Here is a 72089-nt window from a genome sequence, read left to right on the forward strand (position 1 = left end):
TGAACCAACAGAAGAAAGACCTCTCTCTCTGTCTCTCCCTCTGTCTGTGACTCTGCCTCTCAAATAAAATAAATTTTAAAAAATCTTTCAAAAATAAAGTCTATTTTGTCTGATATTAGGATGGCTAGGCTAGCTCTGTTTCTGTTAGCATGGAATATTATTTCCATACTTTCACTTTCAGTCTGCATGCATCTTTGTTGGTGAGACATGTTTCTTGTAGGCAGCAAATAGATGGTTTTGTTTTTTAATCCATTCAGCCAGACTTTGTCTTTTGACTGGAGATTTGAAGCCATTTACATTTAAAGGGACTATTGATAAGTAATGAAATTGCCCTGCCATTTTTCCATAAATATTCCTATTTTTTACTTTGGATTTCCTTTGCACTTTTACTGGGTAATTTTCTTCCTTTACCTTCTTTCGTAGTGATAACCATGTTTCTGTCTGCAGAACATCCTTTAGCATCTTTTGCAAGGCTGGACGGGTGGTGAAAAATACTTTCAATTACTGTTTGTGTGAGACCCTAAAATAATGTTAACAAGGGTAAAAGAAATTGGGCAGGTTTAAAATGGAGTTGCTTGAGCTAACTGCATACTGTTTTGCTTCTGTGCAAAATAGCTGGGCTTGCAAAATGCTTTTATAAGATAACTGAATTTTAGCTGAACTTGTAGCATGTGATGATTGTGTTAATGCTTTCATGAGATAATTGAGCATGTGATAATTATTTTAGGAGCTATGTTAAGTTTTTGGTCATGATGACCCCGTATTTGTGCTTGCTCAAGTACTTTGTTCCTTTACCCTGGAAAAACCCTTTACCTTGTGATTTGTTTTGTCATGCTGTGGTTTATCTTGTGATCTTTTGTAATGCTGTGGAGATATGCTAATGTTGTGGTTTTAAGCCTTAAATACTCTGTGCGGTTGATGATCGGGGCCTCTCTTCTCGCACTGCACCAGAGGGTGCTGTTGTGCTTAGAGACGGCCCATCTGCGCAGATGTAATAAACTTCCTCATGCTCTTTGCATCGATTGGAGTGGAATTCGTGCATCTGGGGTCGGTCGGATCGTGAGACACCTTTCTGGGGTCTTACATTTGTTATGGAAGGTCTTTATTTCACCTTCATTCATAAATGAGAGCTTTGCAGGGTACAATATTCTGAGATGACAGTTTTTTTCTCATACGCTTGGAATATATTTCACCATTCTCCCTTAGCCTGTTGGGTTTCTGATGAAAGTCTGCTGTGAGTCTCATTGGAGTTCTTCTGAAAGGCACTTCTCTGATGCACATTTTAAAATCTTTTCTTTATGTTTTACTGTGGAGGGCTTGATTACAAACTGTCATGATGAAAATCATTTCTGGTCATGTCTATTAGGCGTTCTACATGCTTCCTGTACTTGGATTTCCCTTTCCTTCTCCATTCTAGGGAAGTTTCCTGTTATTATTTCACTAATAATCCTTTCTCTTTCCACACCTTCAGGAACTCCTAAAACCTGTATGTTGGGTCATTTGATAGTATCCTGTAGATCCCGAATAGTATATTTTAGTTTTCTAATTCCCTCTTCTTGTTTTTTGTATGACTGTATAATTTCCTGCAATTTGTCTTCTAAGTCAGATATTCTTTCTTCTGTTTCACTGATTCTGCTGTTACAGCTTTCCATGGCATTTTTTTATTTGTTCTATTGAATTCTTCATTTCCAAAATTCCATTTTGCTTTAGGATCTCAATTTCATGGGAGAAATTTTCTTTCATTAGTTCATGCATTTGCTTCTTATTATTTCTATGGAATCTTATGATCAATTTTTTAAATTCCATTTCTTGTGTTTCTCCACTCATCATCTTCACAATCTAGTATTGAAGTGCTGTATTTTTTATGGTCTTATGCTGTGTTCCTTATTTTTGTTTCTTGAATTGGTGTAGTTTTTATTTGGCATGTCTGGAGATACTTGTTGGTTTCTTCTTCTTCTTTTCTTTGGTAGCTTTTGTCTTTGGACTATGTCTTTGTGGATTAGTGGAGTGTCTTCTTTTAGGGGATACCTAGAGGTATGTGATGGGTGTGATCAAGGAGCTCTGTTCAGTGCTCCAGGGTGAAGAGAGTGTTAAGATGACACCCATGTTGGGCGTGGTAAATCTCCTTTTTTTTCTTTAATCAGAGGTGAGGTTTTTCTTCTGTTTGTGTAGACTCAGCTCCTCTCCTCAAAGGAGATTAGGTCTGGACACAAGCCCCAGTGGGTATAATATGCAGCTGCACTTCCACAAGGACCGTGCAAACTATCTGTGCAGTCCTTGGTATAAGTAGATTCCTCAGCAATGTCCCTTACCATGGAACCAGGGAGCACTGAGTGTCTGGAGCCTCCAACAGTGACTGCCCAAGATCCCAGCCATACTCCTGAGCCTTCCCACACATCCTCAGCATTTTCACAGTCAGTCCTGGTACACAAGCCTCCCACAGTCATGAGCACCCAGCCCCCCATCAGTTCTCCCCGCCAGACTGAGAGGTCTACACTCCACTGGTTGTTGGGTGCTACAACAATATATTACATATGTCCAAAATGGCACTTGTTCTGTATCTGCTTGTTACAGGATGCTGTTGCAGCATGATTGGGGAGAGAAAAATGTGCAGCCCCCTTTTTCCTCCTTTACTTTGACAGGTACACTATCCCCTACAGGGCTCCAAGCCAGATTCTTCTCAGCTTTTCCTGCAGCTTTATCACCACAGACTTGGGCTGCTGCAGTCTGGTCTCACCTCTCTCCAAAGCTGGTTCAGAGGCTCTCAGCTGCTGGGGTCCTGATTTGTGCATACTCACACCTTCTACATAGGTCAGCTGTGTCCCTATATTTTACATGGCGTTTCCTCTGCTGTGTTCTCCCTATCTCTTCCCTGATACTGCATTCTCTCCTTTTTTTCAAACTATCTTCTCCTAGGCTAGAGCAGTAAGTTCCCTCCCTACTCCATCATTTTAATCCAATTCACAAATATAGTTTTGTAAAACACTTTTATAACTTTGTCAAATCAGTGGTTAACAATGTTATACTTCTATAATTGTAATGACCTGTGATTACCATTAAATCTACTGTGTATTGGCAAAATGGTCATTTTTCCATATTTTTCCATTCAATTATGGTTTATAGCCATTGTCTCTATTACTCCTAACTAGGGTCCTTTTGCTTTTTTAATTATCAAACTTTTTTTCTTAGCTAATTTAAGTCATACAAGTTTCTTATATTTCATATATACAGATTTAGGGACATAGTGATACTTCCCACATCACCCTCCCTCTCACCTATGCTCCAAAACATCATTTGGATCATTAAGCAACATCTCTAAAGTCATCACATTCCATACTTCTGATTATCAGTCTTTTTTTTTATTTGAGAGGCAGAGTTAGACAGAGGGAGAGATAGAGAAATCGTCTACCTGCTGGTTCATTCCCCAAATGACCACAATAGCCAGAGCTGGGCCAATCTGGAGGTAGATGCCAGGAGGTTATTCTGGGTCCCCCATGTGGGTGAAGGGGCCCAAGCACTTGGGCCATCCTCCACTAGTTTCCTGGGTGCATCTGCAGGGAGCTGGGTTGGAAGTGGAGCAGCTGGAACTCAAACCGGTGCCCATATGGAATGCTGGGACTGCAGGCAGTGGCTTTACCTGCTATGCCACAGCTCCAGCCCTCTGATCATGTCTTAATGTTAGTGCTGGGTTTGAATAGCAGTCTGGTTCCCACATCTACATCAGCATAACTGTAAATACTGGAGAAATGCCCACCTCCGGATCTTTTACTCCACTCTAAAGTCTAAACGCATCTGTATCTTAACTGTGAGTAAACTTGCTGATGTTGATCCCAAATGGAAAGTCTATAAAGCACCCTGGGTGTCGAGTGAGAGGTGCTGCCTATCTTTGAGGGCACCAGGATACTCTGAATATACCCACATGCTTGAAACAATTTGATCCTGAAAGGGGTTGAAGCCCAGAGGCACAGAAGAGAAAGTGCATTATTTTACTCTCTACTGAGAGCTTGTATAGCCGGCACTATTCTCTTTCACACACACATTCCAACCAACGGCAAAGGAAGACCTTTCTCTCTGTCTCTCTCTCACTGTCCACTCTGCCTGTCCAAAAAAAAAAAAAAAAAAAGAATTCTATGCTACACTTTAAATTTCAAACTTCATCACCAAGATATGGTCAGCAGCCACCTTGCTATTGTGTAGCAAGTGTGGTTTGCTGTTTATATGTTCACCCTTCAGAGAACCTGAACTGGCTACCTAATGTTCATTCTATACCTTAGAAATCACACCAGTTACACTTGCTGTTTGCTTTTGGTTAGTTTCATCCAAGAAGTAGTATAATGAAGTAACAAGGCAACACATTCAGAGGACAAGGAAGCAAGACTTAGTGCATCACTTCTTAATCAGGGATTTTCTGAGGCAATGAAGACCAGCTGTGATGATCCTTAAAGGGTTCCCGGTGCCTCTGACAAATTCCTTCATCAGATGAGACACAGGGCAAAAAATACAAATATTACAACTGAACAAATATGTTACTTTATTCACTCATAAAGCTGAGTTTTCACCTGTCTCTCCTCATATTAATGGAATTGTGTTGATCTTTCATGACTATATACCTATCACTCCTCCTAGTCATTTATTTTACCAATTTTAAGACGAATATTTTCATATTCCGTCTTTAGGCTCATTCTCATTCAACATTTTTTGGTAGGAAATTTATTTAGAATCACCAATGGGATTCGATCACTCCTGTGAACCCCTTTAGTATTCTTCAAAAACCAATCTCCGCCTAGATTCTTGGAGAGTTCACTGGCTTCCCTGAGAGGCATTCTGAACTCCATTGGCAGAATCTTTGGTTTTCCAAAGCAGGCTCTTTGGACTAATGCTATATTCTCTTGCTCTCCTTATCCTTCACAACCAAAATTTAACCTGTCTCTTTTCTCCCTGCCTCCTCCAAACTATTGTCAATTAACTACAGACTTACAGAAATTAGAGCAAGAATTGTGCTGTGCTTCCTGCTGTTTGACACTCGATCATATATGCTTTGAGCTCTTTGATAATAGTACAGGGAATGTGTAGGCACCAGAGCCTTGGCTACTGTTTCTGTGCATGACTATGGCCATGTACATACTTTTTGCCTTTAAATAACTCCCGCTACCAACCAGAGATAAAGGCATCTACCTTGCAAGGGTGGAGCAGTCACAACTAGAACCAGCACTCATATGGGATGCTGGCACTCAGGCAGCAGCTTTACCCACTGCACCCGGGCCCTGTCCGCTGACAAGTGGTTTTAAAAGAAACAAAACGAGGCAGCTTTCTGCTGATAAGTGACAAAACTAATGACAATTATTGAAAAGAATAGCTGGATTATATTTTTCTCAACAATGGGAGTTACACTTCTCAATTCATTCACACATAGTTGGTATAATCCAGTCTGAGTAAAAAAGGTAACAAGATTATTTTCCTGCTTATCTCACAAAAATGTGTGATGTAACTGATAATATATAAAAAAGCAACTATAATTGACTTTTGTAATAGACTTTTTACAATAAAAATGTGGCCCAACACAATGGTTAATATCTCATAAAATCATGCAGCACTTAATTTTTTATTTAAAATGAAAATATAATTAGTGGTTGTAAAAAAAATAGAATACCTTTTTTAAAAATCGATTTTATTTATTTGAAGACAGAGTTACAGAAAGAGGTAGAGACAGAGAGAGAGAGAGGTCTTCCATCCACTGGTTCACTCCCCAGATGGCTGCAATGTACAGAGATGGGTTGATCTGAAGCCAAGAGCCAGGAGATTTTTCCAGGTCTCCCTTATGGGTGCAGGAGCCCAAGCATTTAGGCCAGACTCTGCTGCTTTCCCAGGTGCACTAGTAGAGAGCTGGATTGGAAATGGAGCAACCGGGGCTTGAACCAGCACCCATATGGGATACTGATGCTGCAGGCCAGGGATTTAATCCACTGCACCACAGTGCTGGTCCCAAAAGAAATTATTTTTGAAAATAAAGAGAAAGATGGAAGCAGAGACAACAGAAAGAACCAGCTTCCAGTCACTTTTTCATGCTCCAAATGCCACAAAAGTTGAGACTGGGACAGGCTGAAACTAGAAGTCAGAACTGAATCTGAATCTCCCACAAGGGTAACAAAAACCAACTACTTGAGCCATCACCACTACCATTCTGAGTGTTTATTAGAGGCTGGAAAAGGAAGTGGAAATAGATATTATACCCAAGCTGCAGGCCTCCTAAGCAACATAAATGATGCTCCACTCACATCAAGGGTGTGCTTTTAAATGTTTGTAGACTTATATGAATCTTAAATATCAACTGTTCTTAAAAATTATTTCAAAGTACAATGGTGACAAATTTAGTTCCTATATTTTTTATCTTGCAAGAATTTATTTATTAAGACAGACTGTTTTTCAAATTCCAAGATTTGATCCAGAAGTCTATATCTGATATACAGAAAGAAAACTTAAATGGGAAAATGTAGTGACATTTTTCACCATATAGTTTAAGCAATTTACATTTATTTATCACAGTATATATCAGCCACTATCATATAGTTTAAGCAATTTACATTTATTTATCACAGTATATATCAGCCACTATATAAAAGAACTATATAGGAAAAAACGGAACTATTGTTAACATTAGTGAATATTCTAATAATAATATTCCACCTATCTACTCCATTCCCCAAAATTAATAAATAGTATACCATTTATACATCTGGGAAAAGCATTCACTAATGTCCTAATTCAAAAAAGCAGACATTAAAGCCTCATAAGGGCATTTTGCCAGTAATATAACCCATCTTTTTCAAGGTGTTTTCTACATTTCTTTATAATATATATTTTTCATCTTTAATTTTATTCTTAAAAAATGCAGTTTATCTTAGAGTATTCAGAAAAATTGGTAAATGATTTTCAAATATACACAAGAAAATGAAAGAAAACTAAAGTTAAAAGAATGATAATATGCCTGAGTATAATCATTTATAAAACTCCCACAAAAAATAAAAGCTAGCTACACACTTTAAAGTAATTAAATTAGTGAGAATTCCATTCTTTGGGCCCTCTTCAGCCATATACAGACATTAAATTCCAAATATCAGCATTATAAAAATAGGTGTAGATATATTTAATAAATACATCAAAAATTTTAAAGAGCAAAAAATTACACACCATAATTTTCTATGATTACTTATTGAAGAATGCTAATTTTATAAAATTATCACAGAAACAGAACACATCCTATTGTGTCTTATAACCTAGCATTTGGTTAACTTACCAACTCAAAATTGAGATGTAGTTCCCTTCTACCTCTATTAGTGTGAGAGCTCTGTCCTTAAGCTGAGAAAGGGTAACTACTTTTGTCAGACATTCCAGTTATAGTAAGAACAAGAGGAGGTTTGCTACTTTGAGTACTCTAGAGAAAAAAATAACATTTTTCCTTTCAAAATATCTGGATAGGTGTTTCTTGGTGTTCTATTTGCCATAGTATTAGCCAGCAAGAAACCTGGATTAAGGTTCTTGGAAAATGAAGGTGGAGTTATGTCATTCCCAGGAACACAACTGCATGGGACAGGATTGAACATATCATTAAGACCAAAGTTCACAAAGAAAAGATGATGAAATTTATGAAGGTCTCCTGAGCAAATGAGTACAAATTACCTGTTCTTGACAGATTCAAATGCCTAGTACAACACTGAATAAAAGTGAGAGTAGATATCCGTACCTTTATATAATAAATCAATCCTTATATGTGCCTTCAAGATGGCACTGAAATCTATTTAACATTGATTTTGTTTAATGGCTGTTCCTTTGCAGTTCTATCACTATTTTCTTCATATATTCTGAAGTTTTGTTATTAGGAGAACTGACACTGGGTCAGTGTCGGGGCACAGTGAGTTATGGCACCATCAAAGACACCAGCATTCTGTATTTGAGGACCAGTTTTAGTCATAGCTGCTGTTTCTGATCCAGCTCTCTGCTAATTGACATGGGAAAGAAGCAAAGATGGCCCAAGTGGGCACTGCCACCCCTGCAGGAGACCCAGATGGAGTTCTGGGGACCTGGCTTTCAGCCTGGCTGAGACTGGCCCATCAAGGCCATTTAGGAAGTGAATCAGTAAATAGAATATCTCTGTCTTTCCCTCCAGTCACATAGCCTTTCAAATAGAATTTAAAAATCTTTTAAAAAAGAATGTTACGGTGGCCAGTGCTGTGGTGCATCAGGTTAAAGGCCTGGCCTGCAGTGTAGGCATCCCATATGGGTGCTGGTGTTAAGTCCTGCCTACTCCACTTCGGATCCAGCCCTCTGCTATGGCCTGGAAAAGCAGTGGAAGATGGCCCTACTCGATGGGGCCCTGCACCACATGGGAGACCTGGAAGAAACTCCTGGCTCCTGGCTTCAGATCCGTTAAGCTCTGGCCATAGTGGCCACTTGTGGACTGAGCCAGTGGATGGAAGACCTCTCTCTTTCAAATAAATAAATTACTTAATTAAAAAAGTTATGATTTCCTGCTTAATTCTCATTATAAACTCATTTAAGAGGAATTATATTCTTTGTTTTGAAACTTTGTCCTATATTAATATAGGACTCTTTTTGAGTTGTGATGACATATGCACCTTTAACATATTCATGTATTTATATTTAACATGTATTTATTCTGAGTGGCATATATTTGTGCCTTGCTTTTATATTTATTCTGTTAAAATTGACATTTAAGTGTGTTATCATACCTTTTATACGTATGTGGTTGAATTTAAGTCTTACATTTTATTACTTTTTTGTATTTTATCATGGACAATTTTTAGAATACACTTTCCTGCTTTTTTGTTGATATTTATGATTCTACTTTTACTTTTGTGGATGATTTGAATAACTCTTCACGTTATTTTCTGCAGGGTGATTTATAGGCTATGATTAAAACCTTAATTTACTGTAATATACCTTGAAATGATTTCAAAATTTAGACTCTGGTTTGTGAGTTTAGTATAGGGAAGGAACATATGTGAAGAATCAAAAGCTCCTGACATAGTTAAAAGGTACTCTGTTCTTTGTAAAATGTACCTGAGCAGAAAATTTTCATTTTTTAAAAAATTTATTTTGAAAGGCAGAATTAGAGAGAGAGAGTGTCTTCCATCCACTGGGTCACTCCCCAGATGGCTGCAACAGCAGGGGCTGGGCCAGGAAGAAAGCAGGAGCCATTAGATCCTTCCAGGTCTCCCATATGACTGTAAGGGCCCAAACACTTAGCCATTTTCTGCTGTTTTTCTCAGACCAGTAGCAGGGAACTGGATCAGAAGTACAGCATTTGGGACTCCAACCAACACCCATATGGGATGCCAACACTGTAGTCAGTGGTTTTATGCAATGATGCTGGCCCAAAATCAATGGTCATTTTTGAACAAGAACACCATTTAATTTACTTTCTTCAAATTATGAAGGTTCCATCACAAGCAGAAAATGAGTAAATAAACTACAGTATCTAAGAAATCAGGTAGGAGATGACTAAATCTAATTAAACAGGAAGTGAAAGGGGTGTTATTATATGTAGAAAAATAGTTTTAATTATAAAGTTGAAATTATACAACTTCATTTAAAATACTTTTTTTTTCTAAGGCTCAGATATTTTTTCAGTTGTACCTAAATTCGTACAGTTTAACATCACACAGTAATGACACCATTAGTTAGGAAAAATAAAAATAGATGATAAAAATAACAGCTAATATTTATTCTATACAATGTTTCCAACATTTTATTTTTTCAGGAAAAAATAGGATAGCTTCCATTATCTTAACTTTAAAGAAAACTAAACTGAAGCCTAAAAAGCAAAGTAATTGGTTTCCCAAGGGCAATAAGTCATGAAATGGCAAAGTCCTGGACTAGGCATTATCTGAATGAAAGATATTTATTTTCCAAATTCAATGTTCTGTGGATTCCCTATATCCATTAAAAAGATCCTAACATCAAACTAGGCTTTCTGGTAAAACCTGTGTAATTGCTGCACATGAGCATTGTTCCAAGCCATTGCCCTCTAGAATAAAGTTTGAGAGCAAGCTAATTTAAATGCACTGAAAATAGACGAGCGACCTATTTTAGTGGTTATTCTAGCCTCTACCTTTAATGGGGCATTTAATAAATTGACAATCAAAAAATAAGTGATTGAGGGGCCGGCACTGTGGAGCAGCGGGTTAAAACCCTGGCCTGAAGCGCCAGCATCCCATGTGGGCACCAGTTTGGGTCCTGGCTGCTCCAAATCTGATCCAGCTCTCCACTATGGCCTAGGATAGCAGCAGAAGATGGCCCAAGTCCTTGGGCCCCTGTACCCATGTGTGGGAGACCTAGAAGAAGCTCCTGGCTCCTGATCAATGCAGCTCTGGCCGTTGCAGCCATCTGGGGAGTGAACCAGCAGGTGGAAGACCTCTCTCTGTAACTCTATTAAATAAATAAAAATAAAATCTTTTAAAAAAAGTGATTGAAATTTCAGCATTATGTTGACAGCACATATGAAGAAAAATTCACTTATGCCTAAACATTATACAAAAAAGGCATGGCACAAAGTGTAAATGACAGTTAATGATTTTGATTCTACTCAGTAATATTTTCATTTTTGAGAAAATATTTAAATTCAGATTATTCTATAATGCTTGCTTTAAGCTTAGATTTACTGAGTCATCAACTTTTATTCTACCTTATAATACTGAAGATTAAAACTTAAGGGGCCAGTGTTGTGGTCTAATAGGTAAAGCCACTACTTTACAATATCAGCATCTCATATACAAGTTGGTTCACATAGTTTGTTCACTCCCAATGCAGCTCCCTGCTAATGTGCCTGGAAAAGCAGCAGATGACCCACCCAAATGCTTGGACCCCTCCATTTTCATGGGAGAACTGAATGGCACTCTTGGTTCCTGGATTCAGCCTGGGCCAGCACTGGTATTTGTGACTATTTGGGGAGGAATTTAGTGGATGGAGGACCAATCTGTCTCTCCCTCTCCCTCTGTAACTTTGACATTTAAACAAATAAATCTTTAAAAATCAAGAAAACCTTTTGAGCTGGCATTGTGTCAAAGCAGATAAAGTCACAGCCTGCTTTGCCATCATTCAATATAGGTGCAGGTTCAGGTCATAGCAGCTCCACTTTTGATCCAGCTACCTGCTAATGGCCTGGGAAAGCTGCAAAGGATGTCTCAAGTATTTGAGTCCCTGCCACACACAAGGGATACCTGGAAGAAACTCCTGGCTCCTGGTTTCAGTCTGGCTGAGCCATCGTGGCCATTTAGGCAGCAAACTTGTTAAAGGAAGATTTCTCTCTCTCCAACTTTGTATTTCAAATAAATAAATGTTTAAGGAAATATTAATACTGGCCGGCACCATGGCTCAATAGGCTAATCCTCTGCCTTGCGGCGCCGGCACACCGGATTCTATCCGGTTGCCCCTCTTCCAGGCCAGCTCTCTGCTATGGCCCGGGAAGGCAGTGGAGGATGGCCCAAATCCTTGGGCCCTACAGCCACATGGGAGACCAGGAGAAGCACCTGGCTCCTGGCTTCGGATTAGTGCGATGTGCCGGCCGCAGCGGCCATTGGAGGGTGAACCAACGGCAAAAAGGAAGACCTTTCTCTCTCTCACTATCCACTCTGCCTGGCAAAAAAAAAAAAAAAAAAAAAAAAAAAAAAAAGAAAAAAGAAAAAGAAAAAGGAAAAAAAAAAACATTAATACTAAGATCTTAAATGCTGATTAAAAAAAAAAAAAACAAACAATCCTGAAGTGTTCATTTGAAATACATCTGAGCTGGACATTTCACCTGGTCATGATGATGTAGGTAAAAACACCCATCCCCTACATCATGGTATCTGGGTTTTATCCTAATTATAGCTCTTGTCACCATGGTCCAATAACACAGTTCTTGGGGTCAGCAGTGTTGGCCAAGTAATTGGATTCCTGCCAAACATGTGGGAAACCAGGATTGAATTCCTAACTCCTGGCTTCAGGGCCTAGCCTGGCCCTGAAGCACTGCAGACATTTGGAGAAGTAATTTCTCTTCTTCTCAGATACAATTTTAAATGTTAAAAAGTAAAATATGTCTGGATAAGACATATGTTTATAAGGTTATAAACATACTATCCATAGTTTTATTCCATATACATATGAGGAAGCAAATGTTTCTGTTATTTTGGTTTCCAGAGAATTTAAAATGAAATGATTGTTCCATGATGACCATTAAACACTGTTTGGCAATGATCAGCCCAGTTAAATGAGTGAACTTTGTGAAATTATCCACATATCAGTGTGCACACTTTAGCATTTGATTCTAGGAGTCAACTTTTGCTTTGGAAGACTTTTAAACATAATGATTCAAAGGAAAAATAAAAAGATGGTACAGATACAAACTTCTGAACAAAAATATTTTTCTTAAAATGCAAAATGTTTATGATACCATAAACCAGGGAGACCTAAATAAACCACTGAAAACCAAAAGCAAACAGCATTGTCTTGTTTGGCGAGTTGAAGTTTTAAGAGAAATCCTTTACTTTTCCTGCAAAGAAGATAAACCGTGTTGTGATATCAGAATCACTTTAAGTTTAGATACATCATGGGCAAGTCATCTGCTCTAATGAAACAAAATAGAAATATTTACACAATCTTTGATTGTGGAAAATAAGGTGTAGGAGATTCCAAGATGATAGATCAGGGAATAACATACTGTATAGGCTAGGGATAAAATAGCAAAGAAAAAAAAAAAAAGGAGGGAACACACTCTCAGTGGAGAATGAATGAAAACCACACTGGAAACTACAAAAGAAAGAGGAATACCATGGACCTTTGCCAAAGATGTGGCCATGCTCTATGAACAAGGACACAAGAAAAAAACTACAGCAGCTGAGAGCTGGAGAGGGTGCCAGCTTGGAGAAAGGTGAGACTGGACTACAGCAACCTGTGGTGATATGGCTGAAGGGAGAGTATGGTGCATATCCAGACTGAAGCTCTAGGGCCTAGATGGCATTAGCAGTTACCAGTGTAAGTAAAATGGACATGTTTACTTCACCCCAACCTCCCCACAACAGCACCCGCTGCCTGGCTGAGAATGAATGCCATTTTGAAGTTGGGTGGCAGATGCCAAAACCTCTGTTTACATGCACAGCAACTGGCTGAAACAGGATGCCATCTTCGTGGTAGTACTGGCAGCAGATGCAGGGAGAGAGCTACATTTGGCAAGTGACCCTTGTGTGATCCAGAGATTCTAGTGGAGAGAAATATCTGCAGTCCCCATTTACTCTGAGCCTGACTGGATGGACTGACAGATGGCAAAGGCACACATGTAGAACTATGAGGAGGCATTCCCATTAAGGCATACCACAGGCTCTGGGAAACCTACAAGAAAGGGAGAGATTCTGGCACACAATCTACCAAAATTGAGTCATAAAGACACAGAAAACCTAAACAGATCAATAACCAAGACTGAAACTGAATCAGTAATAAAGACCCTCTTAATAAAGAAAAGCCCAGGGCTGGATGGTTTCACTACAGAGTTCTATCAGATATTTAAATAATTAATTCCAATTTTTGTCAAGCTAATAAAAATAACTGAAAAGAAGGGATATAGAAAAAGAAATAAGCCTCAGATAGATAAAATCAAAATTTATCCCTTGTCACTGAATCCCAATTCAGTCTCACACACTATTATTCTCCACCCCACACCCCCTGCATTCATTCACAGGTCTGGTGGCCTGGGAGGCAAACTTGAAGAACCTGTATGAAGAAATTAGCCTCCAGCTTCTACCCTCCCCACTCTCACCAATGGCTCACCTAAGATATAAAAAAGCTCAGTCCCTTGGGTCTGGACCCTCAGCCACGTGTTCGGTGTGCACGCTGGCAGCAGGTCAACCTCTGTGAGTTAACTTTGAATAAATTTGGTTTTCCAGTGACTCTGTACCCAGTCTCTTTGTTTCTCCCCTCCTTTCCTTACAGAGGGAACTCCTTCTATGAAGCCAGCATCACCTTAGTTGCTGAACCAGAAAAAGATAAAACAGAAAAAGAGAACTATAGACCAATTTGTCTGATGAATACAGATGCAGATATCCTCAATAAAATACTAACTGAATCCAAAATGCATCAAAAAATCATTCACCTGGACCAAGTGGTATTTATCAGTGCTATGAAAAATCTAGAAAAATCATGCTGAGCATCAAGTGAAAACAAAAGAGAACTCAAATACCTAAAGCAATCTTATGTAACAAAAACAAAGGCGGGGCATCACAATACTGGATCTCAAGGCATAATACAGGGCAGTTATAAACAAAATAGTCTTGTACTGGCACAAAAACAGACTTGTAGACCAATGAAAAAGAACAGAAACTTCAGAAATCAATTCACATCTACAACCAATTTATTTTTGACAAAGGAGCTAAAACAATCCATGGAGCAATGACAGTCTTTCCATCAAATGGTGCTTGGATAATGATCTCCACATGCAGAAGTATGTAGCAAGACCTTTACCTTACATCTTAAACAAAAACCCAATCAAAATCAATCAAACACCTAAATCTACAACCTAATACCATCAAATCATCAGAGATCATAGAAAAACCTTACAAGACATTAGCATAGGTGAAGAATTCTTGGAAAAAAAATCCTAGAAGCACAGGCAATCAAAGCCAAAACTGATAATTGGGATTACTAATAGAGAAGCATCTGTACTGCAAAAGAAGCACTCAGCAAAGAGGCAACCAAGAGAATGCGAGAAAATATTAACAACTCAAGTGGTAAAAGATTAATAAACAGAATCTACAAAGAGCTCAAGAAACTCAGCTACAACAAAACAAACACTCCAGTAACAAAATGGGAAAGGGCCTGAACAGGCATTTTTTTAGCAAAGAAATACAACTGGCCAAGAGACACGTGAAATAATGCTCAAGATCACTAGCTATTAGGGAAACGCAAGTCAAAACTACAATGAAATTTCACCTCAACCCATTTACAATGGCTCACATACAGAAATAAACAAATAACAAATGCTGGTGAAGAGATGGAGAAAAAGGTATCCTAATCCATTGTTGGTGAGCATTCCAGGTGGCCCAGCCACTATGGAAGACAGATTACCAATACCTCAGAAATATGAATATAAACTTAGCACATAATCCAGTCATTACACTCCTGGGAATTCACTCGAATCAAAAGAAAACAGCATCTAAAACAGTTATCTGTATCACTGATAACTAATCATTGCCACTCAATTTACAATAGCTAATATTTGAATCAACCCAGATGTTCATTAACTGATTGGATTAAAAAATTCTGGTATTTATATATTATGGAGCACTACTCAGCTGTAAATAAAGAAATCATGTTTCTTGCAACAAAATGGATGCAACTGGAAAACACTGCACTTAAATAAACCAGCCCCTAAAAAGCAGATATTATGTTTTCCCTTATCTGTGGTAACTAACAGAATACCTACAATACATTGGAGTGAAATGAACACTTTGAGATTTGATGATTGTTTAAGCCCTTATCTCTTCTGCTGAGGAACAATGTTTTCTTTTTTCCTTCATACTATTTGTTAAACTCTTTACTTAGTGTAGGGTTTGCCTTATGTGTATAAAGTAAGCTGAAAAAAGGATCTCTGTAAAAATTAAGAGAGGTAACAGGAGAGCAAGGAGGTGGAAATTCTGGAACTTGTATCAAGGAGAGGGCAGAAAATATCACTATGTTCCTAAAACCTACAGGAGTGTGTGTGTGTATAAATATATGAATCTTGAAAAATAAAATTTTAGAAAATAGGACAGTGTTGGAAATTTATGGGATACAATAAAATGATCCAAAATACAGTTCCGGGGGGTGGAAAGAGAATGGTTTAGAAGGCATATTTGGTGAAATAATTATAAAAATTTTCCCAATTTTCAGAAATAATGGGATGTCCAAATATAGGAAGCACACAGAACTCATAATAGCACTGACCAGAAAGATCTTTACCACAATACTGCAAACTTTCAACAGTAATGCATAAAGAATATTCTAAAACATGCACGACACAAATGCCAAACAACTTTCGGAGGATTTCCAAATAGATTCGCAGGTGACTTCTCATCAGAATCTCTATGGGCTAGGAGAAAATAGAGATATAGTCCAAGTTTTAAGAGAAAAAAAAAAAAAACCTGTCAACTGAGAATACTATACCCTGCTGACCTCTGTATTTTGAATGAATGTGAAATAAAGATCTTCCATAACAAAAAAGGAACTGAAAGAATGTCACCACTCATCCAGTCTTAGAAGTTGCTCTAGTGTTATAAGTTGTGATTTACAGCAAGAGTCTTTTCCAGTCATTACATTCATAAAGTTACTGCCCTGTGTGAGTTCTCTGATGCATTATGAGTTGTGATTTATTGCCAAAGGCTTTTCCGTAGCCATTACATTCCTAAGTTTACTCCCTTGTGTGAATTCTCTGATGCATTATGAGTCGTGATTTATTGGCAAAGGCTTTTCCACAGTCATTGCATTCATAAGGTTTGTCTCCTGTGTGAATCTTCTGATGCATTACAAGGTTTGACTTATAGCCAAAGGCTTTTCCACAGTCACCACATACATGAGGCTTCTCACCTGTGTGAATTCTGTGATGTTTGATAAGGTGTGACTTGCACAGGAAGGCTTTTCCACAGCCATTGCATTCATAAGGTTTCTCTCCTGTGTGAATTCTCTGATGCATTACGAGATTTGACTTATAGCCAAAGGCTTTTCCACAGTCATTGCATTCATGAGGTTTCTCTCCTGTGTGAATTCTCTGATGCATTACAAGGTTTGACTTATAGCCAAAGGCTTTTCCACAGTCATTGCATTCATGAGGTTTCTCCCCTGTGTGAATTCTATGATGCATTAGGAGTTGTGACTTCTGGCCAAAGCCTTTTCCACAGTCATTACATTCATAAGGTTTCTCCCCTGTGTGAATTCTCTGATGCATTAAGAGATTTGACTTATCACCAAAGGCTTTCCCACAGTCATTACATTCATAAGGTTTCTCCCCTGTGTGAATTCTCTGATGTTTGATGAGGTGTGACTTGCGCATAAAGGCTTTTCCACAGCCATTGCATCCATAAGGTTTCTCTCCTGTGTGAATTCTCTGATGCATTATAAGATTTGACTTATAGCCAAAGGCTTTTCCACAGTAATTACATTCATGAGGTTTCTCCCCACTGTGAATTCTCTGATGTTTGATAAGGTCTGACTTCTGGCCAAAGGCTTTTCCACAGTCACTACATTCAAAAGGTTTCACCCCTGCGTGAATTCTCTGATGTTTGATAAGGTCTGAATTATGGCCAAAGGCTTTCCCACAATCATTACATTCATAAGGTTTCTCCCCTATGTGAATTCTCTGATGTTTGATGAGATCTGATTTCTGGCCAAAAGCTTTTCCACAGTCATTACATACATAAGGTTTCTCCCCTGTATGAATTCTATAATGCATTAAGAGATTTGACTTACTACCAAAGGCTTTCCCACATTCACTACATTGAAAAGGTTTCTCACCTGTGTGAGTTCTCTGATGTTTCATGAGGTGTGACTTGCACAGAAAGGCTTTTCCACAACAACTGCATTCATAAGGTTTTTCTCCTGTGTGAATTCTCTGATGCATTACAAGATTTGACTTCTTGCCAAATGCTTTTCCACAGTCACTACATTCATGAGGTTTCTCTCCTGTATGAATTCTCTGATGTTTGATGAGGTCTGATTTCTGGCCAAAGGCTTTTCCACAGTCATTGCATTCATGAGGTTTCTCCCCTGTGTGAATTCTCTGGTGTATTATGAATTGTGATTTATAGTCAAAAGTTTTTCCACAGTCGTTACACTCATAAGGCTTCTCCCCTGTGTGAATTCTCTGATGTCTTATGAGGCATGATTTCTGGAAAATGGCTGTTCCACACTCATTGAATTCATGAGATTTATCCCTTGTATGCTGTCTAATAAGATTTGACTTCTGGTATGTGATTTCTCCGCATTCATTACATACATGGTGGTTTTCCTGCATGTGAATACTGTGATGGATGCTATGGCAGGACTTATAACTGAATGATTTCCCACAAAGTATACATGAATAGGATTTTTTCCCTGTATCTGGTCTCTGATTTACTGCAAGATCTGATTGGTAAACATACCCCATATCTTCATAGAATTTCTCTCCTATGTTGATTTGTTGATGCATACGGAGGTTAGTATCTTTATGAAAAGTTTTTTCAATTTGAGTTGTGTTTCCAACAGTGACAGTTGACTCATTATAGGACTCTCCCATATGGACCATCTCAAATCTGAAGAATATCTTCTCCCTTTTGAAGTCTTTCTCATGTCCACTATGTTCAAATGACTGCGTCACAGTCTGCATATTGTGATACTCATTAAGAGGCTCACAGCAATTGAGGGAATTCCCAGGTACCATAACAGCATCAAGTTTCTCACCAGCTTGTAGCTCATCAGGCCCACTGTGGGGATACATATTGTGACATACATTGCATTCCTCAGGTTTCATTGCTAAATAATTTTCATCTTTGATAATCAGTTTTGAAATATGATTTGAACTGCTTATCTCAACTATGTTGGGAGTTGATGACTCGTTATTTGTCATAACATCATGATTCAAATTTTCGTCTTGAATTTCCTGGTTGGTCCTAATTATATCATCACTTTTCATGGCAACTGAAATGAGAAAAAAAAAAATCAATGAATCACATATAAGTGCTTCTCCTGGAGTACTGATGAAAGGGAATGAAGTTACTTGTTATCTAAGTGCATAAGATTTTTTTTCAAATTTATTTGCATGCATTTCATAAATACAACTTTAGGAACACAGTAATTCTTCCCAGAGTACCCAGCCTACTACCCACACTCCTGAACCTCTTCATATACCCTCTCCTGTTTGCAATCTTGTTTTTTACTAAGATGTATATTAACTTTATACAGAGCAGATTAACTCTATTCTAGGTTAAGTTCAACACTTTGTATGAGGAAGAAAAAGAAAGATTAAAAACAAACAAACAAACAAAAAAAACTAAAACCAAAATACATAAAAAAAAAAAAAAAAAGAAGAACCAAAGTTATTCCTCAACAGTCCAGACGAGCTGTTCAAAGTCATTACATCTCAAAGGTAATTTGCTCTTTTTTTTTTTTTTTTTGAAATTTAATTATCTTTAAAGAACCAAAAAATGGGCTGGTGCCATGTCTCAATAGGCTAATCCTCCACCTTGCGGCGCCGGCACCCCAGGTTCTAGTCCCGGTCGGGGCGCCGGATTCTGTCCCGGTTGCCCCTCTTCCAGGCCAGCTCTCTGCTGTGGCCCAGGAGTGCAGTGGAGGATGGCCCAAGTCCTTGGGCCCTGCACCTGCATGGGAGACCAGGAGAAGCACCTGGCTCATGCCTTCGGATCAGTGCAGTGTGCCGGCCGCAGTGGCCATTGGAGGGTGAACCAACAGCAAAGGAAGACCTTTCTCTCTGTCTCTCTCACTATCCACTCTGCCTGTCAAAACAAAACAAAACAAAACAAAACAAAAAAAAAAAAAAAAAAACCAAACAATGATACTTCTATGGCGAGTACTTAGACATAACTATAGCATAAAATGAAGTAATTCTTTGAGAACAAGTTTTAAGGTCTTATAATACAAGTCTTTGAGATCAGAAGTCCTGCAGGGGAAGATAGCGCAGTGATTCCTGTTGTTTATTTAACAATTAAAACTGTTATGTATGACATCAGTGATCACCAGGGGGCCTTGACAAGAGCTGCATAGGCTATGGAAGTCTTTTGGATCCACAAACTCCTTCAGTATTTCAACAAGGCAATTGGCAAAGTTGAAGCTCTCTCTTCCCTTCACAGAAAGTACATCCTTCTTTGGTGGCCACTTCTTTCCACTGGGGTCTCACACACAGAGGTCCTTCAAGTAGAACACTATTTGCCAAAGTGTCTTAGCTTTTCCTGGGCTTTTCAGTCAAACCAGAATACCTTAAGGGTTGATTCTGAGGTCAGAGTGCTACTTAAGGCGATTGTCACTGTATGAGTCTGTAGTGCAGACTGCTTCCCATGGTGGAACATTCACCCCTTTTTAATTCTACCTATGATTATTACCAAACACTTATTCCTATTTATATGATCACTTTAATACTTGTTCCTACCTATATGACATCTTTAACACTTATTCCTATCCATATGATCTCTATAACACTTAGAATGCTATTTTTCCACCCAGCCTAAGGGGATTTGGTGTCCCATGGCAAGTTTTTAAGCTGCATCCTTAGAAGTCATAGGAATGTATGCAGAACTATATTGCTTTACAGTTACAAACTTCATACATTTAACAATTATAACTTTATGGTCATGGTGATTCTTCCCTCTGTGCCAACCCACCCATCAACCTACACTCCCACCCCCCTTCCTCTTACTTCTTTTATTCTCACACTTATTTTTAAATAAGATCTATTTTCAATTGACTTTATACACATACGGTTAACTCTATGTTAAGTGAACAGTTCAATGATTAGTATGAAAGAAAAAAAGAGGCAAGTAAAATAAGATAAAATAAATGAAAATAAGGAAATAAAATTAAAAACAACCTGTTCCTCAACAGTCAAGGCATGGGCTTTTCAATGTCACTGCTTCTCAAATTGTCAATTTCACTTCTACAGGTTGCCTTTATTAGTTATCAACAGTGAATTAGGGTACATTTTTTCCCACATCCTTGCAAGCATTTGTTTTTTGTTGATAACAGAGTGAGGTGAAACCTCATTGTGGTTTCGATCTGCATCTCTGATGGCTAGAATTCCTGAACATTTTTTCACATGTCTGTTGGCCATCTGGATTTCGTCTTTGAAAAATGTCTGAGTCTTCTGCCATTCATTTCTTAACCAGATTGTTTTGTTGTTGCTGAGTTTGTTGATCTCTACATATTCTAGTTATTAGTCCTTTATTGGTTGTATAGTTTTCAAATATTTTCTCCCATTGTGTAAGGTGCCTCTTCACTTTTCTGATTGCTTCTTTGGCAGTGTAGAAGCTTCTCAATTTGATGTAATCCCATTTGTAGATTTTGCCTTTGATTGCCTGTGCCTACAGGGTCTTTTCCAAGAACTCTTTACCTGTGCAACTTGTAAAAGTTCCCCAATGTTTTCTAATGATTTGCTGGTATCATGTCATAGATTTAGGTCTTTAGTCCATTTTGAGTGGATTGTACCGAAAATTATAAGGTAGTGGTCTTGCTGTGTGATCAGTAAAAGACACTTATTTCTGACCATTATATGGTTTTTTTCCTTAACACCTTGATATATAAATTGTACCAAGAGATTTCCCATTGTTCAAGCATGACCTTGTTTACTAGCTGAATTCTTTACAAGTATAGTAGAATGGCTTTTATGGTTAGATGTGTTAATTCACTGCTTCAGGGGCCTGGATCTAAAAATAGTGCCAGTTTGAGCAATGGCTACTTTGATTCCATTACAACTCTCTCCTAATGTAAACTAGGGGGCAGCAGATAATGGTTCACGTGCTTGGGACCCTGTGCTACAGAGAAGACTAAATGGAATTCCAGCCTTTTGACTTCAGACTAGTCAGACCTAACTGTTGCAGGCATTGGGGGAGTGAGCTAATACAAGATCTCTTTCTCCTCTCATTGTTATTCTGCTTTTCACAAAGATGAGACAATTATAAAAGATTTTAAAGAATGGACAAATATTTAGTAGAAATATTTACCCATGCCTAGCTACCATTTTATTCCTACCTTTTTTCTTCAATTGGTTTTTATTAAAAATTTTATGTTTTGTGCTTCCCTGATATTTCAACTATAAATATGGGAATGTTTTACTGGATCATTTACTTTTAGGTGAAGAGGAGTTACAAGGGTCTGTACTCTAAATAAGATCACATTTAAAGAACAAGATTTGAATCTATTGTTGTCTCATGTTCAGTCTTCTCAGGGAAACAGCATTTGTGGGATTTTTCAAATGAAAAACTCTGGTATTATCTGCACTCTATGACAGCTTCCTCATATTCCTAAGGAAATCTAACATCTTCAGCCTCTCAGAAATACAACAGGTTCAGAAAATTCCCAATATACCAACTTGGATACACACTCTCTATCAGCTTACAGAATTTGTTTCTGCAACCCAGGATGTGTTTACCTGGTTATCTACCTTCAAATTATTACTCTGTGATAATTTGAGTTTCTGGAGCCTTTTTATCAGTTGTAACTTATTTTCAAACAAATCTTCATTTCCTAACGCTTTCTTATCTTTTTTATTTTTCAACGATACTGAAAAATAAGATAATACATACTTCAAACTCCACTCCTAAACAAATCTGAGCCATTCAAAATGAAACTGTGTTACTTGTCCTTGGGATTCAGAATCTCCAGACTTTCTTGGTGAGTCTAGGATCACTTATTTTCATGTTCCTATACAACTTCATGCTAAGCTTCACGATTTCTGATGTCACAGCACAGAGGCTAACTTCTGAGCATCTTTTAGCATTTACTTATATATTTACCTACTTGAGAGACAGAAAATGTGACACAAAGAAAGAATGGAACAGACGGTTGCCAGCCACAGGCTTATTCCTCAACTGTTCTCAACAACCTATCATTTTCTTATTTGAGAGGCACAGAGAAAGAAAAATGGAAAGAGACAATATAGAGAGAGTTCGAATTTATTGGTTCAGTGTTGAGATGCTTAAAATACCAAGTTCTGTACCTGGCCAAAACCATGAGTGGGAACTCAGTTTGAAACGAGTTTCTGTAAGTTACCCAATTACCAAGTACTGAAGGAATTAAGGAAAAGGTATGAAGGTATAGAGAAGGACAATTTAGAACTTGGGGCATGTACCTAACCTAGTAAGACTTGGGAAAAATTTATGGAAAGAGCACCAGACAACATCTACTACACTTTCTGCCTTGGCCTCCCTGCCCATTATGTGCAGACTGACCTGGAAGGCTCTGATTTAGGCATTCTTCCACCATCCATGGCTCTGCTCCTTGCTCCAACTTGAAGATCAAGTCAGGTTTGGTAATACAGTGTCCTATTAATGGAAACAATGGAAGACTCTGTAAATTTACTATCTTAATTAAAGGAGTACAGCTTGGCCTAGGAGCTATGCAACAAATATTCCCATTTGAATCCTTTCCCAGATTGTAGGTATTCAGATTATTCATGGACTCAAATGCTATGCCTGCCCATCATAAACTTTTATAAAGTGTTCACTTATTTGTTAAATAGCATGAAAATGTGACCATTAGGCTTGTGATGGGTGTCACTCACCCAAGGAGAACAGGCTGCTGTAGATCTCCAGCATCACATCCCTGTACAGGATTTTCTGAGCTTTGTTCATGTTCTGCCATTCTTCCCAGGTAAAGTACACAGCCAGGTCTTCAAATGCTATCATCACCTGTAATAGAACACTTCTGGTCAACATATCAACTCTGTCACATATCAAACACTGACAGCTGTGTATCTTCTATATCGGTATGAAGGAAGAAGGAAGGATGTGGTTTCATTTTATACTTTTTGAGCATTTGGACAGCCACACAGAAGCATTCAACATTGAGTCAAACCTATGACCTAAAGGCTGTGAAGAATGCCCAAGCTGGAGGGAAACAGGAGTTTTAGATCTCAAAGGGCCAGAATTTGTCAAAGGGAATTTCAAAGCAGGCTGAAAGGGGACAATATTAACTCTTAAAAGAGCAATGTTAAAGAGAAGAATGTAGAAGTATTCAGGGAAAAGACAAGAAACCATCAGTGAAGCTTTAATGGGAACAAACAGGAAGAATTTCCAGGAAGACATCATGCACAGTCACTTCAAATATGGCCAAGAAGAAATATCTTAAAAGAGAGGGGAGGCATTTAGTTTATGCTTATTATGCCACTAAGATACCCTACTTCTACCTCAGATTGCAAAAGTTTGATTTCCAGGGCCAGCTCCAGTTTCCAGCTCCCAGCTAATGCAGACCTGGGGAATCAATGATGAAGGCATGAATGAGAAAGGCCTTGCCACCATTCCTGACTCCTGACTTCAGTCTTGCCCCACCTCTGCTTGGTATGGTTATTTAGGGTGTGAATAGGTATGTGGGAGTTATCTCTCTTGTGATCCATCAACTTATTTCTCTGTCAAGCTCATAAATATTTTTAAACAGAGAAGATTCAAGTAAGACAAAGAATAGAAAATAGCTTTTGGCTTTCTCTATGATTATTCTATTGATAAACACTCAAAGAACTGAAATAACATTATATCAAATTAAAATGAAAACAATGGAATTATTTACCCAAAAACAGAACTTGAGAAAGTCTGCAACATAATCTGCATTTGTGACTGAGAGAAATGCATATAGATTTGTTTAGGAAACTGCAGGAGGCTCCAGCATGTTGATGCAGCAGGTTAAGCCTTCACCTGCAATGCTGGCATCCCATATGAACAGACTATTTGAGTCCTGGGTTCTCCATTTCCAATCCAGCTCCCTGCTAATGTTCCTGAAAGAGCAGTGAAAGATGGCCTGAGTATTTAGGCCCCTTCCACCAATATGGGAGACCTAGGTGGAGTTTCAGGCTCTTGGCTTTGGCATGTCCCTATTCCAGCCACGTGACCATTTAGGGAATCAGCCAGTAGGTAGAAGGTATCTTTTTCTCTCTGTACATCTCTCCCAATCTCTATAACTGCCTTTTCAAATAAATAAATCAATCTTAGAAAAGAACCTGCAGTACATTCTTCTGCCCATTTTATATTCTAACCCTGAATCTAGTTCAGCTTCTCAAAACTAGACTGTATCCTCTAACAATTCAAAAACAAACTTAACTGATTTCTGTTTTGGCACTAAGTATCTCTAACCCTTGCAGAATGCTAATTATTTTTATTTCCAGGGTAGAACTAAAACACTGCCCAGTGTATCATCCATAACAATAAAGACTGTTTCAGACATCATGACCCAAAAATTTAGCATACTGTACTCTAAATCTCAACGTAAAACATGTAACGAATATATATTTTGCTATGGCAACAGAAAGACCAGAGACCAAACTATCTTATTTTAGATGATTGTAATGTTTCATAATCATGCCACATTTATCATTCATGTTGTTTGTACACATTCCTTGAGAGTAAATTTTATTTTTCCATTTTAATTAAAAAACTATTATAAACCTCAAAAAATGAAAACTGACAATAAGCTGAGGAATAACTAAGAAAACCATTTATAGGGGCCAGGGCTGTGGCACAAAGGGATAAAGCTCTGGCCTGCCGCACCAGCATCCCATATGAGTGCCAGTTCAAGTCCCAGTGGCTTTACTTCCAATCCACCCCCATGTTAATGTGTGTGGGAAAGCAGTGGAGGATGGTCCAAATTCTTGGGCCCCTGTACCCACACGGGAGAACCAGAAGAAGCTCCTGACACCTGGCTTCAGATCAGCTCTCCTCTGATCATCGCGACCATTTGTGGAGTGAACTAGCTGATGAAGTCCTCTCTACCTGTCTTTGTAATTGTTTCTTTCAAATAAATAAAATAATTAAAAAAAAATAGTAAACCATGGGAGTCAGAGCTATGCTGTAGTGGGTAAAGCCACCGTCTGCAGTGCTAGCATCCAATATGGGCGCCAGTTTAAGACCTGGCTGCTCCACTTCCAATCCAGCTCTCTGCTATGCTCTGGGAAAGCAGTAGAAAATGGCCCAAGTCTGCGGGTCCCTGCACCCACCCATGTGGGAGACCTAGAAGAAAGTTCTTGGCTCCTGGCTTCAGATTGGCGCAGTTCTGGCCATTGCAGCTAATTAGGGAGTGAACCAGCAGATGGAAGACCTCTCCTTCTCTCTGTATAACTCTAACTTTCAAATAAATAACAAAAATAAAAAGTAAACCATGTACAGGTGATATATTTTCTTTGCTCTTAGAACTATGTGAAGAATCATACCTGGAAGAAAAGGTGAACTTCTCTAGTTACCTTCTATGTTGAACTGTGAAGCAAAAAAATATATAAATAAATATATGGTAGAATGAATAAAGCATAATGAATACATTGAGAAAACATCAGCTTCACTGCGAAGGAATAAACTTTTAGACATAGAAATATATAGGGAAAGGCATCATAGATTAAACAGAAGTTATTGGTTTAATGAAAGCATTTTCTACAAATTTTATAAAATAATGTAAAAGTAAAAAAAAATTAAACTTTAAGGGTGATTGTTCAAATAAATGAAGTTATCAAATACATAAATATTACATTGTCACTAAAATTTACACTGAATAAAGTTATTTTGGGTTTATTATTTTTCTATTAATGCAGAAGTACCACACAGGATTCCATATTTGTATGTACACTAGCACACTTGTTTTTTTAGACCTGAAATTCTATAGAAAACATACAACTTACAGCTTCGTATTTCTGGCCAAAATTGCATTGGAACAAATATACATCATGTATATTTAATTCAGTACACTTTACCAGTAATGATTCAAAATAATACCATTCCTTGTATCCATACAAGACTCTGGATTTGACTTTTTCACTTGCTTAACTCCATGAGTTATCAGTAAATGTGACAGAAACAGATAGTTTGTGAAGTATTTGCCTTCTCAGATTTCCCTTATTTGACACAGAAGTTATCTTCTGGAAAACCCTGGGGCCTGCCGGTTGCAGAGATAGGATTCATCACAAAGCACCAGACATTTAAGTTAAGTCACATCTAAGGCACCAATCAGTTCCTCAGATGACTAATCCCTCATTTCTGACCCCAGGCTGATCATAGGAACTGCCCAGATGAGCCAATCCCAAAATAATGAATCAGAATTACAAATCAAATGGCTATTTGACCTACAACAAATGCTGATACATGCTGGTGAACAGGAGAGAAAGTTCAATTCACAATCTCATGTTCAAGTTTCCATCAACATAGGACTGACACTACCATGTAGCAAGTAAATTGCCACCTGCTATGCAAGCACCCTTTATGGACACTAGTTTGTATTCTGGCTGCTTTGCTTGATTCAGCTCCCTACTAGTGGCCTGAGAAAAGCAGTGGAAGAGGGCTCAAGCACTTGGGTAAATGCTACTAATATAGAAGACCCAGAAGAATCTCCTGGATCTTGGCCTCAGCCTGTTCCAGACCTGCCCATTGCAGCATTCGGGGGAGTGATCAGCAGATGGAAGATCTGTGTCTCTCCCTCTCTCTTATATAGAACACTTTATCAAATAATTAAGGAAAAAAGCTCCTATAAATTTGATCTATGCCTAGCCTATCAACTGGATCTTAGCAAAGCTGCTGATACTAAAAAGAAAAAAAAGTTTTTGGAAAAATGCAAATAAATTATCTGGAGATCATAAGATTATGCTGCAATTTCTGCTTAGACGTGGTCATACTCTGTTCAAATTTTAAGAAACTTCTTAACAAATGAAGTCTGATTTAATGTAATTTTACTATTAAAAACAGGAGAAAGCTCACAGTAATTTTCTGTAGCTGCATGTATACTATATAATGTTCAAAATTTTCAAGAAGAAATTACTGACAGTAAGTAGGAAAATTTTTATGATATGATTTTGAAGTCACACAATCCATACATAGCATCAGGATCAAAAGTAAAGACATGCTCAAGGCAATCTTCTACAGCAATCTTCAAATATATGGCAGACTAGGTATCGCAGACCTCCATTTCTGGAAATCATGAGAGTGGAATGAAGTAATAGGCATGTGGTAGGAAGCAATGTAGACAGTGATTCTCAGACATGACAGGTTATCCCTCTACCCCAGACCACACACTCCAGACCACTTAAATAAGTAACGTTTGTAGGCCCTTGCCCCCTCTTTCTAATCCATTCACAACTTTCTTTTGAAGGCTGGTCCAGAGCTTCCACTATCACCCAATCTTTGATAATTTATGGATGAAGTAAGGTAATATCAACTAAATCTTGTTCACTCTGGTCAGTATGATCAATAACTGCTTGGACCATGCAAAACTAGGATCTTCACATTTCAGTGACTCTTTTATCTCTGCTCTAAAGTCTTAAGGCATTGTCTCAGAGAGCATCAAGTGGCATTCTGTCAGGACTCCTATTCTTACAGCTCCCTTCTTCAAATATCATAAAAACTACTCACTTCCAAAGGAAATGGGGCTGTCACCCAGATCCCAAACTTCCATATTCCTGGAAATTAGGTCTTGCATAAACCTCTATAACCTCAAATGAGTAGTGCTGGGCCGGCACTACTGACCTTTTCTCCAGCTCTAGAACTGAGGATTTACCACTGGTGTCCCTTCCTGAACCAGCCAAGATCTACAGGGTGCACTGAATGACAGATCCTAACACCTCAGATCTATAACTGTCAGCTATGCCACCAAGAGAAAGGCACCTGTCCTGCTCTTCAAGGTTCCTTTTACCTCCACACTAACATTCACAGACACAGAAACCAACCACACAGTTCCTGTGCAATATGAGGACAATTCCAGGGCCAGGAGTTCTATGAAGATGGTGGCAGTGGTTGGAATAACACATGAAAAACCAGAATTGAATGCCATTTGGGTAGTAAATCAGTGGACAGGAATCCTCTGTCTCTAAGTCTCTTAACTAAATGAGTAAGAAAGAAATTCAGGCCGGCACCGTGGCTCAACAGGCTAATCCTCCACATAGCAACGCTGGCACCCCAGGTTCTAGTCCTGGTCGGGGCACCGGATTCTGTCCCGGTTGCCCCTCTTCCAGGCCAGCTCTCTGTTGTGGCCCGGGAGTGCAGTGGAGGATGGCCCAAGTGCTTAGGCCCTGCACCCCATGGGAGACCAGGAGAAGCAACTGGCTCCTGGCTTCAGATCAGTGTGGTGCGCCAGTCGCAGCACGCTGGCTGCGGCGGCCATTGGAGGGTGAACCAACGGCAAAGGAATACCTTTCTCTCTATCTCTCTCACTGTCCACTCTGCCTGTCAAAAAAAAAAAAAAAAAAAAAAAAAAGAAATTCATGGGGCCAGCGCCATGGCTCACTTGGGTAATCCTCTGCCTGTGGTGCTGGCATCCCATATGATCACTGGGTTCTAGTCCCGGTTGCCCCTCTTCCAGTCCAGCGCTCTGCTGTGGCCCGGGGAAGGCAGTGGAGGATGGCCCAAGTCATTGGGCCCCGGCACCCACATAGGAGACCAGGAAGAAGCACCTGGCTCCTGGCTTCGGATCGGCGCAGCGTGCCGGTCGTAGCGGCCATTTGGCGGGTGAACCAACGGAAGGAAGACGTTTCTCTCTGGATCAGAGTGATTGAAGAAGAGCACTCGGTGTTGTTCCTGCATGATGGCTTGGAATGTATTAGTCATACGCGCCTGTAATGATCTTTGAAATGTCAATTATACATGGTAGGAATAGGAGCACTATGATTATGAGGCTAAAAGGAGAAATTAGAAACACTGCCCATGGAAAAGACGGCCAAAATGAGGGGGGGAAACAGGGGACATAGGAAAGCAAGAGTCCTGCACATAGCGTCAAGACAGTGTATGCGTGAACGCTTCTGTTTTATTTAGTGTGTTTGTGCTGGCAAGGAGCTATGGGATGTAGTTTGTCTGGCCTGCTTCTAGTCCTGGCCTCCCTCATTTCCTCCCTCTGCTTATGGAAACCCAGGTTGCTGTCAGGGGTTAAGGCAAGGACTGCTCTGACTTCTTCAAGCTGAACAGGGGTGAAGTAGGGACCTGTGCTCAAGACAGGCTTCCAGCAGGAGGCAGAAATTGTCTCCTTTCAAGGTTTCATGTGCATGGCCATCTAGAATTTCACTGCTTCAAATCTGGAGGAAAGCAGATTAGATATACAGGGTCCAAAACTAAGGGAAGAGTCATTAGAAAATCTAAGAAAGGTGCTGTCCAAAACAAGGAGGGAGTTTTCCCATTGAGAGGCAAACAGAAATGGACAAGAGGGGCTTGATAAGGCCTGGCCACGTATATGCAAGGTCCAGACCTATTATCTCTTCACATGTAATATTGGAAAAGACATCATAAGGGAGGTATGAGCCCCCTTATAGAAGACACCCTGTTGACTTCCATTAGCTACCTGGCCTGGGAGAAGAGCTGACCTGAATAGGTTAGTCTTGAATAGGTGACAAATCTAAAAGTAAACTTACAGCTCTGCTAGCAATGTTATTGACCCTAGGCCATCCCCTCAACTGCAGTGCTTATTTAGGAAGTTGGGCAGAGAAAAGGGCTTTTTCAGTTTAGAGAGGGCTAGTAGAGTTTTCAGCTCTGACCCAAGAGTCCTTCAATCCCCAGGGCAGTTCTGTTTCCTGTGTCCTTGCTCTTGGCAGAGCTGGCAGGGCTCTTCAGGAGCCGGTTTCTGTCACAACAGCTGCTTGCCCAGTGCCCTGACTCCTAATATTGAAAAGAGGCCCCATCTGGGGGTGGACTGGCCTTGTTGGGTCTCCTTGATGGCAGATAACCACATAGAGCAGCGATTAATTGGCCTGCCACTTATCCTCACATTGCTCCCGCTGCCCAGCTCACTCCTCTTCCTCCTGGTCTGTTAAAGTAGACCACGGAGGCAAACTTTAAGAATGTCAGCAAGGGGGTGATTTATTCCATCCTTAATCTTAGGTGGCCTGAGCTAGAAATCTGTAGTCACAGGCATGTTATGACAGTGTTTTTCCTATGAGATAAGATGATGCCCATAAGGAAAGCTATGTCCTGCTAGGCAAATTCAAACATTAAGACCACCTTATCCAAACTGTCTTATAAATTTTGAAGTAACTAGTAAAACTTCCTCTTCCCTAGTTTGGTTTGAAAAGGGATGTTTTGCCTGTTTGCTATACCCATGGTAAAATAAATCTAGCTGCAAAATAATAATTTCATCTAATGTAGCCAGGCTACTTATTACAGAAAATTGTTAGTTATCCTTTTTATAAGGTCTAGAGATCAAAGTGTATCTTGAAGATGGGAAACTTATTCTATTCTGAAGGAGTCTCCATCAAGATAGTTTCCCATCTTCAAGATAATAGACATGAGGAAACAAGTCAGATTGCTTACTCTTAGGAACTTAATATCAAGTGAAAACTTAGCAAATAATTTTAACTTTCAAATAGCTTACAAAAACATTTACCAAAAGTTCCAAAGCCTTGTATAAATTGTAATAGAACACGTAGTTGGAAACTTTTCTTGAAAATCTAGCACAAGTATAAGCCAATTAAAACAGAGCTCTTAATAAATTTTCCCATGTAGACATACAATATGTACACAAGGATAACATATAACATACATTACAGGACAGAACAACAAAATAGTTTCAGTAACAGCTTTTTAAACCTTTAAATGCCTTTTTAAAAATTACCACCAATCGATTAGAATTACTTCCCACTCTTAGTAACCTGAACTAACCATACTTTTTCTTAGTTGGAATCTGTAGCCCATTATTGGCTTTATCTACTTACAAAACTGTCTCAATGCTTTGAAAACAGTAACAATTAGGGAAAAGTCTTTTAGAACCTTGAAGAGGACTCACTTTAAACAGAGAATCAACAATATTTTAATTTCCATGAGCAGTAAATCTGTATTTTAGTGCTTGAAAGAGAATACAAAACTGTGGATGACAAAAAATATTTACATAGCCATGGTTAAAATTAACCATGTTGGTTAAAATTAACCAACAAGAGGCACTTGCTTACTCTATACAGTATTTTAGAAAGCACCCCAAAGATTTCAGGAAACATCTATCCCTATTAGGCCTCTGGGCCTTTTTCATTAAGATAACCATCATGACTGATAACAGCACAAGATCATTAGACTTCTGGACATTTGTGTTGATAGTGCTTTACATTATCATAACTTTAGCACACTTCACATCTTGACAGAACCTCTAATATAATCCAAATAACCTAATTAGTTGATGTTTCTACAAGATGAGAGATACATCCTGACATTTCCAGGGGCACAACTGGAAATATCAAAGTCCAAAGAATTTGGACATTTGATTTTTCTAGTAGAAATAGGAGTTCTTAACAATATAATATAGACGATCAAATGCTTTAGAATGAGTGTATATTCAAACAAACCACAACTCTTTAAAAAACAAACAAACAAACAAAAAACCACCTCAGCTATTTTTTAAACAATCAGAACTTAAGGAGACAGAGAATATATAGATTATATATATAGATTACCTCAACAGGATACAAAATTGATGTCTCTTTGGTCTGTCACCAAAATGGGAAATGAAAAGCTCAAATAAGTTAGCATATGGAATCATCTCATAATTTGAAATAATTTTAAGAGTCAAAAATAGGGAAGAGAAGAGAGCTTATTGAAGCTGGCTAGAAAATTCACAGGAAATTACCAATTAAACAAAAAACTATTGAAAGGATATGCTTAATATTTCAAAGTTAGAGATAAATCTATTTCCAAATATTTCTGCATTTTTTATTCAAAGAAAATAAACTTGCAGAGGTTAACCAACTGCCAGTGTGCACACAGACCAAACACTTGGCAGAGGGCCCAGACCCCAGCAGGCTGGGCCTTTTTATATCTTAGGGAGTTAGTAGGTGGAGGTGAGCTTCTCCACACAGGTTTTTCAAGCTTTTTGTGGGCTGTCAAACCTGGAGAAGAATGCAGGGGGTGGGGTGGGAAACAATACAGGATGTGAGAATGAGCTTTACCAATTGTCTATCAATATACATTTAGGTTCTTTCTGTTTTATTCCCATCATGAATAATACTAAAGAAATTAGATATTTGACCAAATATATGTAAGATAAATTCTGTCAGTTGAATCCTAACAAGGGACATTTACATTTAAAGTATTTAAAGTATTTTGTACAGAGATCTGCCAAATCATCTTCCAAAGAGATTCTACTGCTTTACAGTCACACCAATGAGTGCAATAGCCTGTTTCCTCACACCCTCAGTAAGTGTGTATGAGATCAGTCAGAATTTCCTCAGATGCTTCCAATTTCCCATTTCTTCTCATCTCTATCTTCAAATTTTCTTTCCTTCTTTTTAGCTCTCTGATCACACTTAGTTTTCTTACTAAACTTCTCTGTGAATATAGTCCTGCACTTATTTCCTTTATACTTAACCTCTACACTGCCTTCTCTCACACCTCCAACCTCACTTTTCCTGCTCAAACTTCCCTTATAGCTTCCATGCAACTCAGCACAACTGAACAGAAAACAGGTACTCTTTCCCTGGTCTCCCAGGGAAACCAGCATTCTGAACCAATAGAGAATGTTAATCAGGAAACATGGAAATAATTAATCTAGGTCACATTGTAAGAAAAAAAAAAAATTCCTACTGGTTTAGCCACAGGGAAAAGTCATCTGGAAGAATTCCGTATTGTCTTTTGATAAAATGGAATCTGGGGTTGGTGCTTTGGTGTAGCCACAGTAAAGCTGACGCCTGCAGTGCTGCTTCCCACATGGGTGCCAGTTTGAGTCCTGGCTGCTCCATATCTGATCCAGTACCCTGCTAATGAACTGGGAAAGCAGCAGATGATGGCCCAGGTGTTTGGGCCTCTGCTTCCACGTGGGAGACCTGTATGAAACTCCTGGGTCCTAGCTTCAGTCTAGCCCTTGGTTGGCCATTGTGGTAATTTGGAGAGTGAACCAGCATATGGAAGTTATCTGTCTGTCTCTCTCTCTCTCTCTGCCTCTTACTCTGTAACTCTGTCTTTCAACTAAATAAATACCTTTAAAAAAGAAAATACAGGTTACAAACAATGGAATCTTCTTTTTCATTATGTTCCATATTAGATAGGATTCCTACCTTTGAATCAATAGCTCTTTATTCATTATTCCTTCTTTGGAACTGGGGTGCATGTACGAAAATATATGGATGAAAGAGAAGGAAAAAATAGAAACCCAAAAGTACCAATTTTAAGTAGGAACAAATGGATAGGAAGACTGGAGATGAGGGGATAAAGATTAGGTTAAGAGAACAAGCAAACTTCTTGAATCTTTAGCAACAGAAGGAAGGAGGGGAAAATTGGTAGAGAAGTATAGTTATGTTCTTAGAATTGTATCCATTTGGGGCCGGCGCTGTGGCACAGTAGGTTAATCCTCCGCCTACAGCGTCCTCATCCCATATGGGCACCAGTCCGAGACCCAGCTGCTCCACTTCCAATGCAGATCTCTGCTATGGCCTGGGAAAGCAGTAGAAGATGGCCCAAGTCCTTGGGCCTCCACATCCACGTGGGAGACTGGGAAGAAGCTCCTGGCTCCTGCCTTTAGATCAGTGTAGCTCTGACGGTTGCAGCCACTGGGGAGTGAACCAACAGAAGGAAGAACTTTCTCTCTTCCTCTCACTGTCTGTAACTCTACCTCTCAAATAAATAAATAAAATCTTAAAAAGAAAAAATTGTATGCATTAAATACATGGAAAATGTTCTCTTTTTATTAATAAATATCAGTGTCATAAAGCAAACCACTGGAGCCAGTGCTGTGGCACATAGGGTTAAAGCCCTAGCCTGAAGTACTGGCGTCCCATATGGGTGCCAGTTCGAGTTCTGGCTGCTCCACTTCTGACTCAGCTCTCTGCTATGGCCTGGAAAAGCAGAAGAAGATGGCCCAAGTCCTTGGGCCCCTGCACCTGCATGACGAGACCAAGCTCCTGGTTTTGAATCAGTTCAGCTCTGGCCATTGTGGCCATCTGAGAAGTGAACCAGAGGATAGAAGACCTCCCTTTTCCTCTGCCTCTGCCTCCCTGTAATTCTTTCAAATAAATAAATATTTAAAAATAAAAATAAAATAAATGACTTGGGGGAAGGCTCAGAGAAAATCAATAACCCCATTATCTCTTTGCCTATGAAGAATTTTAGAAATCAGCATGCTGTTAAGAAAGTGAGTTTATGGCCAACCTACGAATAAAGAACGAAAGGATGCAAAGTTGTGAGGCAGTTTGGTGATTTATGAGCACTACAGCGAAGTGCAGATGATGGAAAGGGATGGATCCCAGAATGGGAACTAAAGTAGGCAGCCCAGACAGCAATGATCAACCAGCCCTTAAGTGGAGATTTATGAGTATTTGCAAAGTGTATAAATGAGTTCTGCATACAGCAACAGTAATTTTTTTGTTCATGGACACAAGGCAAAGCACAATTTTCCCCAATTTTTATCTATTAATTTTTCATTTCATTTAAAGGCAAGGGGAGAGACAGTCATTTCCTCCTTGCCGGTACCTCCCCAACTGCCCACAACAGCTGGGAATGTGCACGCCTTTTCACCCTTCTCACATGTGGACTATGTACACAGGGATGTAGAGTGAGAGCCAGGAGTGGCTGCAACAGAAGTGGTCACTGTTTCTATTATAAACTGATTTTAGCCGGCACCGCGGCTCACTAGGCTAATCCTCTGCCTGCAGCGCTGGCACCCAGGGTTCTAGTCCCAGTTGGGGCGCCAGTTCTGTCCTGGTTGCTCTATTCCAGCCCAGCTCTCTGCTGTGGCCCGGGAGGGCAGTGGAGGATGGCCCAAGACTTTGGGCCCTGCACCCACATGGGAGACCAGGAAGAAGCACCTGGCTACTTGCTTCAGATCGGCGCAGGGTGCTGGAAATAGCAGCCATTTGGGGGGGGTGAACCAACGGAAGGAAGACGTTTCTCTCTGTCTCTCTCTAACTTTGCCTGTCAAAAAATATATATAAATAAAATAAACTGATTTTAATGACCTCAAATTCAGTCATAAAACTTCTGCTCTTAGCAAGGGACACACACAGCCATACTCATCTCTCTATCAAAACTATGGTGAACTGCTTATTTAGGAGTGTCTTCTTGGGTTTAATTACATCAGTTCTCTACTGCTTATAAAAATATCCACACAAAAACTCTGAAAAGTGCATCAGCTACATCAGAAACTATTTTAACAAAATTAATTCTAAGGGCCAGCACTGTGGCAAAATGTTACAGTAAAGTCACTGCCTGCAGTGCTGGCATCCCATATGAGTGCCGGTTCAAGTCCTGGCTACTCCACTTCCGATCCAGCTCTCTGCTGTGGCCTGGAAAAGCAGTGGAAAATGGACCAAGTCCTTGGACCCCTGCACCCCCATAGGAGATTCAGAAGAAGCTCCTGGCTTTGGACTGGCGCAGCTCCGGCCGTTGCAACCAATTGAGGAATGAAGCAGTGGATGGAAGACCTCTCTCTCTCTTTCTCTCTGCCTCTGCTTCTCCTTCTCTCTCTGTGTAACTCCTACTTTCAAGTAAGTAAATAAATATTTTTTTTTAAAAAAGAAATCAATTCTAAATTAAAAAATAAAAAACCCTAAAAAAAAAAAAAAAGGTTAATTTTGGTAATCTGCACAAGTGACCTGTGTCCTATTTGTGCTTTTCGATACTTTCCAACCTTTCTGGCCTTCCCCTCCTACCTCAACTCTCACCCTCACCCCCTTTCAGCATCTCTGCCCCACATGCCCCCGGAAACTCTCCGTTCGGAGCAGTCTTGTAGGCTGCCATTCAATTATGTGAGAAATGCTACTTATTTCAAAATGGTTCTGTAAGGCAGGTCTGAATGGCAGCTAATGGCAATAAGGAGGTTTTCTAATATCCCTTAAATATGTTGCCAACATATGTGGGGCCAGCATTGTGGAATATTAGGTAAAGCCATTGCCTGTGACACTGGCATCCCATATGGGCTATGGTTTATATTCTAGTCACCCTACTTCTAATCCAGCTCCCTGGTAATGTGCCTGGCAAAGTATCACAGGATAGCCCAAGTGCTTGTGGCCCTGCTCCTTCATGGGAGACTTGGATGCATCTCCTGGCTCCTGCTTTGACCTAGCCCAGTCCTGGCTGTTTGGACCACTGAGGAAGTGAACCAGTAGATAGAACATCTCTCTCTCTCTCTCTCTCTCTCTCTCTCTCTCTCTCTCTCTCTGTGTGTGTGTGTGTGTGTGGTGGGAGTGCAGGTATCTTTCCATTTTTCTAACTCTGCCTTTCAAAGAAATAAGTAAACAAACCTTTTTTTTAAAAAAAGTGTTTTTAAAAAGGGGTCCACACTACGGCACAGTTAGTTTAAACAATGGCCTGCAGCACCGGCATCCCATATAGGAATCAGTTCATGTCCTGGTGGCTCCACTTCCCATCTAGCTCCCTAATAATGGCATGGGAAAGCAGCAGAGAATGTCCAAAGTCCCTGGGCCCCTGCAGGCACATCAGAGATCTGGCTCCTAGCTCCTGGCCTCAGTCTAGGCCAGCCCAGGATGTTATGGCTATATGGGGAATGAACCAGCATATGGAAGATCTCTATCCTAGAAAAAAAGAAAATTAAAATTAAAAAGAAACAAAACATTCCCTGTCATTCTGCCTTTCTACTTAAAACCAGTATAACTCTGTTTAAGGCCGCTTCAGTATGGAAGGAAAAGAAAAGGAGCAAGAGGCACAAACCCAGGGTGGTTTCAGGGTGAGTCTCCTACTCACTTTGCACCTTGGTTTCCAGTTAGAGATGGTCACAAAGGGAACTTCAGATACTGCAGTGCTGCACAAACACCCTCAGATACGGCCATAGGCTTCCTGCGTGTACACTGGAAGGAGAACACAGAGCACTCCACAAGGCAGGAACACAATGAACAAAATTTCCCCACCCTGCTGATCACAATCTCAAGAATATCCTGATCAAAATTCCATTTCACTTCAAAAAATAGACTGCATGAATTTTTCTCCACTTAGATGTATTCCTGTGTAAAGAATCCATCTCCGTGGGGGATGGAACCACCACGCAATGAAAGCCAGACAAAAGCAGAGTTTTTTGTGCTCTGAGGTGAATGGACAACATCTATGAGACCTGAATTGACTGAAAACATTCCCTCTGCTCTTGAAGTCTGATACACGTTTGGGCTAAAGATAGAAACACAGAAACCAGCTGAATCTGTTAGGTGGGAAAAAAAAAAAGAGGGAATATTGGTCTCCAGTAACTACTTTGTGGCATATTATCTTTGAGGATTTCATTTTCTATTCATATTTTTAAGAAACAAAATGGATGAGCCAGTTCCACCCTATCACATAGCAGCTTTAAGAACCAATAATCACATTACAGCTAGCCTTGATCACTTATTTCCCACTCAACCAATGACAACCAGACTAAAGTAGAACAGTGTAACACAATGCTGACACCTGTTCATCAGGCATCTCCAACAGGCATCTTGACACACAAGTTAACAGAAGGGGAATGGTGGGGTTGGTATTGTGACATGGTGAGTTAATATACCACCACCTCAAATGTTGGCATCCCATATGAATGTCAGTTTAAGATGTATTTATTTGAAAATTAGAGTTACACAGAAAGAGAGAGAGAGACAGCGAAGGGATGACATTGTGGAGTAGCAGGTAGAGCCACCACCTGCAATGCTGGCATCCCATATAGGCACCAGTTCATGTCCCAGCTGCTCCACTTCTGATCCAGCTCCCTGCTAATGGTCTAGGAATAGAATAAACTCCAAGTATTTTAGCCACTGCCATCCATGTGGGAGACATGAATGAAGCTTGTGGCTGCTGGTAGGGTCCTGGTCAGGGCCTGGCCCAGCCTTGGCTATTGCAACCATCTGGGGAGTGAACCAGTAGATGGATGATCTTTTTCTCTCTCTCTTACTGTAACTATGTCTTTCAAATAAATAAATATATTCTAAGGGAGACAGACAAAAAGGAGAGACAGAGATCTTCCATCTGTGGTTGATGGCATCCAGGGCTGAGCCAGGTGGAAGTCAGGAGCCAGGAGCTTCATCCACGTCTCCCACATAGATGACAGGGACCCAAACACTTAATCCAGCTTCTGCTCTTTTCCCAGACCATTAGCAGGGAACTGGATCAAAAGTGGAGCAACTGAGACATGAACCATCACCCATTTTGGATGCCAGAATTGCAGGCAGTAGATTATGCCAAAAGTCTGGCCCCATGAGTGCCAGTTTAAATCAAAGCTGCACCATCTCTGATCCATCTCCCTGTTAATGCGCCTGGGGAAGAAACAGAAGATAGTTCAAATATTTAGGCGCTGGCTCTTACATGGGAGATTCAGATGGAGTTCCAGGCTCCAGGCTTTCAATTTACCCAGTCCTGTTAGTTGTGGCCATTTGAGGGTGAACCAACAGATGCAAGATCCTCAACTGTCTGTCTCTATCTCTTTCTTTGTAAATCTATCTTTAAAATAAATTTTTCAATTTTTACCAAAAAAAAGGATGGGGGTGAAAGAGGATACACTGACAGCATATTTCAAAACAAAAGATGAGAGGTTTACAAGGCAGGTAAATTTTATGATGACTTTTAATGAAAAGTTACACTGAGTATAGGCAGATCCCTTTCAGTGCAGCCAAGTTAACCCAGTGCCTAACACAAGGAAACAATCTGAGGAATATGTACTGACAGAGGAAAGAGCTGAAATGTCTTCATTATATTCTCCTCAGCGGTATAGAGAATGAGCAAAGGGTACTCATGTGTGGTTATAAAGAAGTTGAAAGCACAAAAATTTCAGAAGAGGTAGAAGCAAAGCTCAGATACAGCTTGCTTAAGAAAAAGCATCATTTTTGCCCCCAAATGAACAAGACACCCCAATGCAAGATTATGAAGATGAAGAGATAGAGGAAATGCAAGAAGCGGATCTCAAAAAACTGATAAGAACATTAAGAAGTTCTCAAAAACAAATTCTTGAACTACAGAAATCCTTAATGGACAAGATAGAAAATCTCTCTCGTGAAAATGAAGTATTAAGGAGGAATCAAAATGAAATGAAACAACTAGTAGAACATGAAACTGTGATAGTGACAAGAAACCTTAATGAAATGAAGAACTCAACAGATCAAATGACAAACACATTGGAGAGCCTTAAAAACAGAATGGGTGAAGCAGAAGAGAGAATATCGGAATTAGAAGACAGAGAACAGGAAAGGAAACAGTCAAATCAAAGAAAAGAGGAAGAAATCAGAAATCTAAAAAATACTGTCAGGAATCTACAGGATACTATTTAAAAACCCAACATTCAGATTCTAGGAGTTCCTGAAGGCATGGAGAGGGAGAAAGGATTAGAAGGCCTTTTTAGTGAGATACTAGCAGAAAATTTCCCAGGTTTGGAGAAGGACAGAGACATCCTAGTACAGGAAGCTCATAGAACCCCTAATAAACATGACCAAAAGAGATCCTCACCACGACATGTTGTAATCAAACTCACCACAGTGAAACATAAAGAAAAGATCCTAAAATGTGCAAGAGAGAAACGCCAGATTACTCTCAGAGGATCTCCAATTAGACTCACAGCTGACTTCTCTTCAGAAACTCTACAAGCTAGGAGAGAATGGCGAGACATAGCCCAGGTACTAAGAGAGAAAAACTGCCAGCCCAGAATATTATATCCTGCAAAGCTCTCATTTGTGAATGAAGGTGAAATAAAGACCTTTCACAGCAAACAGAAACTGAAAGAATTTGTCGGCAGATGAAAGAAGGTAAGGGAAGGAAACCTCACAGCAAAAGATCACAGGAATCTCAAACCATATATTAGAAAATATCTTTGGCAAATGACAGGGCAAAGGTACTCCTTCTCAATAGTCACATTGAATGTTAATGGCTTGAACTGTCCAGTTAAAAGACACCGATTGGCTGATTGGGTTAAGGAACAAAACCCATCTTTTTGCTGCGTACAAGAAACTCATCTTTCCAACAATGATGCATACAGATTGAAAGTGAAAGGCTGGAAAAAGATATACCATGCCAACAGAAATGAAAAAAGAGCGGGCATAGCCATCTTAATATGGGACAACATAAACTTTACCACAAAAACTGTTAGGAGAGACAAAGAGGGGCACTATTTAATGATTAAGGGATCCATTCAACAGGAAGATATAACGATTATCAATGTATATGCACCTAATTACAGGGCACCAGCTTATTTAAAAGACTTGTTAAGGGACTTAAAGGGAGACTTAGACCCCAATACAATAGTACTGGGGGACTTCAATACTCCACTCTCAGAGATAGACAGATCAACAGGACAGAAGATCAACAAGGAGACAGCAGATTTAAATGACACTATAGCCCAAATGGATCTAACAGATATCTACAGAACATTTCATCCTACATCTAAAGACTTTACATTCTTCTCAGCAGTACATGGAACCTTCTCTAGGATTGACCACATACTAGGCCATAAAGCAAGTCTCAGCAAATTCAAGAGAATTAGAATCATACCATGCAGCTTCTCAGACCACAAAGGAATGAAATTGGAAATTAGCAAATTGGGAATCCCTAGAGCATGTGCAAACACATGGAGATTGAACAACATGCTCCTGAATGAACAATGGGTCATAGAAGAAATTAAAAGAGAAATCAAAAATTTTCTGGAAGTAATCACAGCACAACATACCAAAACCTATGGGATACAACAAAAGCAGTGTTAAGAGGAAAGTTTATATCAATAGGTGCCTACATCAAGAAATTGGAAAGGCACCAAATAGATGAGCTTTCAAGTCATCTCAAGGATCTAGAAAATCTGCAGCAAACCAAACCCAAACCCAGTAGGAGAAGAGAAATAATTAAAATCAAAGAAGAAATCAACAGGGTTGAATCCAAAAAAACATTACAAAAAATCAGCCAAACCAGGAGCTGGTTTTTTGAAAAAATAAACAAAATTGACACCCCGTTGGCCCAGCTAACTAAAAAAAGAAAAGACCCAAATCAATAGGATCAGAGATGAAAAAGGAAACATAACAACAGACACCACAGAAATAAAAAGAATCATCAGAAATTACTACAAGGACTTGTATGCCAGCAAACAGGGAAATCTATCAGAAATGGACAGATTCTTGGACACATACAGCCTCCCTAAATTGAGCCAGGAAGACATAGAAAACATAAACAGACCCATAACTGACACAGAGATTGAAACAGTAATAAAGGCCCTCCCAACAAAGAAAAGCCCAGGACCAGATGGATTTACTGCTGAGTTCTACCAGACATTTAGAGAAGAACTAACTCCAATTCTTCTCAAACTATTCAGAGCAATTGAAAAAGAGGGAATCCTCCCAAATTTTTCTGTGAAGCCAGCATCACCTTAATTCCTAAGCCGGAGAAAGATGCAGCATTGAAAGAGAATTACAGACCAATATCCCTGATGAACATAGACGCAAAAATTCTCAATAAAATTCTCGCCAATAGAATGCAACAACACATCAGAAAGATCATCCACCCAGACCAAGTGGGATTTATCCCTGGTATGCAAGGATGGTTCAACGTCCGCAAAACAATCAACGTAATACACTACATTAACAGACTGCAGAAGAAAAACCATATGATTCTCAATAGACGCAGAGAAAGCATTTGATAAAATACAACACCCTTTCATGATGAAAACCCTAAGCAAACTGGGTATGGAAGGAACATTCCTCAATACAATCGAAGCAATATATGAAAAACCCACAGCCAACATCCTATTGAATGGGGAAAAGTTGGAAGCATTTCCGCTGAGATCTGGTACCAGACAGGGATGCCCACTCTCACCACTGCTCTTCAATATAGTTATGGAAGTTTTAGCCAGAGCTATTAGGCAAGGAAAAGAAATTAAAGGGATACAAATCGGGAAGGAAGAACTCAAACTATCCCTCTTTGCAGATGATATGATTCTTTATTTAGGGGGCCCAAAGAACTCTACTAAGAGACTACTGGAACTCATCGAAGAATTTGACAAAGTAGCGGGATATAAAATCAATGCACAAAAATCAACAGCCTTTGTATACACAGGCAATGCCACGGCGGAGGAAGAACTTCTAAGATTAATCCCATTCACAATAGCTACAAAAACAATCAAATACCTTGGAATAAACTTAACCAAGGACGTTAAAGATCTCTATGATGAAAATTACAAAACCTTAAAGAAAGAAATAGAAGAGGATACCAAAAGATGGAGAAATCTTCCATGCTCATGGATTGGAAGAATCAATATCATCAAAATGTCTATTCTCCCAAAAGCAATTTATACATTCAATGCAATACCAATCAAGATACCAAAGACATTCTTCTCAGATCTGGAAAAAAAGATGCTGAATAGCCAAAGCAACCTTGTACAACAAAAACAAAGCCGGAGGCATCACAATACCAGATTTCAGGACATACTACAGGGCAGTTGTTATCAAAGCAGCATGGTACTGGTACAGAAACAGATGGATAGACCAATGGAACAGAATAGAAACACCAGAAATCAATCCAAACATCTACAGCCAACTTATATTTGACCAAAGATCCAAATCTAATCCCTGGAATAAGGACAGTCTATTCAATAAATGGTGCTGGGAAAATTGGATTTCCACGTGCAGAAGCTTGAAGCAAGACCCCTACCTTTCACCTTACACAAAAATTCACTCAACATGGATTAAAGACTTAAATCTACGACCTGAAACCATCAAATTATTAGAGAGCATTGGAGAAACCCTGCAAGATACAGGTACAGGCAAAGACTTCTTGGAAAAGACCCCAGAAGCACAGGTGGTCAAAACCAAAATTAACATTTGGGATTGCATCAAATTGAGAAGTTTCTGTACTTCAAAAGAAACAGTCAGGAAAGTGAAGAGGCAACCAACAGAATGGGAAAAAATATTTCCAAACTATACAACAGATAAAGGGTGGATAACCAGAATCTACAAAGAAATCAAGAAAATCCACAACAAGAAAACAAACAACCCACTTAAGAGATGGGCCAAGGACCACAATAGACATTTTTCGAAAGAGGAAATCCAAATGGCCAACAGACATATGAAAAAATGTTCAAGATCACTAGCAATCAGAGAAATGCAAATCAAAACCACAATGAGGTTTCACCTCACCCCGGTGAGAATGGCTCACATTCAGAAACCTACCAACAATAGATGCTGGAGAGGATGTGGGGAAAAAGGGACACTAACACACTGTTGGTGGGAATGCAAACTGGTTAAGCCACTATGGAAGTCTGTCTGGAGATACCTCAGAAACCTGAACATAACCCTACCATACAACCCAGCCATCCCACTCCTTGGAATTTACCCAAAGGAAATTAATTTGGCTAATAAAAAAGCCATCTGCACGTTAATGTTTATTGCAGCTCAATTCACAAGAGCTAAGACCTGGAACCAACCCAAATGCCCATCAACAGTAGACTGGATAAAGAAATTATGGGACATGTACTCCATAGAATACTATACAGCAGTAAGAAACAATGAAACCCGGTCATTTGCAACAAGATGGAGGAATCTGGAAAACATCATGCTGAGTGAATTAAGCCAGTCCCAAAGAGACAAATACCATTTGTTTTCCATGATCGGTGACAACTGAGCACCAAAGGGGAAACCTGTTAAGTGAAATGGACACTATAAGAAACAATGACCTGATCAGCTCTTGTCCTGACTCTAGATGCACAATGTAATACTTTATCCTTTTTAGTATTTGTTGTTGTTGTTGTTCTGGTACTAGTGGTTGAACTCTGTAATTAACACACAATTATTCTTAGGTGTTTAAATTTTAACTGAAAAGTGATCCCTGTTAAATTTAAGAGTGGAAAAAGAGAAGGAGGAGATGTACAATTTAGGACATGCTCAATTGGACTTGCCCCAAATGGTGGAGTTAGAAATGTGCCAGGGGATTCTAATACAATCTCATCAAGGTGGCATGTACCAATGCCATCTCACTAGTACAAGTGATCAATTTCAGTTCACAATTGATGGCTCTGATAGGTCTAAGAGTCAAAGGGATCACACAAACAAGACAAGTGTCTGCTAATACTAACTGGTAGAATCAAAAAGGGAGAGAAGGATCCAACATGGGAAGCGGGATACACTGCAGACTCATCGAATGGCAGATGTCCTAAACACTCTGGCCTCAGAATCAACCCTCAAGGCATTCGGATCTGGCTCAAGAGCCCATGAGAGTACTGTAGGCATGGAAAGCCAAGATACCATGGGAAAAAAAAAAAAAAAACCTCAATGAAAGATCTCTGTGAGTGAGATCCCAATGGGAAGAACGGGGCCATCAAAGAAGGAGGTACCTTTCTCTGAAGGGAGGAGAGAACTTCCACTTTGACTATGACCCTATCGGAGTAAGATCAATGTCAGCGAACTCTAAAGGCTTCCATAGCCCTGACAACTCATGACTAGAGCCTAGGGAGATTACTGACGCCATGAACAGGAGTGTCAAATTGTTAAGTCAGCAGCAGGAGTCACTGTGTACTTACATCCCATGTGGGATCTGTCCTTAATGTGTTGTCTAATGTGAAGTGATGCTATAACTAGTACTAAAACAGTATTTTTACACTTTGTGTTTCTGTGTGGGTACAAACTGATGAGGTCTTTACTAATTATATACTGAATCGATCTTCTGTATATAAAGATAATCGGAAATGAAAAAAAAAAAAAAAACCCTGGTGTTAAATTGGAAATGGCATAGAAAATTAATTAATTTTTAAAAAAATATTATGTAGGATATCTGTCTTTAATGTGCTGTACACTGTTATTTAATGCTGTAACTAGTACTCCAACGGTATTTTTTTCACTTTGTGTTGCTATATGGGGGCAAACTGTTGATATCTTTACCTAATATATACTAAACTGATCTTCTGTATATAAAGAGAATTGAAAATGAATCTTGATGTGAATGGAAGGGGAGAGGGAGTGGGAAAGGGGAGGGTTGTGGGTGGGAGGGAAGTTATGGGAAGGGGGAAGCCATTGTAATCCATAAGCTGTACTTTGGAAATTTATATTCATTAAATAAAAGTTTAATTAAAAACAACAACAACAACAACAACAAAAAAACGCATCAGTATATCAATTTTCATGAGGATCCAGGAACACTGCCCTGTCTACCCACAACCTAAATGTTTCCTAATACATTTTCTGGTTAAATTCATGCAGGAGATTGCAGGACTCAGCAATCCAAGTCCCCAAGTGCCAAATAAAGGTTTAGTTCTCACTATGGGCAGGGGTAACCCAACCAGACACTTGGATAATATAAGAAAAACTTTTCCACAAACAGGAATCTAAAATATGAAACAGTCACCCAGAACAATGTGTCTAGCACTCAAAGTGAGCCCCAGCATAAGCACCCATCAAACCTGTTAGGTCGGGGGACTGGCGCTATGGCAAAGTGGATAAAGCTGCTGCCTACAGTGTAAACATCCCAATGGGCACCGGTTCGTGTCCCGACTGCTCCACTTCTGATCCAGCTCTCTGCTATGGCCCTAGGAAAGCAGAAGATGGTCCAAGAACTTGGGCCTCTACACCCACATGGGAGACCCGGAAGAAGCACCTGGCTCCTGACTGGATTGGCGCAGCTCCAGCCATTGTGGCCATCTGGGGCGTGAACTAGTGGATGGAAGATCTCAATCTCTTGCTCGCTCACTCTCTCTCTGGGGAGTGAACTAGTGGATGGACGATCTCAATCTCTTGCTCGCTCGCTCGCTCTCTCTCTCTCTCTGCCTCTGCCTCTCTGTAACTCTGCCTTCAAATAAATACATAAATCTTTTTAAAAAAAGTCATTAAAACAAACAAACAAAAAAACCCGTCAGGTCCCAAGAGAAGTCAGTTTTCCAGTGTTGAAGTCACAATGAAAACATAATCACTTAAAATACTTTATGGTGACTGGTAACATCCTTGTCCTTCTCTGAAAAATAGCTCGAAGTTGAAAAGGGCTGAGAGCTGTGAAAATAGAATCACATGCAACCTGCTGGATGTGAACCAATGGAAAAGCTGGGAAATACCAAGAGCAGAGAAACATAATGAGCAAAGCAATGAAATGAGAGATGATGAGTTTCCTCAGCCCTTCTCCTCCTCAAATTTCCTAGAAAGCTACACTTGCTAATACAGTGGCATTCACTGCCCTGCCAGAGGGTTGGAAGGTAGGACAAGTTGTCCACCTTGAAGATGCCCAGTGTGAGTCCATCAGAGTCCCTTTCAATGGCCACTGTCACACAAGAAGGAGTCTTCCCAGGTTAGGAGGCCACATAGCATCTTAGATGAAGGCAGTGACTATTCCTGGGCAATCATCTCCTTTGTAGACCAGCAGAAACAGCCAAGAGAAAAAGAGAGGAAGAAAGGAGAGAAAAAAATGGAATCTCCAAGTAGTGGAGACTCCACCCTTCTGGCTTACAGATGCTCAGGAACAGGGGGCAGCAGCAGCACACCACGGTTACTCAGAGAAAATCAGACAACTTCCTGTGGCCTACACATAGCTGGCTTTGGTCTATACACATTCCAAGCAAAATGTACCTGAGTCAAGCAAAGAAAAAGACTTACAAAAACCTTCAAGTACATTATCCCCTGAGAAATACATTATACCCATTGAAGCCAGCTCAGATGGAAGATCTATTTATTTATTTATGTATAGGGTAGACATATAGAGAGAATGGGAGAAAATGAGATTTTTCCATTACTGACCTGGTAAAACCAAGTCACCCAATAGAGTGAAGGTTCCATAATTTAAAGCAGCACTACTCATGACAGACTTGATATTCAGAGACCAGTTTTGAGCTATGCAATTCCCTCATATATATATCCTCTCTTTATCTCCCCCAACAAGCACCAAACACTGAAGAATCCTCACATCATGAACATCTAGAAAAAAACATTTGCACATGAATTAGTACCAATTGTACACATGGATAGCTCAAGCACACTGGCGATAAACATGCATTTCCAGAAATGGTTCTCTGTGAGCCAACAGCAGCAGCATTATTTTTGATGCACATGACTCTTTGATCACACAGGATTCTGTTCTGAGAAGGATTAAAGCCATTTAAACAACATGGCTGGCATCTCTGACAGTATTTTGAAACATAATTGATGTCTGGCATGTGTTGCCTGGAAGTGCCCGTCTTCACAGGGATTGGTAATTGTAGTTATTCATCTACTTTTTTTTTTTTTTTAAGATTTATTTATCTATTTGAGAGGCAAAGTTACAGAGAGAGGGAGAGACAGAGGTCTTCCATCCACTGTTTCACTCCCCAAATGGTTGTAACAGCTGGAGCTGGGCCCCTCCACATGGATGCAGGGGCCCAAACACATGGGCCATCTTCCACTGCCTTCCCAGACTATTAGCAGAGAGTTGGACCAGAAGAGGAGCAGCAGGGACATGAACTGGTGCCCATATAGGATGCCAGAGCCATAGGCAGAGGCTTAACCTACTAGGGCACAGCACCAGCTCCTATTTATTCACTCATTAACAGATTAGTAAACTGCACAGGCTGGATGTTCCCCATCCCTGATTTAGAGCAAAACGTCAACTAAAGTTCTGACTTATTTTGCTTCGCTTATTGGCCCAGTCAGAGCTGATGTCCAATAAAGACCCATGGGACAGCAGACTCATAAAGTGACAATCGCTTTAAGTAACACACTGACCTCAGAATCAGCCCTTAATGAATTCAGATCTGGCTGAAAAGCCCATGGGAGAATTCCAGGCATGGAAAGCTAAGACACTGTGGCAAAAAATGTTCTACATGAAGACTCTCTGTGAGACTCTAGTGGAAAGAAGGGGCCAACTAAGAAAGAGGTACTTTTCTCTGAAGAGAGGAGAGAACTTCCACTTTGCTTATGGCCTTGTCTAAATATTGATGGAGTTTGTGGTCACAAAAGGCCTTGGCAGCTTGTGGCAAGAGCCTTGGTTGATCACCGATGTCATAAATAAGAGTGTTAATTGTTAAATTAACAACAGGAGTCACTGTGCACTTACTACCCATGTTGAACCTCTGCCCTTAATGCATTATACTATGACAATTAACTGCAGAACTTGTTCTCAAACAGTACTTTATACATTGTGTGTGTGTGGGTGGGTGCAAACTGTTGAAATCTTTATTTAGTATAGTGTTGGTCTTCTGTATATAAAGTTAATTAAAAATGAATCTTAACGAACAATGGGATGGGAGAGGGAGTAGGAGGCAGGACAGGAGAGTGGGTGGGAGGGTGGGTATAGGGGGTAGAACTACTATATTGCTGAAGTATTACCTATGAAATTTGTATTCATTAAATAAAAGCTTAAAAAAAAAAAAAGACCCGTGGAACCAACTGAAATTAGAAGAACCTTCTTTCCATTTCCCTTGTGAATTTAGAATCTGTATTCTCATAGTCACTGATTCCATTTAAAAATGTCTACTGATAGGCTAGCATTGTGGCACACTGGGTTAAGCTACCACCTACAATGCCAGATCCTGGATGAATATCAGTTTAAGTCCCAGCTGCTCCATTCCAATCCAGTTCCCTACTAATATGCCTGTGAAAGGCAGCAAGATGGTCCAGCACTTGGGTTCCTGCTACCCACATGGGAATCTCTAATGGAGTTTCAAGCTTCTGGCTTCAGTCTGGTCCTGCCCTGGCCACTGCAGCCATTTGGGGGGTGAAAGAGACCTCTGTCTCTATCTTTGACACTGTGTCACTCTGTCTTTCAAATACACAAAATAAACCTTTTCTAAAATGTAGTTTAAATAAGAGATGGGAGAAAGTTTATTCATTAAAGCAAGGATGGGGCCGGCGAAGTGGCACAATAGGCTAATCCTCTGCCTGCGGCCAGCATCCCATAAGGGCGCTGGTTCTAGTCCCGGCTGCTCCTCTTCCAATCCAGCTCTCTGCTATGGTCTGGGAAAGCGGTAGAAAATGTCCCAGGTACTTGGGCCTCTGCACCAGCATGGCAGACTGTGAAGAAACACCTGTTTCCTGACTGCAAATTGGCACAGCTCCGGTCATTGCAGCCATTTGGGGAGTGAACCAATGAAAGGAAGACCTTTCTCTCTGTCTCTCTCTCTCACTGTAACTCTATCTCTCAAATAGATAAAAAAATAAAAAAATAAAGCAAGGATAACATAAGATAAATACTAGGACTCAATAACTTCAAAAACATACACTAAAATGAAATTTAATGAAACTGAAAATATAACCAAAATCATCATCTACTACAAATTATAATCTTTATATTGAGAGTGATATCAGAAAAAATTTATCTTCCCTTACAAAGAAAAAAAAAAAAAAAACAAAACCCTGGGGCTGGCATCGTGGGTTAAAGTAGCCACTTTCAGTGCTGGCATCCCACATGGGCACTGGTTCAAGACCTGTCTGCTCCACTTCCAATCTAGCTCCATGCTAATGCACCTGAGAAAGTGTTTGAACCCCTGTACCCAAGTGGGAAATTAGGAAGAAGCTTCTATTTTCTGGTTTTAGCCTGGCCCAGCCCAAGCCATTGTGACCATTTAAGGAGTGAACCAATGGATGAAAGACCAACCTCTCTGTCTCTCCCTCTCTGTAACTCTGCCTTTCAAGTAAATAAATCTTAAAAAAAAAAAAAATCTATATAATGTAGTATTCTGGCTTTTCCCTCACACAGAGAAAGCTTTGATAAATTATAGATGAAACCTCCTGGCTTAATCCAATTCAGAGAGGATGCCTTTTCCCAATGTGTGGTCGACATCAATGACTGCCATTAATGGGAAGATGGACACCATCAGACTGCTTCCTCACATGGCACCTGTCCTTAAAGACACCACTGCTAAATACCAGATTATGTCTCTCACAGGAAACATTTCTCTCTTACACATTGTAAACAACGTGCCAGAAACTTAGAGCAGTGCAGGGAATAATGTGCCAAGAGCAGCCAGTTACCCTCAAGTCTAGGACTCCTGTTCTTGATGTTTCCAAGTCATATTAATGGGCACAAAACGTGGTTACTCAGAAAGTGGTCTTACAGTCGTTTCATGCGTCTGAAGCAGCTCTTCCCACCAGAAACACATAACTGTCCATTCACAAGCATTGTGGTAGACAAAGTCAACAACAACACACTGGGGTTCAGAGAAGAAATGCTGTCACCCTAATAACCTCTTCCCAGGATTCAGTTTCTATTTTACTTCCTAGATAACCTCATCATGCTAAATGAGTTTCATAAATTAGTAATCTGGTGACAACACCACTCTAACAAAGGGATCAGAAGCAGGTAATAACAGTTGACATTCTTGCTAACAGAATAAAGACGGGCCGAGGACAGAAATCGAAAAGCAGCAAAATATATCATCAGCTATGTTTCCATGGCTTCAAGCTCCAGGTTAAAAAAAGAAGGATCAATCCACAAAGCTACTGCGCACCCTTCACGCTGCTCCCGCTGAGAAAAAGTCAGCCAAACACCCAGGGCTCCAGCTGCCTGATGTGTCCCTGCGGACCTCACCAGGTCGACGAGGAGCAGGATGGGGGACCCTGAAGCAGATCCTAGTCTGATCCTCCATCACCACCCCCACTGCTGGTCATCGAGCCCCTCCCCACCAGAACCCCCTCAGGATACAAAGGGGAAGCCCAGCCCAAGGGCATTCTGCCATCCATGCAAAGTGGGAAGCGGGGTTATTTAAATATAGAGAACTGCCTTCCTTCTCTGGGCTGCGATAGGCTCTGCTTGTGTAGTTCCCCTCTCCGGTGCACAGTGAGGAGCGTTTGAGCGAGGTAGCGCTGGCCGGCTGGGGAGCGGCGGTGCGAGACACAACACCCGGGGCCCAGCCCTGACTGCGCCCAAGGACGCCGCCAGGGTCACCGAGAAGCAAGGACCCACGGCTGGGAGCCGCCGGCCGCCCTCGCACCCACCCCTATCCCTCATGCATCCGCGCCCCTTCCCGTTCTCGTACCTGCCGTGGAGATTCCCAGGAGAAAAGCGGAGAGCGGGGACAGGGAAAGTCCGCGGCACGTGGGACCCACGGGCGCCAGACGCACAGAGCAGCGGTTGTTCGAAAACTGTCTGGGTTGCACTTGCGGAGCAAGACTGGCGGCGAGGGTGGGAGAAGCAGCAGCCCGGCCTCTCAGAGCCCACTCTGAGGAGAACGCGAACTTCAGTTCCCAACGCCAAGCAACGGAACCAAGCACGCGCATGCGCACATTCCTCCCCCAACGCGCTCGCGCAATCGGCGCACGGAAGACGTCAGCACCTGGCGACTCTGGGAAATGGAGTCCAGGCCGCTGCACGCTTAGACCTGCCGACCGTGCCCCAGGGGCTTAGGGGTGAGGGTGGGTGCTCACAGACATCAAAAAGCAGCAAAATAAATCAGTCACGTTTCCCGGGCCTCATACTCCGGATTGCAAAACTCTGCTAAGTAATCCCGGAGGAGGGAGCCATCCCCAAATCCACTGTACACCACGCACGCTGCTCCCGCTGGGAAAACGCCGAGCACACAGGGACGCAGACACCAGGTGTCCGCGGGGCCGGCGAGGGTCAGGATGCGGGCAGTGGGCAGATCCTAGCTTGAAGCTCCTTCCCCACCGCTCTGCCGCCTCGGGCTCCCGGCTGAACGCCACCGAGCCCCACGCGGACGGAACCGCCGCGGGATACAGGAGGCCCGGCCAGACAGCATCCCGCGGCCACGCAAAGTGAGAACCGGGTTATTTAAATATAGAGAAGGCGGTCTCGCCGGTTCACTGTGCTCCCGCCTGCCTGCTTGTGCAGTGCCCACACACGGAGACCTCGCTCTTGTAACCACTAAATACAGCACAGCGAGGAGCGTTTGAGCGAGGCAGCACGCGGGACCCGCCGTGGAAAAAACGACACCCCAGAGCGAGCCCAGCCCTGACTGCGCCCGAGGACGCCGCCAGGGTCACCGAGAACCGAGGACCCACGGCGGGGAGCCGCCAGCCGCCCTCGCACCCACCCTCTCCCTCACGCATCCGCGCCCCTTCCCGTTCTCGTACCTGCCGTGGAGTCCCGGGAGAAAAGCGGAGAGCGGGGACAGGGAAAGTCCGCGGCACGTGGGACCCACGGGCGCCAGACACAGGCGCACAGAGCAGCGGTTGTTCGAAAACTGCCTGGGTTGCACTTGCGGAGCGAGACAGGTGGCGAGGATGGGAGAAGCAGCAATCCGGCCTCTCAGAGCCCACTGATGAGTAAGCGAACTTCCTCCGTTCCCAACTTGAAGCCACTTGGAGAAGCACGCGCATGCGCATGCGCACGCGCACCTACGGGCAATTGGAGGCCGGACTACGTCAGAGCACCTGGCGCCTCTGGGAAATGGAGTCCAGGCCAGGGCGTTCCTAGAAAAACCAGCTGGGCTTTTGGGTGGAGGCAGACTGCGTTGGAAATAATTTATATGTTGGTAGCTGAGAAAAAAATCATTGAACTAGAATTGACACTCAAATACAGTAGTGTTTTGGAAGCAGGTTCAAGAAAAAGCGTTTGTCAAGGATTGAGGTATTTATTTTCTGCATGGTTCATGTCCAAATGTTCACAACCACAATGCATCTGACTTCAATCATGTGCTAGAGATTTATGTCAGTGATTATCTTGCTCACGGTGAAACTAGAAATGCTCTCAACAGGGAGTAAATGTAAAGTATTTGTATATAGAATTCAGAACCTAAGCTACTTATTAAAAGTTGATTTTTTTCTCGATAGTATTTTTATGTATTAAATATTTACACCAATATCAATGACATATTTTGGTAAACCAGAGAGACATAGGGATGTCTCTTCTGTTAATAGAGGAGAAATTGAAGCAAAGTACCACAGCCTTCTCAAAGAGCTAAAATTGAACAAATTTGAGGTTATGCATTTTTGAAGCAGTTGATACAAAGTGGATGATTTGTTCCCTTTAAAGAAATAGAACATATGACCTTAGCTATCTAATGAAATAGTGAATTAGAAATTATTTTTTGAGAATGTGAAAGAGGTAAGTGCTGTCAACATGATGTTTTTGAAAGGTCAGTACTAGAACTGTCAAAGATGTACTATACAAAGGAAAACATAGATCTGTTAGCTTTTCAAAGCACAGCATGCACAAACTCTTGCGTTCTAACCATTGTAAACTACCAGTCTAAGCTATTGACTCTATACCTTGAAAGATTCGCTGCTACTTTGTGCAAGAATTTTGAAGGTTGTACAGGAAAAGAATCCCTTAGCCCTAAATAGAAGTTCTTTTTCCCTAAAAAAATTCCCCAGAATGAAATTCTCTCTAGTTTACATGGGCATGCATTCATCTGATCCCAGGGGAATGCTGAGATGTCACACACCTACACCTCCCATAAAGATGTGCATATTCAGTATACTTCTGATCTCTGAGCTTTCTTTTCTACTAAACCACACATTTCTTTTTATCAATGTGTACACTACTGATGCTGTTGTTGTATTGGGAGCATGTAGCAATAAAATTGTTAATAGCCGGCGCCGCGGCTCACTAGGCTAATCCTCCGCCTTGTGGTGCCGGCACACCGGGTTCTAGTCCCGGTTGGGGCACCGATCCTGTCCCGGTTGCCCCTCTTCCAGGCCAGCTCTCTGCTGTGGCCCGGGAGTGCAGTGGAGGATGGCCCAAGTGCTTGGGCCCTGCACCCCATGGGAGACCAGGATTAGCACCTGGCTCCTTGCCATCGGATCAGCGTGGTGCGCCGGCCGCAGCGCGCCTCCTACCGCGGAGGCCATTGGAGGGTGAACCAACGGCAAAAGGAAGACCTTCTGTCTGTCTCTCTCTCACTGTCCACTCTGTCTGTAAAAAAAAAAAAAAAAAAAAAAGCAGAAAAAAAATTGTTAATAGATCTAGAAAAAAACTGGAAACCAGAGGGCATTTGCTTCTGTTTGCATCCCTCCTTTCCTTCCTTCCCACCCCCAAATCTCAAGGAGCCATTGGTTTTCTTCCTTTCTTGAACCACAATCATAGAAAATCACTGCTGCTAACTAGGCCCCAAATCATGGTTCTTTCATAAACTGTCTTTTCAGAAAAATCTTTCTGGATGCTTTGTTCCTGAAAAGCTTCTCAAATAATAAATGACTATGAATTCAATGTAGCTTTTAGCAGAGGTGTAGACAGCATAAGTTTAGCATCCAGATTTGAGAATACAATTTTTATTTGTGTGTTATGGATGTTTATTGTTCTTTTAAAATCATTTTACACCATCCTCTAATACACCAAGTACAGAAACAAACAGGGAAACTGGATACAGAACTAGCAAGTAGCTTCTAGGAGCCAGGTTAAGAAAGCAAATGCCTTACATCATATCGTTTATACCTTAGATTAGTTATGGAGATAGTATTATCAATTTATGAATAGAAAACTTAGGTGGAAAGAGTTTAGAATTAAATTTGCCCATGACAATATGGTTAAAACTCTAGATTAAAGACCAACCATAATGAAATGCTGGTTTTAGAAATCTTTTGTCTTGGGGCTCAGTTTCTAAAACCTTGAATTTATCATCTGGAAAACAAAAAGTGACAGAGAGGAATATCTACAATGATAATCTATGCTGTAGAGCCCCACATAGGATTACAGTTTGTCTAAAAATGGAAGAAGATTCAAAGCAGCTAATACTCCATGGTCACTTTTTCCTATGTTTAACATCAAGATAGCATATAAATACCATGCATACTTAGGTATATGTGTTACTTGATTTTTAAGTTTTTAAATATAAACACAAATGAATAGCTGGATGACAAGAGTGCTATGCTTATGATTACTTCTGTCAATTATAATTCATGGGATTAGAGTTGCTGGATAAGGAAGGCTTAAATCTATCCATTCATTTCACACTGGTATTTACTATGTCAGGCAATGCTCTTTGGGTAGATTGCTCTTGCTTACCAAACTGAAAACTTCATGAGGGCAAGAATCATGTCTGCTTTGACATTAAAACTCAGCATCAAGATATAGTCAGTCTCTTACTTGAATGTATAAATGAGGGTATAAAAATAAATAAACATGATTTTGGAGAAATCTATTTGATGACTGCCACAATTTGTTGTTCTGAGACAAATTTGATAATAAAAAGGGCATATTAATAACTATACAAGTTTGAAGTATATAAACAGGAACTATCCAGAGCCAAGCAGGTTAAATGTTAACCCTATCTATGTAAGATATTCCATTCATTTATTTAGTAAGCATCTATTGATCATTCTTGTGTGTGGTGTGTTGAAAGAATTACAAGCAGGGGCCTGCACTGTGACACAGTGAGTAAAAGCCTGATGCCTGAAGTGCTGGCATCCCACAAGGTTGCTGGTTCCAGTCCCAGATGCTCCACTTCTGATCCAGCTCTCTGCTATGACCTGGAAAAGCAGTGGAATATGGCCCAAGTGCTTGGGCCCCTGTAACCATGTGGGAGTCCTGGTTGAAACTCCTGATTCCTGTCTTTGGATTAGCACAGCTCTAGCCATTGTGGCCATCTGGGAAGTGAACCAGTGGATGGAAGACCTCTCTCTCTCTCTCTCTCTCTCTGTGTCTCTGTGTGTGTGTGTGTGTGTGTCTGCAACCGCCTTTCTGTAACCGCCTTTCAAGTAAATAAATACGTCTTTTAAAAAAACTAGCAGCCATTTGATTTCCCTAGAAATTGGAGTAAGAGATACGGAGCAACTAGATATAGGCAGGGAAAACTACAAAAGGCTGAACTACAAAAGGCTTTGGACACAAAGGTAAGGAAAATAAAAAGCAGGGAAGTCAATTAAAAAGTATGTTAAAGTTAATGGACATGAACCAAGGTATGGTGGGATCTAAAAGGCAGAAACAACAGGATTTCAATGCTTTTCCATGGTAGATGAAGTCAGAAGGGAACTCATGTATAAATCTTAATTTGGTTTTTATTATTTAGAGGACAAGGTATTCTCAGTAAATTAATTTTCATCAGTAATAAAGGGCTACCACCAATCAAGTTATAAAGTTCCCCCAAATCCGGGACACAATCTCATGGGCAGATGCTATCTATAAGCCCTATGGCAATCATCAAGCCAACTATTTTTAACAACTACCATATAAAGTGGTCCTCGTTACGATGTAGTTACTTAGAAACTAGAATACATATTCAGTGTCTATAAGAACAATCTAAATAAAAAAGTTAAATTCAAAAACCCAGAAAATTATATAAATCAAAGCTGAATTTGGAATACCTCGCTAATCCACAGTTCTTGTGTCTACCAACCTTAGGTACACAAATCCCAATGAAGCAGGAAAGAAGTAAAAAAAAATAAAAAATAAAAACACTTCTTCCCAGAACAGCCAGAATACACATTATAGAGTCCCAAAGAGGTGCCCTGCCACTGGCTCAGCATAATGGCTCTTAAATAAACCCAATCTCTTGTCTACTCTGGTGGGAGTGAATGGGTGCAAAGAGGACAAGAAAGCAACACATTTGAACAACAAATAACTGGAAAGGGCTCCAGCAACAGTGTTGCATAGCTCTGTGGCCCCTAACTGAATGTAATATGCAGGCATGTGTCTTCTTAATATCTGCCACACTCTCAGTTGTCATGGGACCACAAAAACTAAGCACAATAATCACAGCATTCAAGGCCAACATCCACAATTCTTGGCTTCATGAGTACAAGTAAACCTCACACACTCGGCATTTCATTCTGTTTGGAGCCACTGGAACTGGAGAGCATATGGGGTCAGAGGGTTAGAGGAAGGTGGAATTTGATGGGTCTCATGGTGATGGTAGCTATGTAGAGGGAGGGTTGGAGGAGGAGGAGAAGACCAAGCGCCCCTGGCACTGTGGGAATGAGGGGCAGAGGAGGAAGGGAGACAGGGATGAGTTGTCTGCATTTTGCCTGGTACTCTCCTGGGTATAACTGATGTAACACGAATGATGTGAATATAATGCTTGCCTTAAAGGCATTTTCAGTTCCAGGGGACAAATGACAAGGATGTAGACAATTACAACACAATGTACCAAAAGCTGTAGGTGCACAATAGAATCACCTACATCATTTGTGGATGTCATGCCCATATCAGACAGGAACCACTGGGTTAAGGTCAGATCCCAGAGGTAGCAGAGTCCAGAAATGATGCCCATTGTCTGAAATGAAAATAGGCAGATGGTAGACAGAGGCTTGGTAACTGAAGCTGGGGCCAGAACATGGATCCTGACTGACTGGGAGGCTGTCAAACTCATCATTAATCAGGACAAGGCTGAGATCTCCCAGCTTCTATCCTAGTGCCCATGTATTTGCAGAAAGGCGTAACCAAGAAAGAGAAACTCATCTCTGGCTTTGACTAGAGAGACTGTGGGAGCTCCCCACATTTGAGGCCAGAATCTTTTTAACCCTGAGGTTTCCGCTTTTGTAGGAAGGCTCTTTCTAGCATTGTCTTCTTAGCATAAACCTCTCCTGTCACCAAACCTCCCCCAGACCCACATCAGAACGCAGATGATAATGACTTGTAGAATGAACAGAATCTTGAGGTGCCATCTAAATGAAAATTCATGAATCTATTCTCACCTTATGGGTGTACTTCAAGATGAGGAAACTGAGGCAGGGGAATTTGCTCATGCTCCACCTTAGAGTTCTCTTTACAAAGAAAAAAAAAGGAAAAATCCCATTCACACCTCAGAAGTGCCCAGCTGCCCATCTCCTGAGTACATGTTCCTGGAAAATGGCAAATCCCCTAAGACTAGAGATGGTGCTTCACTGAAGCTTGGAACACTACGGTGACTTAAGCCCTTCAAATTAAAAGCTCATTAATAATTCTTGCTCAAAGTTGCTAAAAATAATCAGCTATCTAGATCATAGACCTTGGCTAAGCGTTCTCTCTCCAACTTGAAATTTCAAAAGAGGACTTTACTTAATGTTTTAGGATTGAGGTCTCCAGGAAAAGAAGACAAAGAGCTACCCTTTTTTCCTTGACTTAGCTGAACTTAGTTGAGAAGGAAGCGGGGTATGAGACCAGTTGATATCTGAAGACCTGACCTCCTACTGGCTACCCCCATGATTTCCTATAGCATTTCTGTGTGAGTGAAATCAGGTGAGAAAGGATAGTGTTCAAGCAAAAGGGCTCTGGCAATCAATGTTGTCCATAGTAGAGACTAGGGTGCTTGAGGAGTCTTCAAAAATTCATCAAAAATGCATGTCAGGGAAAAACTAGGTAATGATTTTTAAAAATTGTAACAAAATTAACTTCTCTTTTAGTTTCATTTATCCTGTGCACTTTTTTAAAGATTAATTTGAGAGTCAGAGTTACACAAAGAAGGAAAGGCAGAGAGAGAGAGAGAGAGAGAGAGAGAGAGAGAGAGAGAGAGAGAGAGAGAGAAAATCTTCCATCTGCTGGTTCACTGCCCAAATAAGCCACAATGGCTGGAGCTGTGCTGATCTGAAGCCAGGAGCCAGGAGCTTCTTCCAGGTCTCCCAAGCAGGTGCAGGGGCCCAAGGAGTTGGGCCAACTCCTACTGCTTTCCCAGGCCATAGTAGAGAGCTGGATCAGAAATGGAGAAGCTGGGTCTCGAGTCAGCGCCCATATGGGATGCCGGCAGAGCAGGCAGCAGCTTTACCAGCTATGCCACAGTGCTGAACCCAACCTATGCACTTTTTAAATTCTCCTTGGGCACAGGCGCCGAGAGGGACCTGCAATGGAACCGCGGAGCCTGCACATGGTGCCCCGGGATCCCGGACGCCTTCGCGGCTCCTACGAGGGCGTCCTCACGGAGCAGCCTTCCCAGGACCCTCTGGAGGACGGCAGTGAGTGCCCACCCGCCCGGTGGGAGTCAGGCAGGAGAACCTGCGTGGGTGTGAGCCAATCCCAGGGAAAGTCCGGCGTGGGGAGGAAGGCAGAGCCTTGCCACCTGTGGTCACCGCTCTCTGCTGTGGCCTGGGAATGCAGTAGAGGATGGCTCAAGTCCTTGGGCCCCTGCATCCACGTAGGAGACACGGAAGAAGCTCCTGGCTCCTGGCTTCGGATCTGCGCGGCTCCGGCTGTTGTGTCCGGAAGATCTCCCCACCCCCCCACCTCTGCCTCTCTCTCTAAAAAAAAATAAATAAATAAAATAAAGTCTCCTTGGATACAGTCCACCCCATGTGAGGTCCAGGGCACTCTCAGGAGGGATACAGGAGACACCTATGTCTCTGTGCCTGCATGATAACTTGATTGGGCTTGTAAGCTGAGGGGATGGGAATTCAAGTGTGGACCATTGGATATAGCCTGATAGGACAGTAATATTAACAATGGTAAACTAGTATTTATTGAGTCATTATATGCGAGACATGGCTATTAGTGTTTTAAATGTGTTGTCCCATTTCATTTTTGCTTAAGCACTAGGTAGTATTATTGTCATCATTTTCCAGGTGAAGAAGAATAGAGATTACCCAAGATGCTATTGCAAAGCAGTGGCAAAGCCAGTATGCAAACCTGGAATCATTGATTAATGATTATGGTTAATTTTGGTTGAATTTATCAGAGTCTGGTTGGCTGTACATACTCTATATACTGTCTACACACTCTAAAAGGCTTTTCTTAAAAAAGATTTATTTATTTTATTTGAATATCATGGTTGCAGGTGGGAAGGAGGTTATGGGGTAAAAATCCAAAAGTTGTACTTTGGAAATTTATATTTATTAAATAAAAGTTTAAAAAGACAAAGAAAAAAATTTAAAAAATTAAAAAAGAAAGAGTTTAAGAGAGAGAGAGAGAGAGAGGTTTTCCATCGACTGGTTCACTCCCCAGGGGGCTGCAATGGCCCAAGCTGAGCTGATCCAAAGCCAGGAGCTTCTTCTGGATCTCCCACTTGGATGCAGGGGCTCAGGCACTTGGGCCATCCTCCACTGTCTTCCCTCGCACATCATCAGGGAGCTGGATCAAAAGTGGAGATATTGGGAACTGAACCACAGCCCATAGGGATGTCAGAGCTGCAGGTGATGGCTTTACCTGCTATGCCACATCACTGGCCTAAGGTTAAGACTTTCCAAAGTCCTTACATATGGCCTAAGCTCCTAAGCTGATGGGGCTAGAGAAGAGTTTGAGGCCCCAAGGGACCTTGCATCACACCTTGAATGAGATATCTGAGAATACTGGTGTCTCCCAACTCAGCCAACCTTCAGAAGTGGGTGATGTAAAGATTATTTTGCTTTTTGTCCCCCAAAGGGATGTTGGCCCTTTTGCCTCTCCTAGGGATTCCATAGTGAAACACAAGAGAGCCTTTGTTTACCCAAAGGGACTCTGGCTGCATTTTTGGAGAGGCTATAATACAGTGGGTAAAATAAGTGCTGTGCTTGTGGAAGACCCAGGAAGAATTTAACATAGTTTTCAGGCTTACCACCACTGAATCCTCATGAAATCTCACTAATGATTTCTTAAAGCCACAGTTGGGATAATTTCTTGAGCAGCATTAGATAACCTAAACAAGAACATTTTTGGTTGTAGGAAAGGAAAACTTCTTGGTTGATTATTTTCCTTTATGACCAATTGCACTCAAAGACCTTTCACCTCATGCAGTAGTACTCCTAGAAACATGAAGTATCAGCAGAGAGGCATGTGCACTATGATACAAAAGTATTTTCTTGGAGGGAATAATTGGGGATATCTGTGGTAGCTATTGTATTATGGATATCTTGGTTGTGTCTGGCTCTAGGATAATGATTTTCCTGCAAGGCTACACCATTGGGCTGAATAAACCTATTGCTGTAGGAGCAGTCTCCACAGTAAGCATGAGAGGAAGAAGAGAACTTCAGAATTGGGCACTTGGGAGACAGAGAGGAATAGGACCCATTCAAAGAAAATTGGGCTCAGAATTTTCCTCAAAATTAAATTTTCAACTTGTGTGAACAAAGAAGTCTTAAATGGAGCAGTTCCTAAATTATCATTCTATGTCTTTACCTGGTTCTGTCCAATTCCTCAAAGATCTTTTGAAGGTATTAATAGAATCATATCACTTCACTGACAAAGTTTTTCAAAGATTTTTTTGGGATATAATTCATGAAAACATGCACACCCTTAATGTGCACAATTTCACAGGTATTACCATGGGCATTTCCTATGAAAACATCAATGTAATCAAAGATATAGGTACATCTCTCTTCAAAATGTTTACTTCTTCATTGTTGTCTGTTTTTGTCAGAATTCTTTTTACCATTTCTCACCTCATTCAGAATCCACAGCAGTATTCTGACAAGTCTTCCAAGGCCCTTTGTGATCTGGGCCTCTCATTCAGGCTATTACTCTTAGTCCTTTCCAATTTAAATGCTATTCTTACCAAGTTTCAACACTGACCATTTTTCTACAACTGCAGCAAATTATCTATATCTACAGACAGATAACTGCAACTCACTGTCAAAAATAATTCCTTCATTATTCTTCTAAATGACTGTTACATAGCACTAGGAACAGATTTTAAAGAAACAGGTAGTGATAAAATTCATGCTTTTCAGTTTTCTGTCCAATATCTCTTATTATTCTCTCCCTCCCTTCATGCAGATTTTCCATCTGGCCTTCCTTATTCATGCTCAGACATGCATCTATGATCTTACTTCATTCCCCATATGAATTATCAATGTCAAACATATTACCATTTTTCTTATTACATGACTTCACTATTTGCAATTTATAACCAGAATGTAACATTGAGAAGGGCAGAAATTTCATCATCTAGATAATGCCTAGATCACTGTGAAACTTGATAAACATTTGGTGAATAAATAAGCATATTAAATAAAAATATTTTTGTTAAAATTTAAGTAACGTTAGAGGAAGTGAAAATTACTTTGTTTTAATCGTCTTGTGAATTTATCATATAGCCACAACATACTTAAAATTTGCCTTTTCTTTTCCTAGACTTTCAGCTTTTCCAAATATAGATATTATTTTCTATTCATTGAAATACAGTTAGGACTCAATCTGAAGTTCACCAGATGTCAATTTAGGGTGGGTAAAATTTTAACTTTTAACACCAAAAAAGACACAAAGAGGCTGATGTGTATTTAAATTCCAATACTAGATTTCTAGAACTAGGCTACATTTCTTCAAACTGAAAAGAATTATCCCATTTAGTTCTCCACAGGTGGTCATTATAAATAATGAAATGATGTCTTGACTTAGAAAATAATTCCCTTGAGTATTACATATATAGGACATTTTTCATCTTAATTATTGTGAGAAAGCCAAAGTAATTGTTATTCTAGTGATATTTTTGCTGCAACTATCAGTGACAGATGACTGGGCTATTTAGATGTCTTTAACTCAACTCAGATGAAACCTACTCTCTGATAAATTTCAGAAAAAAGCTGGATACATGGGAAGGATAGTGAAGAACTGAGAGAATTAAGGGGGACCTCAAAAGCCAGACCTTGGAAATGGCACACACTAAAGCAGAAGAAAGGATTTTACAGCAGGAAGTGGGTTCCAATCAATTTCTACCCATGGTACTCATAGAGAAAAGGAGACTGGATCATGACCTATCTCTACACACTGGGAGAATTTTTCTTGATCAGTCCCGCTGCTGCTCTGGGATGGGGAAACAGCTAATGCTGCAAGGAAAAATTCAGCTCCACATTATCAAAGGAAATGGGAAAAACGAGGTAAGAAGAATGAGAGTGTACTCTACTGACTGAGTAGACAGTTTAGGGTAGATACATAAAGCCAAGAAGTCATTGAGAAGGAATAGGAATGAAATGCAAAGCTGTGTGATCGATGTTGCAGCTTCCACAAAAGTAGATTTAATATTCTGTCTGGTTTTATTTGGATTCTGATGTCTAAAGACTTTCAGAGATAACATAACAAGAGCTGTACATAAAATCAAAGCCTGGGATAATTTATGAAAACTAACTGAGAAAAAAATCATTGGAAAATACAGCAGTGTGACATTATTTTTGAGCTTTTGTTCTCAAAGTTCTCCAACAGAAAAAAAAACTCAACTTTTATATACCTGAGAGATAAGTGTATAAAAGAAATAAAATATAAAGTCATGTTTTTGTCTATGTATAGGAGAGTGTCCATTAAAACAGAAATGAAAATAGACCTTCTTGGAGTCCATATCGAAAACAAGGAACCTGGCAATGCTAGTGTCCTCCTAACTATTAATTCTCACATTCTGAGTAAAAGCGCTGATGACCCAATTTGCCTATGTCATGTATTGGATATTATTATTATATTTCTACATATTTTTAATGCATGAATGGCTGTAGGGATAATCTATTTCATAGCAATAAAAAGTCAAGTGAAACTATTTCTATGCTTATGATGGTTCAACTATAGTTTATTTGTGTCAATGTCTACGAAATAGTTTCCCTGTTAACAAAAAGGTTAACTCAGTGGCTGGAACTCAGGCTTACAGTTTTAGATATCCTGCAACATTACTAAACTCTCTTACAACTTTTAATAGTCTCTTACTTGAGTCTTTTTGTCTGACTATATATAGAATCATGTCATCTGCAAACAGGGATAATTTGACTTCCTCATTTCCAATTTGTATCCCTTTGATTTTTTTCATGAATAATGGTTCTGATGAAAACATCCATAACTACATTGAATAGCAATGGTAGAAATGGGCATGCTTGTCTGTTTCTTGCTCTTAGTGGAAATGCTCTCAATTTCTCTGCTTCAATGTGATTGATGATGGCTGTGGGTCTGTCATATATTGTCCTGATTGTTGAAAAATGTTCCCAAATTTGTTTGTATATATAAACAATGCCATGGCTGAGAACAAATTTATAGGATCAGGACCATTCACAATATCTATAGAAATTTAAATACCCTGAAATAAATTTAACAAATGATGTGAAGCATCTCTTCAATGGCAAACAGAAAACATTTTAAAAGAAATAAAAGACACAAAAATGGAAAAATCTTCCATTTTCATTGATTGGAAGAATTAATATTATCAAAATGCCCATAATATTCAAAGCAGTTGATATATTCAATATGATCCCAATAAAAATACCAATGACAATCTTCTCAGATGTAGACAAAAAGTTAAAATTCCTATAGAAACACAAGAGACCCCAAATTGCTAAAGCAATCTTAACAAAACTAAATCTAGAGGCATCATAATTACAGATTTCAGGACATATTACAGGGTATTTATAGCTAAAACAGCTTGGTACTCACACAAAAAAGAGAACTGCAGACCAATGGAACAGAATAGAAACTCCAGAAATTAATCCATGCAGTTATAGTCACTTAACATTTGACAAGTGAGCTAAAATCAACTCCTAGAGAAAGGACATTCTCCTCAACAAATGGTGTTGGAAAGAAATGGATCTACACATGCAGAAATATGAAACAAGACCACTACTTACACCTTACACAAAAATCAACCACAATAGATAAAAGATTACATCTATTACCTGATACCAACAACTTACTAGAGGAAAATACAGAGAAACTGCAAGACATTGGCATAAACCAAGACTTCTTAGAAAAAATCCCAGAAGTACAGACAAAGAAACCCAAAATTGGCAGATAGTATGACATCAAGCTAAGAAGCTTCAGGGCCAGTGCTGTGGCACAGCAGGTTAACACCCTGGACTGAAGCGCAGGCATCCCATATGGGCACCAGTTCGAGACCTTGCTGCTCCACTTCCAATACAGTCCCGGTTGCTCCTCTTCCAGCCCAGATCTCTGCTATGGCCTGGGAAAGCAGTAGAAGATGGCCCAGTTCCTTGGGCCCCTGCACCCATGTGTGAGACCCGGAAGAATCTCCTGGCTCCTGGCTTCAGATCGGCACAGCTCTGGACATTGTGGCCAACTGAAGAGTGAACCATCGGATGGAAGACCTCTCTCTCTCTCTCTCTCTCTCTCTCTCTCTCTGCCTCTCCTCTCGCTGTGTAACTCTTTCAGATAAATAAATAAATCTTAACAAAAAAAACTAAGAAGCTTCTGCATTGCACAGGAAACACTCAGAAAAGTGAAGAGGCAACTGACAGAACAGGATAAAATATTTGCAAACTATGCAACTGTTAAAGTATTAACATCCAGTATCTATAAAGGGCTCAAGAAATTCAACAACAACAAAACGAACAACCCAGTAAAGACATGGGCAAAAGACATAAACAGGTATTTTTCAAAGCATGAAATAAAAATTGCCAACAGACACAAGAAAAATGCTCCGGATCATCTGCCCTAAGGAAATGTAAATAAAACAACAGTGAGGTTTCAACTCACCCCAGTTGAAACTACTGGAGAATTTAAAAAAATAATAAATGTTTGTGAGAATGTGGAGGGAAATTAATACGTTATTGGTGGGAATGAATACTAGAATAAGCATAATAGGAGTCCATCTGAAGATTCCTCAGAGATCTAAAAATAGAACAATCATATAACCCAGTCATCCCACTCCTGGTAATTTACCCAAATGAAATTGAATCAGCAATGAAAGCATTATTAGTACCCCCATGTTTATTACAGCTCAATTCACAATAGCTAAGATATGATCAACCTAGATATCTGTTAACTGATGACTGGATAAAGAAAATGTGGTATATATACACTATTGGGTACTATTCAGCAATGAAAAAGAAAATGATGAAATCCTGTCTTTTGCAAAAAATCTGAGGCAACTGTAAACCACAATGCTTAGTGAACAAAGCCAGTTCCCAAATGACAAATATGTGTTTCTCTGATATGTGGTAGTAGAATACAAAAAAATATATAAAAATGAAATGAATATCTTGTGATTTCATTGTTGTTTTTAGCTCTTGTTTATACTTTGGTGGAATTATGGACTTTCTATTTTTTACTTGTTGAATATCATGGTTAGTGCTGCATGAAAGCTGTGATTATAGTGGATTGAAATAATGTCATTATAAAAATTTTAAAAAAGAAAGGACGGAAGAGAATTGGAGGGAAAAAGGGAGGGAAGGAAGTATGGGTACCTTCTTAGAATTGTACCTATGAAATGTATGAAATCTGTTCTCTTTATATTAATAAAACATTTAAAAATATTTAAGCACTTACTTTTGGAAAAAGAAAACACAATAAACTGTTCAATGGAATTTTGAGTAAAACATGTAAAAATAATAACAATTTTATTATTGAACTATGTCTTTTTAGAGTTTTTACATTTGAAAATTTGGCATCTTGCTACACACTAGATTCTCCTATAATTAGTTACAATTGGGAGAAATTGCTACAAATTATAGATGCTACTTTAAATTATACTAGAGAAGCAGTTCTCCTCTTCAAATCCACTTACTATTAATTGCAAGTGCTATAGTTCTTATCTCAGTAGTGTCTAATGCTCAATATTTGATGATAAAAAATCACAGAATCACAGAATAAACAAAAAAAAGACTTATTGTACCTTTGCATGACACATTTTGGTGGGAAAAGGCCACCACAGATTGCAGAGGTAACCAAAGCATGATTGATTTCAATAGAATCTTACATGTTGCAAATGGTAGCTTGTAACCATGGTTCATTATGAAAGAATAAAATGTCTGATTTCTAGCTTAGTTATGTTACCCTACTTCACATTTAAATTTTAAACATCTCCTTTCAGTTCATTAATTGTTACCTCTCTATCACTGAGCTTTTTCAAAAGATTTATTTCTTTGAAAGGCAGAATGACAAAATCCACTGATTTGCTCCTCAAATGATCGCAACAGCCAGGGCTGAGACAGGCTAAAATTAGGATTCAAGATCTCTACATGAACCCCACACTGGAGTTAGGGGCCTAAGCACTTGGGCCATCCCCTGCTGCCTTTCCAGGCACATTAGTAGATAGATCAGAAACAGAACAACGGGACATGAACTGGCACTCTGATATAGGATGTCAGCACAGCAAGCAGTGGCTTAGCACACTGTTCCAGAATGATGGTCTGGTCCCACAGCTGTTTTCTGGTGTCTAACATGACTTTCATCATGTTATGCTTGTTGTCTGAAATGTGTGATATAAATATGCAATATTTTCTCTTTAGAAATGAATTCATATCACATTTTTGAGATAACAGAAATACAAACTGGAGTTAAGTAAAAAAATGAACAGAAATTAGTGGGTAGAAACAGGTAACTTCTTATATGATATTCAGAATATTAATTTTTCTGAGGCATGCCTTCCCTTTCAGTACCATGAGACTGATATTACCTCCTAGATGAACTAGGCACATAAGATAGGGTTAATTTATGGTGGTTATTTTCATGTTAGTTAATCAGAATACAGTTTGTTCCATTGCCCTAGGTTTTAAATCACAAGCTGGGAAACTTTCTATGGAAGGGCAGATAGAAAATATTTCAGGCATGGAAGTGCACACCATCTCTTTTGCAACCATGCAAGCCCACTGTTGTACTTTGAAATCAACTATCAGCAATGTGTGAAGAAATGGACAGGTTGTATCTCAATTATCCATGCTTCACACTGACAATCTACGTTCTAAAGCACAGCACTTGGTGTCATTAGCTAAAAATCACTGGATTCAACATTCCTTATTTTGTTTATCATTTATCCTTACATAATGATTATTTGAGTTGAAATAAAATGTTACTAGCAGAAATAAAGCAATCATAATAAAGTGTACAAAAAATTTTGTATATGCAAATTTTACATCCATCTCAGCCTTTATGTGTCAGATGCTGGGGAGCATTTTAAACATGTGTGAACAGACAGCATCATATCTAAACCTCAACAGTCTCAACTTGGCAGGATGGAGTCTTCTGGAACTGAACTAAACTGACTGCCTCTCCTGCTCTTGTTCTGCTGTGCTGCTCCCTAATCGACCTTGACCCTGAGCTGAATGTGGATCCTGTCCCAATACTCCTATCCTATCTATCCACTTTGCTTTGTTCATCGCAATATCTTTTTTTTTTCCTTAAAACAAAAATATTTATTCCTAAGATCCAGCAACCTTGATATTTACCTAAAGGAGCTGAAAAATTGTGTCCACACAAAAATCTGCACACATATGTTTATATCAACTTTGTCAAAACTTGGAAGCATCCAACACATTCTTCAGTACGTAAATGGGTAAACCGAGGTAATCCAGATGGTAGAATGTTTTGTCTCTGAAAAACAAGTGTCAAGCAGTGAAAAGACGTGGAGGAAACAGAAATGCATGTAAGTGGACGAAGCCAGTGTGAAAAGGCTGCAAGCTGGGTGATTCCCACCACATGACGTTCAGGATAAGGTAAAAAGTTCAGTGGCTGCCAGGGGTTGAGGGCGAGAGAGGGATGAGTATCTTATATCTGACCCTGCCTAGATGGTCTCTCTAATTAATGAGTCCAAGAGATCGAAAATAAACATCTGTGATCTGGACAGTATATAAAAAATATATATTTTTCACTTAAAAATGGGGCACCACCACTTCTGCTGTTCCCCCCCTCCTTTGTTGGGACAGGCAGAGTTAGACAGTGAGAGAGAGAGGACATAAAGGTCTTCCTTCTATTGGTTCACCCCCCAAAAGGCCGCTACAGCTGGTGTGCTGCACCAATCCGAAGCCAGGAGCCAGGAGCTTCGTCCTGGTCTCTCATGCAGGTGCAGGTCTCAAGCACCTGGGCCATCCTCCACTGCCTTCCCGGGCCACAGCAGAGAGCTGGACTGGAAGAGGAGCAACCAGGACAGAACCGGTGCCCCAACCGGGATTAGAACCCTGGGTGCCAGTGCCGCAGGCAGAGTATTAACCTAGTGAGCCTCAGTGCCGGTCTACTGTTTCCCTTCCTAAGACACCTTTTCCTGGCTTAGACAGTTGGCATCGTTCTACTACTAATCCTTTTAAAACCTACCATCTGTATATTCCTTTTGATTTTTCCTCATAAAAATTCCCCTCTACATTCCATCCAAATAAACAGTTACAGGTAGATTACAAAATTAATATTTGAAAAGTAAAACATTCATATTATTAAAGGAAAATATCTTTACCTCAAGAAAATACTAAAGTCACACAAAGCATAATTTGAGATAGATGGAGAAATACAAAAATATTAAATTTGTATATTCTTCCTGAGTTAATATAAAGATAATGAAGATGAAAGTCTAAAACTAGAAGGTATTTGCAACAATTTGATTACTGATATCAGTAATCAAAACATATAAAGTAATATTAGCACTATTAGACAAAGAAAAGCAATTAAAAGATAGACTGACACAGAAAATGAAAAGCAAGACCTAACACACCGTTGCCTCCAAAAACACTTTTTAAACATAAAGGCATATGGAGGAGATGCATTTGGGGACTAAGAAGAATAACTACACTGACTCTTGTACAACTTGGTGGTACTATTTAGTGACACTACTCTACTATGTAAAAGTCACTGAGAGATTAAATATTAAATATTCTTGTGATTAAAAATAAGCCTATGATGTAATACACAAAGAAATTAGCTTGATTTAGCAAATTGACTTGCACATTCTATGAGTTTCCAAATAACATTTTAACTGACAAATATATTCACTTTTGCTAATTGAAGATATACAGCTAAGTATCATGAAAGATAAAAAGAAGCCAAGAGTTTAAAATGTAAAGGTATGTAGAAAGACACTGAAATACCAGTTCAATGAAACAAATCAACTACACTCATTTTAGACTAATCACACCTTAGAACAGAGAAAATTATAATGGTTACTGATATTACATAATGAAAAAGGAGGCAGTTATCTGAGAGACATAAAAATCCTTAATATGGATGCACCTATTCAGAACATCAAATTACATGAGGCAAAAACTTAGAGTTGCAATGAACAGTACCAACACACTACTGATAATCAGCATAAATGCACAGTATAAATACAGAACTAGTGGTAATGAGTATTTACCAATGTATAATCATACAGAGATGCTACTTAATATTAGATGAAAAAGACAAATAAATTAATCACTCCAAGTATTGGAAAAATCACAAGAATAATATACCTGCATAAAATGTCAGTTAATTCATATATGTCAACACTTCCTACTAAATTTAAATGTATCCACAACCTACATGCCAATTTTTTCCATTATGTAAACAAAAATTACTACGCATTGTCATGAACAAGAATGACGCTGTCCACGTCTTCAAAGAGTAAGCTTGAAAGAAGCCAAGTCTCCTAAGCAGTGGGATGCATGAGTGAACAGGCCAAAGCGCAGCCTCAGACAGCAGCAAGTGTGCAAACAAGGAAAAAGTCTTTCCAGCACAGTATCAATAGTTCACACCAAATCTTTTAAAATCGAAAAAGAAGAAAAGCCAAGCAACATTTCCCTTTAGTAGAAATGGTAAGGTGCAAAGCACACCAAAAGAACAAAACCAAAAACAGGAATTGTCCCCCCCATCCCCCGGAAGCAGGGGTGAGTGAGATCAGGAAGACAGTGGAACTGACCAAGGCTCCTCCATACACCTGGGCGGTCAGTCCATGGGTGCCTCTATTCCTATTTCAATCTAATAGAAAACAAAGATGTCAAGAATTATCTTTCCTTTTCCAGACGTTATCATCCATGGACTCATGGTTAATCCAAGAAAATGAGACACTTAGTCACAAGCATGGAACATTCCTACGTTGCTGGGCTAAGGGAATCACAGGGCAGCGAGATTCTACAAAAGATGAAAGGAGACCAGCTCAGGGAAGACGCCTTCTTCATCCCATCTGAATGGCTTGTGAAAATGTAATCCCCATTTTCAGAGTGAAAAGAGGGTCCTGTATGGTCATTACGCCTCTCCCTCAAGAACGGCCGAGGACACCGTGCATGTGGTCTCTCCAGGGCTTGGGGTCTCCTGCATGCTCCTCCTGAGGCCCTGTGCGGTGCTGCACAGCCTCAGGGCTTAGCCAGCCAGAACTCACTGCCTCTCCACTTGGAGCTAAAATAAAACTGCTTTCTTTCCAGTTTACCCAGTCTGCGGTACCGTGTTATCAGGCACAGGAGACGGACTCAGTCCGTAGGAAGAGCTGTGCTACAAGGACCCCAGACAGAGAACTCCGGGGACTCAGCTCAGGAGATGGTGGGGGCGCAGGGACCACAGCTTCTCCGGGCAGGAACCCCGCAGGTGCAGGCCTGGTTCTCATTGCTCTCAGACTCACCGCACAGTGGGGGAGACCCGGGCTGCAGGCACGGGGCTCCCAGAGAGGGCCCGGGACTACGCTGGAGTCGCTGCTTGCGGGGACGGACGGGTCGGGATGACCGGGGTCCTGGGTGCTGGCCCAGCCCCTACACTGGACTGGGGAGGGTCCAGGGAGGAGCCGTCCCCGCAGGGCGCTCGGGTCTGGAATTCTAGAGCTGACCCCGGGGAGGCCTGGGCTGACCGCGGTCCTGTTCAGCGGATTCCCGCCAGGGACACACGTGTCCCCACTGACGCCCAGCCCCACTCACCGTCCCCAGCTCCCAACGTGACCCGACCTCCTCCTTGCCAGGTCCTGAAGTGAAGACAGACCGCAGAAAGCAGATCTGAGCCGCTCACCGCCTGTCTCCGCCGGTCAGCTGGCCACATCTGTAATCCCGCGAGATTTCCTGGGGTTGCTAGGAGGGCGCCTGCTGAGGGCACAGTTGGCACAGCCGCTGAGTCAGCATGACGTCACAGAAGACGCAACCAATCAGAATCCTCTGCCCCAGTGGGGCCCGTGGGGATGGAGGTGTGAGTTCCGGT

General features: G+C 40.4%; 1 protein-coding gene across 10 annotated transcripts; it reads right to left on the bottom strand.

Moving 5' to 3' along the window:
* Positions 1 to 11727: 11727 nt before the first annotated feature.
* Positions 11728 to 52772, bottom strand: LOC133751300 (zinc finger protein 271-like). Of its 10 annotated transcripts, XM_062181270.1 has the most exons (8): positions 52562 to 52772; positions 51508 to 51690; positions 37344 to 37447; positions 25919 to 25961; positions 23909 to 23972; positions 23285 to 23411; positions 22953 to 23045; positions 11728 to 18693 (listed from the first exon to the last, which is right to left on the bottom strand). In XM_062181270.1, exons 6-8 carry the CDS (start codon positions 23406 to 23408, stop codon positions 16433 to 16435), a joined length of 2478 nt encoding a protein of 825 aa, XP_062037254.1. In that variant the 5' UTR covers positions 23409 to 23411; positions 23909 to 23972; positions 25919 to 25961; positions 37344 to 37447; positions 51508 to 51690; positions 52562 to 52772; the 3' UTR covers positions 11728 to 16432. The 10 variants fall into 10 exon arrangements, with proteins under 10 accessions (XP_062037254.1, XP_062037255.1, XP_062037253.1 ...); XM_062181271.1 differs by lacking the exon at positions 51508 to 51690; XM_062181269.1 differs by lacking the exon at positions 37344 to 37447.
* Between the last annotated feature and the right edge of the window lie 19317 nt (positions 52773 to 72089).

The sequence above is a fragment of the Lepus europaeus genome, chromosome 22, assembly GCF_033115175.1.
Source record: "Lepus europaeus isolate LE1 chromosome 22, mLepTim1.pri, whole genome shotgun sequence".
Taxonomy (NCBI): Eukaryota; Metazoa; Chordata; class Mammalia; order Lagomorpha; family Leporidae; genus Lepus; species Lepus europaeus.

What these genes read in the sequence shown, in the direction of transcription:
- LOC133751300 (XM_062181278.1), bottom strand. Translation starts at nt 23,408, where the DNA reads ATGATAGCATTTGAAGACCTGGCTGTGTACTTTACCTGGGAAGAATGG. An exon ending in CAGCAGCCTGTTCTCCTTGG is followed by an intron (nt 23,046 to 23,284) that starts GTGAGTGACACC and finishes TTCCATTAATAG; the next exon opens with GACACTGTATTACCAAACCT. An exon ending in CCTAAATCAGAGCCTTCCAG is followed by an intron (nt 18,694 to 22,952) that starts GTCAGTCTGCAC and finishes TTCTCATTTCAG; the next exon opens with TTGCCATGAAAAGTGATGAT.